Source organism: Tachyglossus aculeatus, chromosome 25 (assembly GCF_015852505.1).
Source record: "Tachyglossus aculeatus isolate mTacAcu1 chromosome 25, mTacAcu1.pri, whole genome shotgun sequence".
Taxonomy (NCBI): domain Eukaryota; kingdom Metazoa; phylum Chordata; class Mammalia; order Monotremata; family Tachyglossidae; genus Tachyglossus; species Tachyglossus aculeatus.
Genome location: NC_052090.1, coordinates 207206 through 278496, shown reverse-complemented (window position 1 = coordinate 278496; position 71291 = coordinate 207206). Strand labels below are relative to the sequence as shown.

General features: G+C 47.3%; 2 protein-coding genes across 4 annotated transcripts; both read right to left on the bottom strand.

The window, feature by feature from the left end:
• Positions 1-13545: 13545 nt before the first annotated feature.
• IDH1 (isocitrate dehydrogenase (NADP(+)) 1) lies at positions 13546-48007 on the bottom strand. 2 transcript variants are annotated; one of them, XM_038766447.1, is made up of 9 exons: positions 47899-48007; positions 43179-43316; positions 39493-39784; positions 37347-37452; positions 27335-27512; positions 25346-25497; positions 16910-17050; positions 15948-16110; positions 13546-14263 (listed from the first exon to the last, which is right to left on the bottom strand). In XM_038766447.1, the coding sequence occupies exons 2-9, from the start codon at positions 43298-43300 to the stop codon at positions 14170-14172; spliced, it is 1248 nt and encodes a 415-aa protein (XP_038622375.1). In that variant the 5' UTR covers positions 43301-43316; positions 47899-48007; the 3' UTR covers positions 13546-14169. The 2 variants fall into 2 exon arrangements, with proteins under 2 accessions (XP_038622375.1, XP_038622377.1); XM_038766449.1 differs by lacking the exon at positions 47899-48007 and adding an exon at positions 41477-41575 and having other exon boundaries at positions 43179-43251.
• A 15377-nt stretch (positions 48008-63384) lies between these two features.
• LOC119945399 (gamma-crystallin D-like) lies at positions 63385-64837 on the bottom strand. Of its 2 annotated transcripts, XM_038766451.1 has the most exons (4): positions 64829-64837; positions 64440-64682; positions 64218-64220; positions 63385-63657 (listed from the first exon to the last, which is right to left on the bottom strand). In XM_038766451.1, exons 1-4 carry the CDS (start codon positions 64835-64837, stop codon positions 63385-63387), a joined length of 528 nt encoding a protein of 175 aa, XP_038622379.1. The 2 variants fall into 2 exon arrangements, with proteins under 2 accessions (XP_038622379.1, XP_038622378.1); XM_038766450.1 differs by lacking the exon at positions 64218-64220.
• Positions 64838-71291: the final 6454 nt, after the last annotated feature.

Below are 71291 nucleotides of genomic sequence, written 5' to 3'. Positions count from 1 at the left end.
GAAGGGGCGGATCTTGGCAATGTTGTGGAGCTGAGACCGGCAGGCTTTGGTCACGGCTTGGATGTGAGGGGTGAATGAGAGAGCGGAGTCGAGGATGACACCAAGGTTGCGGGCTTGTGAGATGGGAAGGATGGTAGTGCTGTCAACAGAGATGGGAAAGTCAGGGAGAGGGCAAGGTTTGGGAGGGAAGACAAGGAGTTCAGTCTTCGACATATTGAGCTTTAGGTGGCAGGCAGACATCCAGATGGAGATGTCCTGAAGGCAGGAGGAGATGCTAGCCTGGAGAGAGGGGGAGAGAGCAGGGGCAGAGATGTAGATCTGGGTGTCATCAGCATAGAGATGATAGTTGAAGCCGTGGGAGCGAATGAGGTCACCAAGGGAGTGTGTGTAGATCGAGAACAGAAGGGGACCAAGCACTGAACCTTGGGGAACCCCCACAGTAAGAGGATGGGAGGGGGAGGAGGAGCCTGCAAAAGAGACTGAGAAAGAACGACCAGAGAGGTAAGTGGAGAACCAGGAGAGGATGGAGTCTGTGAAGCCGAGGTCAGATAGCGTGTTGAGAAGAAGGGGGTGGTCCACAGTGTCGAAGGCAGCTGAGAGGTCGAGGAGGATTAGGACAGAGTATGAGCCGTTGGATTTGGCAAGCAGGAGGTCATTGGTGACCTTTGAGAGGGCAGTTTCCGTGGAATGTAGGGGACGGAAGCCAGACTGGAGGGGGTCGAGGAGAGAGTTGTTGTTGAGGAATTCTAGGCAGCGCGTGTAGACAACTCGTTCAAGGAGTTTGGAAAGGAATGGTAGGAGGGATATGGGGCGATAACTAGAAGGTGAGGTGGGGTCAAGAGGGGGTTTTTTTAGGATGGGAGAGACATGGGCATGTTTGAAGGCAGAGGGGAAGGAACCAGTGGAGAGTGAGCAGTTGAAGATGGAAGTTAAGGAGGGGAGAAGGGATGGAGCGAGAGATTTCTTCAAATCTGACATACTACCACTCTCTCCTTATTAAAATCATCTCCTCCAAGAGGTCTTCAATTCATTAATTCAGTCGTATTTACTATGTGCAGAGCACTGTATTAAGTGCTCGGGAATGTACAGTACAACAATAAAGACATTCTCTGCTCACAGTGAGCTTATGGTGTATAGAGGGGGAGGCAGACATCAATACAAATATATAAATTACAGCTATGGACACAAGTGCTGTGGGGCTGGGAGTGGGGAGGAACAAAGAGAGCAGGTCAGGGAGATCCAGAAGGGAAAGAAGAGGAAAGGGGGGGGCCTAGTCTGTGAAGGCCTTTTGGAGGAGATAAGCCTTCAATATGGATTTGAAGTGGGAGAGAGTAATTGTCTGTCAGACTTGAGGAGGGAGGGCAGTTCCAGGTCAGGGGCAGGGCATGGGCTAGGGGTCAGTGGTGAGACAGGTAAGAGTGAGGCACAGTGAGAAGGTTAACACTGGAGGAGTGAAGTGTGTAGGCTGGGTTGTAGAAGGAAAGAAGCAAGGTGAGATAGGAGGGAGCAAGATGGCGGAGTACTTAAAAGCCAATAGTGAGGAGTTTTTGGTTGTTGCAGAGATAGATAGACAACCACTGGAGTATTTTGAGGAGTGGAGTGACATGTCCTGGTTGCTTTTGCAGAAAAATGATCCAGGCAGTAGAGTCAAGTAGGGACTGGAGTAGGGAGAGCCAGGAGGCTGGGAGGTCAGCAAGGAGGCTGACACAGTAATCCAGGCAGTAATCCAGGGGTTATTATTACTACTAATAATAACTATTACTATTATTATAATGGTATTTATTAAGCGCTTACTATGTCCCAGGCATTGTGCTACGGGCTGGAGTGGATACAAGCCATGTGGATCCATGCGGGGCTCACAGTCTTAATCTCCATTTTACAGATGAGGTAACTGAGGCACAGAGAAGTGGAGTAACTTGCCCAAGGTCACACAACATACAAGTGGCAGAGCCAGAATTAGAATCCAAGATCCTTCTGACTCCCAGGCCCAAGCTCTACCCACTACACCATGCTGCTTCTCTGATTACTGACCAAGCCCTCGTTTCCCCTGCTGCCACTCACTTTGGCCTCACCTATGCACTTGGATCTGTACCCTTTAAGCACTTGATATTCATAATTCTATTTGTTCTGATGGTTTTGACACCTGTCTACATGTTTTGTTTTGTTGTCTGTCTCCCCCTTCTATACTGTGAGCCCGTTGTTGGGTAGGGACCATCTCTATATGTTTCCAACTTGTACTTCCCAAGCACTTAGAACACTGCTCTGCACACAGTAAGTGCTCAATAAATACAATTAAATTAATGAATTCCACGCCCTCCCCACAAGCACTTTTGTTCCTATCCATAATTTATCTTAATGTCTGTCTCCCCCTCTAAACTGTAAACTCCTTGAGGACAGAAATCTTGTTCACTAACTCTGTTGTATTGTACTTCCCAAAGCACTTAGTATAGTGCTCTGCACACAGCAGTGCTTATTCAACACCACTGATCAATTGATGGCGTATACAAAGAGCACAATTCATATTATTATTAGGAAGAACAATGCAGCTGCTTCACCTGAGCTGTTCCTGTCACCTGGATGGAAGATTGTGGTCCAGAAGTAGTTGAATAACCTTTGTTTTGAGTCATGAATTGGTTGCTTAAAGCTCTTTTCCTCCAGGAAGCCTTCTCTGGTTAAGCCCCACCACTATAGGCTGTGTAATCCCAACTCCCTTTGCATGTTATGTACAGTCAGCCAGGTTTAGAACATGTCTCTATACTGGCTCATGTATTATACTTATTTCATTATTCCTCTTTCCACTCTCCATATCAACTGTATCTTTGTATCTTTCTGCTTACCCTCACCATTTTTGTAAATCACTTTGTCAGCCCAACTCCCACACTAGATCGTAAAGTCCTCACAGATAGGGATAGTGTCTTTTGCTTCTATGGTTCTCTCCCAAGCTCTTAGTCCAGTGCTCTGCACACAGTGGGTGCTCATCAAATACTGTTGATGATGGTCATGGTGGCCAGAGGTTCGGATGGGCCAGAGACCATGGGTTCCTGCAGCCAACAGGGCTTCACACTGAGTTTCCTTTGTATCTCTGCACTGGAGCTCTGGCGGGGAATGGGTTATGAGTGTTTTGTGGTAAGGTGCCCTGGTGAGGAGCACTGGTCACTCTGCCTGCTGGTCCCCATGGTTGTGAGTGTTTTGTGGTAAGGTGCCCTGGTGAGGAGCACTGGTCACTCTGTCTGCTGACCATCCCCAAAGCAGAGACCATCCCACGTTATGGCTAGTGTAGAGTGGAGACCCCCACAAAGACACCCCGTCTGGCTGTCTGGGTGAAGGCTAGGAGGGGTGTGGGGCCTAGGGAGGTGGCAGGGGTGAGGAGGGAGCTTCTTCTTGGCATCACACACCAGTAAAGAGGATTGGGAAGGAGGATGGAGGACAGAGTGCAGAGAATTGTTAATTGTTAACCTCCCACCGTACTGTCACTCGCCCTGCTGACCTCACCATGAACTTTCAATTCCCTTGCTCCCAACTGCCATTCCCATTCCTCACCTTCCCCTTCCCCTCTCCCACCCAGCATTTTCCCTCCCTCTCCCCCACCAAGACCACTCCCCCTCACCCCCTACCAAGGATTCCTCTGTACCAGCACAGGTCCTCCGCTCCTCCCTCCAGGCCCCCACCCCATCCCAGTTCTCCTTTCCCATCGCCACCCCCCTTCCCACTCTCCCCGCCCAGGCCCCCACAAACTCATCCCAATCCAAAACCTCCCCACCCCTCGCACCCTTCCCCCTCCCTCCCCTCCCTTGACAGCTGCTGCCAAGTGTGGCCTCTGGAACCCCTGCTCCGTTTTAAGTAAGATCCCTTTCATCCTTCGACCCCCGGCCCACATCATCCCCCGGGCCTGGAATGCCCTCCCTCTGCCCATCCGCCAAGCTAGCTCTCTTCCTCCCTTCAAGGCCCTACTGAGAGCTCGCCTCCTCCAGGAGGCCTTCCCAGACTGAGCCCCTTCCTCTCCCCCTCATCCCCCTCTCCATCCCCCCCAATCTTACCTCCTTCCCTTCCCCACAGCACCTGTATATATGTATATATGTTTGTACATATTTATTACTCTATTTATTTATTTATTTTATTTGTACATATCTATTCTATTTATTTTATTTTGTTAGTATGTTTGGTTTTGTTCTCTGTCTCCCCCTTTTAGACTGTGAGCCCACTGTTGGGTAGGGACTGTATATGTTGCCAATTTGTACTTCCCAAGCGCTTAGTACAGTGCTCTGCACATAGTAAGCGCTCAATAAATACGATTGATGATGATGATGATGAGAAGGCATCTAGAAGGGAGATTCGCAAGTCGCAGTTTACTTTTGCTGTTCCGCAACCTAATAGATACTGACTGATGCCTTCTTTCCAGCAGGACACACTGTTTTTTCTTTATTCATCTTCTTCCCTCACCCTCTGGTGGTCCTAGGCAAAGGCCCTGTACTCACTGAAGAGGTTTTAGATCTTTCTAGTTTTCGTTGTGGGGGAGATTTATGCTTTTAAATTACTGAAGACATTGTTTGTGGCCTGAGCTGATCCCCAGTCGCTGCTTGCTAAGCTGGAATGCAGCCACAGAGGCCAGGTGTCCTGAGCTGAGATCATGGGGGACTTCAGCCCTGATGTTGCAAATCTGATTCAGCTGAGCTGGACATGATGACTGAGGCCAGCCAGTAGTGACCTGCAGAGTCAGCAATTCCTGGCAGAGCACACTTCCTCTCGGCTAACTTGGTTCAGTTAGAACCCCCCTCCAAGGTAGACCATGACCACTGCTACCCCAGCGCATGTCCCTGCCCTTGCCCCAGCCTCACCTCTGCCCAGCCTGGAACTGGTGAAAGGGTGGAGAAGGGAGAAAGAGTTTGTTGAACAGCTGACTAAATTGAATGCTCCAGTTTCCAGGAGAGCAACAAGTGGCACTGCTCCATCTCAGTGCATTTTGCTTGTTGACCTGTGCTCCCTGAGGGAAATGTGCTGAAAGAAAGTATTTAGCAACCTCAACTGTATTGTTTAGGACTTACTCCATGCCAAGCACCGTACTACGCACTAGGGTGGATAAAGGATAATTGAATAGGAAACTGTTCTTTTCTCATTTCAGGCCATCAGTATAAGGGGGAAAGAAAATAGTATTCCACCTCCAATTTACAGATGATGAAACTGAGGCACTGAAGAAGTTAAGCAATTTGACCAAGGTCAAAAAGGAGGCAAGTGATGGAACCAAAATGAGAACCCAGGCCTCCTGGCTACCAGCCCTGTTGTCTTTTCATTAGGCTAAGCTGCTTTTTCGGAGTTGATTTCTCTGCTCTTCCCTTCCTCCAGTGAGCCAGCTTACAAGAAATCTGTTTCCCCTCTGCCGTTTCCCTCTCCATTTGACACAGAGGGAATTACTTGCTGATGAAATCTAAATCTCCTCAAGGAGGGTGATTATCAGGCCTTTTGACTATTGGAAAACTACCTCTCTGACATGAAGGCTGAACCAGTCAAGCCCAAGAGTCTTCACAGAGCTGGTCTCCTCCCTCCTCCTTCACCGTTCTTCACATCCTTACTTTTAATAAAGTACTTTTTAGATTATGTGGCCCCAGAGGGACAGGGACCATGTGTAATCCCCATCTGTGTATTCTTTCCCAGTGCTTAGTAGAGTTCTCTACACACAGTGCATGCTTAAGATATCATTACTACTATTACTTTAAAATACTATTAAGATCACATCTTCTTCAGGAAGCCTTATTTTCCCTCCAACTTGCATTACCTATGCACTTGAGTTTTTACGCTCTCAGTACCTGGGTCCTCACCTCACCAACACCATCAATGAGACTTGATTTCTTCCCCTTCCTGTAATTTATTTTAATGTCTGTCTCCCCTGCTAGACTGTAGACTCCATGAGAGCAGGAAATGTGTGTAGTTATTCTATTGTACTCTCCCAAGCACTTATAATAGTATTCTGCAAAAGGTAAATGCTCAATAAATTCCACTATCACACTCTGGATCTCTCTACTGGTGTTCCCCTGGGGCCTGCTGCCTCTACATTTCACTTCTTTGTGCTTTGCTCCCAGGAACACAATGTAGTCTGCCCTCACAGACTTAAGTGATTGCTCGCTACACCCCAGACCTCTCCACAAGATGGCTGTTCGACTTCTCTACATAGCTGTATCCTCCTACCATGACTTCCAGGACCTTAAGTGTCCTTCTGCAGATAGCTTCACCACCTCCTTGGGTCACGACACCGGATCTCCTCTGCATCACCGAGGAAACCTCATCCCAAACCACCTTCCACCACCCTGGTGGAACGGGAAAGAGCAGCTGCAGCCTGGCACCACCTCCACAAAACCTCAGAAGACTGTGGCAGCCGCTGCTGTTGTAGTCACTGCAGCCACGATTACAACTATGGACTCTGAGCCATGAGGAGCCTGAAATTGTGCTCCTTCTGCCACAACATTCAACTGATTTTTGTTTTTGTCTTCATATTTTCTTAGTGTTTGTTTCATCTTTCTTTATGTATCTGTAACCAGTCTCCTTTCCCATTTTTTATTTTTAGGTCACTAGCCCCGTGAGGGACAGGAACCTTGTCTAATCCCCACCTAGGTATTTTTTCCCAATACTTAGTAGAGTTCTCTGCACACAGTAAGAGTTTAGTAAATACTATAACTATTACCACTACCATGGATTGATTTGACCAAGCATACGCCCCAGAAGCTGGGTGTCCACCAGGCCAACCATCCACACGAGCTAGAAAGATCATTCTGACTTAGCCAGGCCACTGTGGTGCACTCTAACTCTCCAGATAACATCACAGGGCAGTTCAGACCCCCATTTGCAAACTCAAAAAGTGAGTAAAATTCCCCAGTTCCCCTCTCAACTCTGTCCAAAGAGCAGGGCCACAAGGTGGCTATAGAACAGCCTTAATACAGTCCAGAGACCATCATCACAGTGCAGAGGACACAGCTGTTCCCCAGGGACCATTGATCCTGACTCCTTCAGACAGATCCTCCTAGTACCCGGAGTCCCACCCCACTACACTGAGCATCTTTCTGGACCTCTGCATTCTGGCCTTACCAGAAACTAGCAAGAATCAGCAGCCCAGGCTCGATCATAATCATCATCATCATCAATCGTATTTATTGAGTGCTTACTGTGTGCAGAGCACTGTACTAAGCGCTTGGGAAGTACAAGTTGGCAACATATAGAGACAGTCCCTACCCAACAGTGGGCTCCCAGTCTAAAAGGGGGAGACAGAGAACAAAACCAAACATACTAACAAAATAAAATAAATAGAATAGATATGTACAAGTAAAATGGAGTAACAAATATGTACAAACATATACACATATATACAGGTGCTGTGGGGAAGGGAAGGAGGTAAGATGGGGGGATGGAGAGGGAGATGGAGGGAGGGATGGAGGGAGGGAAGGAGGGAGATGGGAGAAGGAGGAGAGGGATGGAGAGGGGATGATCAGGTCAGCCGAGCCAGTGTTCCTGCTCCCCAGCAGCATCCTTCCAAAACCTGCTGCCCCTCCATGTGGCTCTCCAGACTCTGCCCCCAGGGTGCCCTGTGGACTGCTCATGTAAACTTGTTTTTAATGTGTGTATTTGTAAGCAGCAGCATGGCCTAGAAGAAGCAGTAGGGCTTAGTGGAAAGAGCAAGGCCTGGGAGTTCAAGGACCTGGGAGTCATAGGACCTTGGTTCTAAACCCAGCTCCACTACATACTTGTTGTTGGACCTTGGGCAAGTCATTTAACCCCTCTGTGCTTCAGTTCCCTCATCTACAAAATGGGGATTCAGTATCTGCTTTCCCTATTTAGACTGTGAGCCCCATTTGGGACCTTATATAATAATAATAATGGCATTTATTAAGCACTTACTATGTGCAAAACACTGTTCTAAGCACTGGGGAGATTACAAAGTGATCAGGTTGTCCCACAGGGGTCTCACAGTCTTAATCCCCATTTTACAGATGAGGTAACTGAGGCCCAGAGAAGTGACTTGCCCAAAGTCATGTATGAGGTATATATATATATTTTTTATATCTACCTCAGTGCTTACTACAATGCTTATTATTATTCTCAGGGTTGTGTTTCTATGTTTCATCACTCCTGAAGTATGTCTACAGTCCTTTCACCCCATTTATACTCAGACTGTGAGCCCCTGAGGTGCAGGGACTGTGTCTTATTCCCACTTGTGTATTCTCTCCCAGTGGTTAGGACAGTGCTTTGTGTCTAGGAAGTACTGACTAACTACAATTACTACTACTATTATTACTTGAGCCCCCACTGGTCACACCACTCCTCTCCACCAGGTAGCACCCCAGGAAGACTGGCAGCTGCTGCTGCAGCAATCACTGTGTCTGTGATTGCAACTGTGGACTGAGTCATGAGGAGATGGAAATTCTTTTCTTCTGCCCTGGACGCTACTCAGCTTTGTTTTAGCCTTTACATTGTCTTATTGTTCAGTTTCATCTCTCCGTGACTGCTGAAAGTCCTCTTTCCTCATCAGATGTCATTTGTGGGCCATTTAAGGGGTACTTTGCCCCACATCTCCTTTCAGTGCCTCCTGCAGGAGCTTCTGAGCCCTTGCTTTCCTGCCTTGACACCTTCAAAGTTGCCAGTACCAAATAAACCATGGGCAGGAGCTGTCTTCCCAACTCACTGCTGTCTTCCTTGCCCCAGCCCCAACTGCTAGGGTCCAAGTCTGGGACTTCTCGGCCAGAGGATCAGTTGAGGCCTCATGGGGCCCTATAAGAGAAAAGGACAGAAAAGAAGCAAAACATCTCTCTAGAGCCATTTATGCCCCCTGTAGACTGTAGACTCCTTGTGGGCAGGGATTGCATCTACCAAATTAGAACAGTGCTTGGCACATAGTAAGTGCTTAACAAATACCAACATTATTATATGGTTTCTTTTCCTTGGGGGGGCTGACAATGTGAGAGTATAAATGGGGAAAAGAATTCATGGGCCGAAGCCCCAGAACTTTGAATTTGTGGACTGGGTTGAGCTAACAGGAGGTGGGTGGTCCATTTATAACCATGTGGATGGATGTTCAAGAAGGAATCTGGGAAAGATTTGTTGCCCCATCCTGAGATCCTGACCTTCGGTAGCTTCTATCACTTGAGGAGTGTGTCTCTTATTTAGCTACCCAGCAAGTGCTGGGCCAAAAGACAGGACCTCTTCAAACAAGGGAGTTCCCAGGAGCATAAGAAAGGCAGATTGTTCAGTTTCTTTTTGCTGCCCCTCCTGGGGATGGCTTCAGAGTGCTGGCCTGGAGCACGGGGCATTGCTGGAATGCTAGGGATTGCAGAGATCAGGGAGGGATTCCCTGCCCCTCGGACTTTCCCTCCTCCTGTTAGTCCTCTCCCCCCATTCACCCATCCATCCGTGGTATTTATTGGGCACTTACCATGTACCCAGCACTGTACGAAGCACTAGGCATGAACCTTTCCCAGAAGGAGCTTACAATGTCCCGATACCTGGAGTCTCCCTGGCCCTGAGGTTGACTGGCTGGACACTGGTGGCTTGGGGGCCCAGGGCCTTCCTGCCATCTACTCTGGGAGGAAAGATTCCCAGGGTGAGCTGACAGCAAGAACACATACTGCCCAGTGAGGTTTTCAGAGGGAAGGAGAATGTTTTGTTGTCTGTCTCCCCCTCTAGACTGTGAGCCCGTTGTTGGGTAGGGACTATATACGTTGCCGACTTTTCATTCATTAATTCATTCAATCATATTTATTGAGCGCTTACTGTGTGCAGAGCACTGTACTAAGCGCTTGGGAAGTACAAGTTGGCAACATATAGAGACGGTCTTACCATGTACCCAGCACTGTATGAAGCACTAGGCATGAACCTTTCCCAGAAGGAGCTTACAATGTCCCAATACCTGGAGTCTCCCTGGCCCTGAGGTTGACTGGCTGGACACTGGTGGCTTGGGGGCCCAGGGCCTTCCTGCCAACTACTCTGGGAGAAGAGATTCCCAGGGTGAGCTGACAGCAAGAATACATAGTGCCCAGTGAGGTTTTCAGAGGGAAGGAGAATGAACATATAGAGAATGACCATCTCTATATGTTGCTGACTTTTCATTCATTCAATCATATTTATTGAGCGCTTACTGTGTGCAGAGCACTGTACTAAGCGCTTGGGAAGTACAAGTTGGCAACATTGAGACGGTCCCTACCCAACAGTGGGCTCACAGTCTAGAAGGGGGAGACAGGGAACAAAACAAAACATATTAACAAAATAAAATAAGACTTGTACTTCCCAAGAGCTTAGTACAGTGCTCTGTACACAGTAAGTGCTCAATAAATATGATTGAATGAATGAATGGGAACACCAGTGCCTGCCCCACCCAGACACAGGGAGTGGTGAGAAGAGGAGCTGGAAGAAGCTGGGCAGTCACCTTGTTGGGCAGTCACCTTGTCCAGTTCTGAAGAATCCAGTTCCAACAGCCTGAAGCCATTTAAAGAACTATGACAACTCCCTCCTAAGGCTGATTATAGATGGCCCTTATGTACACCAAGCCTATTCTTCAGCCTTATATTATCAACTAGAGCCATCTTCAGGATCTCCACTGCTACTGCAGCTCTCTTTTAACACGAGGAGCTAGATACGGTTGGGTTGTTTTGTTTTGGTTTAGTTTTTTACTGCTATTGCACATTTCTGTGCCCAGCCCAGGGCCCTGTGCCCCAGAGGCACAGTGTCATTAATGGCAAACAGTGCCATTAATGATGACGATCAGTCTTTGAGAGCTGGGAGATGTAGCTCTCTACTTGACTTAAAACCAAAGCTGACACAAAGTTGAAAGTCCACAGAGAATTGAAAGAGAATTTATAAAGGGATGTGCACTTCAAACTCATCATATGTGGTTTCCAGAACACAGAGCCTTGGTTTAAGGAGTTATTCACCAGAATGGTTTGATGGAAAAACCTAATCCTATTGACTCCCTTGCACAATTATCAAAAATTGACTCTAATGACATTGCAGGTATGGCTCCGCAGCCAAGGGAAACCAACAGGAGAGTAGCTAAGGTTATTATGTTGTACAAGGCAGCACCTTGTACAAACATTACAATTATAGTATTTATTAAGCGCTTCCTATGTGCCAGGCACTGTTCTAAACACTGGGGTAGATACAAAGTAATCGGGTTGGACAAAGTCCCTGTCCCACATGGGGCTCAGTCTTAATCCCCATTTTACAGATGAGGGAACTGAGACATAGAAAGGTTTAGTGACTTGCCTAAGTTCATACAGCAGACAAGTGGCAGAGCTAGGATTAGAACCCATGACCTTCTGACTCCCAGGCCCATGCTTTATCCACTATGCTAGGCTGCTTCTCAACATTCAGGAGAAATAACTATTTGAGGTAGAGATTTGTATCAGGAGACTGCCACATCATTACGAGGTAAGAGAAGGCCACAGCTTGGTATAAAGACCAGTTCTTCTTGTAGCCCCAGCACGGAGTCTTCTCACATTATTTCAGTAGGAGAAACTCAAGTAATAACTCCTCACGTTTGCCTCCAAAGCTCTCCATTACCTTGTCTTACCTCACCTCCCTTCTCTCCTTCTACTTCCCAGCCCATACACTCTGCTTCTCTGGTACTAGCCTTCTCATTATGCTGTTCTCGCTTGTCCGGCCATAGACCCCTGGCCCACATCCTACCTCTGGCCTGGAATGTCGTCCCTCCTTAAATCCACCATACTAGCACACTTCCTCCCTTTAAAGCCCTACTGAAAGCTCACCTCCCCTAGGAGGCCTTCCCAGACTAAGCCCCAATTTTCCTCTGCTCCCCCACCCATTGCCCTGACTCTCTCCCTGTGCTCTACCCCGCTCCCCACCCCACAGCACTTGTGTATATTTGTACATATTTATAATTCTATTTTTATTAATGATGTGCATATATCTATAATTTTAATTTATTTATAATGATGTTACTGATGCCTGGTTACTTATTTTGCTGTCTGTCTCCCCCCTTCTAGACTGTGAGCCTGTTGTGGGCAGGGACTGTCTATATTTGTTGCTGAATTGTACTTCCCAAGCGCTTAGAACAGTGGTCTCCACACAGTAAGCACTCAATAAATACGATTGAATGAATGAATGAATAGCAGATGCTGAGGGGCTGGGGTCTTTGCTTCTGAGGGAGGGGTCAGCATGGTACCTGAACACTATCAATAGAGGTCCAACCAAGCCCTAAATGTTGCGGCCAGTGTTGCCTCCCCTCTTTGCAAAGACTGGTCTGGTTACAGCCCTACCCACCAGTGGGCCCACAGTGCTTTGGCTTTAGAATGGTCAGTGGGAATCTCCTTACGTACTTTATCTGCCCCATTCCCAGTCCCACAGCACCTACATACATATCCTTATAGTCTGCTTCTTACCTACCTGCAATTTATTTTAATGTTTATCTCCTCATCGAGACTGTAAGCTCTTTGATTGTGTTTACCAACTCTATTGCATGGTACTCTCCCAAGTGCTTCATACAGTACTCTGCAGCATGAGAAGCAGTGCAGTCTAGTGGATAGAACATGGGCCTGGGAGTCGGAAAGACCTGTGCTCTACTCCCAGCTATTCCACTTGTCTGATCTGTGACCTTGGGCAAGTCACTTAACTTTTCTGGGCTTCAGTCACCTCATCTGTAAAATCTGTAAGACTGCGAGCCCCATGTGGGACATGGATTGTGTCCAACCTGATTAACTTGTATCTACACCAGGGCTTGGTACAGTGGCTGGCACATAGTAAGTGCTTAAAAAGTAGCATAGAAAAAACCCTCAATAAATACTGCTAATTGGGTCCAGGTTTGGCTGGGTTGGGAGTGGCCCTAAGACTGGTAGGGTCTTGCAAAGAAGAGCAACAACCCAGCTCTACCCACTCTAAGCTGAATCCGTCCCCAAGTAGTGCATCCCTCAGCAGCCATAATAATAATAAAATAATAATAGTAATAATAATAGCATTCATTAAGTGCTTACTATGTGCAAAGCACTGTTCTAGGTGCTGGGGAGGTTGCAAGGTGATCAGGTTGTCCCACGTGGGGCTCACAGTCTTAATCCCCATTTTACAGATGAGGGAACTGAGGCCCAGAGAAGTTAAGTGACTTGCCCAAAGTCACACAGCTGACAAGTGGTGGAGCCAGGATTTGAACCCATGACCTCTGACTCCAAAGCCCGTGCTCTTTCCACTGAGCCACGCTGCTTCTTGTATAGTGACTAGACAAGGAGGTGCTTCGGCTCTCACCCATGTTGTGCTGGGCAGAGTAGAACACTATGATGTCAACGGCATCACTCTGCAGGGTTATGCCAATTACACATAATCCCCTGAACCTCCCTCTTGTTACCCTCCGAGGCCACATCTGGCACCACGTCTGTGCCATGAAACTTGGCAGTGGGAACAGCGGCGCAGGGAGACTAGGCCCCCAAAATGATCTGATATCGGACCACAGAGCTGGGGTTTAAAACCAGGCACTGACCTCTGGAGTTCTCCAGCAGAAGCCAATCCACAGCCGAGTAGCCCAAGGGTCATTTTAAATTCGGACAAACACCATATGGAGAGACGTCACGGCTGGGGCAATCTTTAATCATAATTCTGAAACACGGACAAATAACTTCCTCTAGGAGCACTTTTGTTGAAATGCAAGATTTCTGGTCACAAACACATCCTGTCCCTGCCCAGTTATGCACAGAATCAAAACCAGACAGATCCTGCCTTTTAACTTAACAGGACTCCCAATGGCAGGGCTCGCACCGCTCCTCCTGCCTGCCACAGAGTGCCTTCCCTCTCTTCGTAGCCCTGACCCTCTATCAATTCACCCCACCCAGCACCTTGGTCCCGGCCTGGTGTTGGGAAAGAAGAGTTAGGGCCAGCCTGTACACTGACCATTGCAGGAGAGATCCCTGCTACTGTGGTGTGTCCTTTCATATTGAACCCCCTCTCCATTTTGGTCTACTTCAGAATAAGAAAAGAAAAGTAATAGTAAGAATAACCTGGGAAGAAAAGAACCCACTAATGGCTATAAAATGTCTTTTCCCCCCTGACATTGACATAGATGGACTCAAGTGTAAGAAAAGTTTTAAAACTCATAGAAAAAACTTAATTTCTGAGGCATAGAAAAATCACAAAGCTGGTTTTGCTCAACCTTTGAGTGTCACCCAGAAAAGGTTACCCAGCCCAAGCAAGAGCTTAAAGTTTTGCCTGAGAGGCCAGTTTTGCCTTCAGATTTTCACCAAGCTTGTCCATGAATTCAAAGGTATTTAGGTAGTCAGAGCGTTGCACACTGGAGAAGGAGAGAGAACATCAGTCAGTCATTTATTCCAAATCTCCTGGGAAAAGGGGAGCAGGTGCACAGTGAGGGAAGGGGCCCTAGACCCTGGCACACTGAACAGTAACTTTCAGTCTGCTTTCTTCCCAGAGTAGGAAAAAGACACAGCTAAGGTACCGCAACGTTGCGGCTTCAAGGTCTCTGGAACAAGTGGTACAGCATCCCCTCAAGCTAGCAGGGGATACCGTACTGCCCTGCCCGGATTACCGTACTGGAAAAACACAAATGGCCAACAGGGCTCAGCCCATCATGTGGTGGAGGCTACCTGCATTAGCTCCATCCAGTTGCTCCTGGGGCCACAGCCTGGTAAACTAAACATGCTGTTCCTTACTGTGGGACACCAAGTGCCCAGCTACCCAGCTCCTTGAAACAGTTTCTGTCAGACTCTGTCCCTGAGGGGCAACCAGAGCCACCTGGGTTAAATGGGTGTTTGTGTTTCACAACTGTTTTCTTAGGGCAGGCGGGTTCAACTTCCACCAGGCTGGCCACCACGAGGTCCTGGGTAAATCCAGAACAGTTGGTTACAGCAGAAAGTGAGTGAAGGAAGGCATTGTGGGGGCCCATCTTGCCCCTGCTCCAGCCTGAAAGGGTGATGTTGCAACCGCAGCAGACCCTAAACTCTTTGTGAACAGGAATCGTATCTACAAACTCTATAGTATTGTACAATCCCAAGCACTTAGTATGCTGCTCTGCACACAGTAAGCACTCAATAAATAGCAATGATTCATCATTGCTGCTCTCTGGGGTTTACAGGCCTCAGGAGTGGCTTTGCCTGCAGCTGCTAAGCCAGAATCTGGAAGAGCTGTGGAAATGACTTTGGCCTCATCAGCCAGGAGGCTCTATGGAGCCTGGACTATTAGTGGGCACGAGGGGGTGGCAGGAAGGAACTCATTCTGCACTTTCCTCCCCCGCTACTGCCAGTCTGAAGGGAAAATCATCTAGGGGTGGTGGGGGGAGGATGCGCGTACGCTTGTGCATGTGCTTCTGTCTACCTCTTTTCCTTCCTTTTGTGATTTATGCTCGTGTGTGTGTGTGTGTGTGTGTGTGTGTGCGCACCTCTATATGTTGCCGACATACTTCCTAAGTGCTTAGTACAGTGCTCTGCACGCAGTAAGCGCTCAATAAATATGATTGAATGAATGAATGTGTATGTGTTTATCTCATTTGTTTGTCTCTACCTCTTTCCTTCTCTTTTGTGATTTCTGCTCCCTAGTGTGTGTGTGCTGTGTATGTGTGTGTGTCTGCATATCGCGTTAGTTTCTGTCTCTACCTCCTTCCCAAATGGTCTCCTAAACGCAGACACTGAGTTAATGTTACATTGGGGAAAGCAGAATTGGTTTGGAAGGGAGTTAACCTCCCAACTTGGGGTGCCCAGGGAGCCAATAATGGGGGCAGGGAGGTGGCATACTTACCCATAGCTGCTTTACAGAGTGCAAAATATAGATTGAACATTTATCAGTGTTTGTAGAAGGGTCAGTTTTCAAAGGGACACACCCTGTTTCTAGGCTTTGGAATCTGAGTCTTCCTAAACTAAGTGCAATTCCCAGAATACCAACTGGCTTAGCCCCCCCACACAGTACAACAATGCTGGGACCCGGTGGGAATGGGAGGAAGCCACTATCAGGTAGGGTGTCCTTACTTGGGCAAGCCTTTAATGCAAGCAGCTAGGTCCTTGGTCATGAAGCCTGCTTCAATGGTTTCAACGCAAACTTCTTCCAAGGTGGTTGCAAAGGTGCTCAGTTCTGCATTGTTATCCAACTTAGCTCGGTGAGCTAGTCCTCTACTCCAGGCAAAGATGGAGGCTGAAAGGGGAGAAGAGGAGAAATCCATTTTTGTGAATGATGAAAAAATCTTGCCGAATGATGAATGATGGTATTTATTCAGCATTTCCTACCTGGACCAAAGCATTGTGTTTAAACACTTCAGCAGCTACAGATCATTAGATTGGAAATAGTTCCCGTCCCACATGGGGGTCAAAAAGCTCAGAGGTGGGGAGAGCAAGTATTTCCTTTAAACTTCACAGATGAGGAATCGGAAGCTCAGAGACACTTAAGAGATTTGCTCAAGGTCACCAGAAGAGCCAAAATTGGAACTTAAGTCTCCTGATCCCACTCCTGTGCTCTTTCTGCCACCCCACAATGCTCTATTTGAGGGTCCTGAATACCTGCTGTGGTTTCAGGATGGATGGAAACAAGGTCCAGCCTCTAAAACAAAGTATTTTTTCATGGCAATTATACGCAAAGTTTTTAATGGTCATTCCATTTCCTCTACCACTATCACCCCAAATGCTGCTCAAAACCTTGTGGCATGGATACAGCCACATAACTCAGAGAGAGCATTCATCTCAAATCTCATTTTAACACACGGAAGGTAAAATGAGACACAAACAGTATCTGTAGAGCACCGCCACCCAGCCGGACCCAAGGGGGCTCCAAAGTCCCATTTGGATGCATGCCACAAGGACTTCGATGATATAAAGCAGAGCTCAAAGGGCATGAAAGCTGTTTGGATAATTACCTACTCATTGAGATAATCCCCAAGGAATGTTCCAGATTTCCAGAGCCTAATTCAGGAGGGAGGCAAAGGTCAGGGGGATCTTACCAATGGGGTTGGTGGATGTTTCTTGGCCTTTCTGGTGCATGCGGAAGTGGCGGGTCACAGTGCCATGTGCAGCTTCGGCCTCTACTGTCTTGCCATCTGGGCAAATCAGCACGCTGGTCATCATTCCCAGTGAGCCATACCCTGTGGGAACAAGCATCTAGCTCTGACTTAGCCACACAGAGAAGCAGTGGGCCCTGAGGGGACCAGCATTGGGCATGCAATTAATCAGTCAATGGTATTTGAGTGCTTATTGTCTGCAGAGCACTGTACTAAGGGCTTGGGAGAGTATAATATACAGAGTTGGTACACGTTTCCTGCCTACAAGGAGCTTACAGTTTAGAGGAGGAGCTTACAGCATCAAGGAGGGGTCCAAGGCAACAGAGCAGCCCTGAGACCTGAGTTTGCCCCATGAGTGTTTCTGGGAAATCAGGCAATGAGGAAGGTCTCAATCAAAAATTGTTCTGACCATCTCCAACAAAGCAAGAACCCCAATAAACACTTTCCCAGACAGTCTTCGCTATTTTCATTGCATTTTAAATACAATCTTTTAACTTTAATCGTTTTTGGTCTGAAGTCAAATAGCATATGGATTTCGAGTTCTGTCAATTGTCATGGCTAGCCCTGTGGTGTGGCTGTCACTGCCTTCTCCAGACCTCCAAAAAGGTCCTGGCCAAAAGGGCTCAAACGTCTGAGTCTGCCCAATCAACTCTCTCTTTTAATGGTATTTGTTCAGCACTTATTATGTCATGCATTGTTCCAAGTGCTGGCGTACTTGTGCTGGACAGAGTTTTCCCACAGCTCACAGGTTGCATTCTATGAACATCCGAGGAGGCGGGACTCCACTGTTCCCACTGGAATCCTTCAGCTGAGCCCCCAAATTGATACTTTTTTAGCATTGAACTCTGCCAGTGATCTCAACAGGACATGCCGTCTTTTTGGCAATGTTTGTCCTTTTGGCAAAGAACTAGCTAGTTATTTGTGGCTCAGTGTCCATTTCAGAGTTTTCCTGTTTTAACCTGGTAAACATTTCCCTGTTAAATATTTCACCAATCTCTATCTTGCTACCATTCCCATTACTAGCCACTCACAGATATCTGATGGGAATTGTATTACAGCTTTTCAATCGCTGCAGCTGGGTTTAGAGGAGTTTTCTTTTTCTATACAGAAGTCCCCAGAAGGAGTGTCACATGACTCAATACCTAGAGAAGTCCAAACCCTGAGCTCCCCGTCACTGTCTCTCCACCTATCTCTATGATGGATCCTTCTCGGTTTCTTTCATAGGCTCCTCCTCTGCTTCTCACCCTCTAACCATGGGAGTGCCTCAAGTTTCATTTCTAAGTCCCTTGTATTCTCCACCTGCACCCACTCCCTTGGAGAATTAATTCACTCCCATAGGTTCAACTACCATCTATATGTGATGAACTACCATCTCTTTGTGGATGATTCCCAAATCTCCCTTTCCAGCCCTGACCTCTCTCCTTTATAGTCCTGCATTTCCACCTACGTTCAGGACATCTCTACTTGGATACTCCACTGTTACGTCAAAGCTTAACATGTCCAAAACATAACATCTTCCTACACAAACCCTGTCCTCCTCCTGACTTTTCTATTACTGTAGACAATACCACCACCCTCCCTGTCTCCCAAGACCAAATCCTTGGAGGTAGATTGGTCACATACTTATTCAACCCATACATTCAATCAGTCACAAAATTCTGTCAGTACTACCTTCAAAACATAATCACAATTATGGTACTTGTGAAACCCTTTCCTTGGGCCAAAGCACTGTATCCTGGGGTAGATACAAGATAATCAGGTTGGACACAACCCCTGTCCCAGATGGGGCTCACAATCAGTAGGAGGGAACTCATCTCTAGAATCCATTTTTCCCCTCCAAACTACTACCATGCAGATTCAAGGACTCACCATTTTCCGATATGACTAATGCATCAGCTGTTGACTTCCCTGACTCCTGTCTATTCTCTTTCCTGCCCATACTTTGCTCTGCTGCCAGGATCATGTTTATGAAAAGCCACTCATTCCATATCTACTCACTCCCAAAAGTCTCCAGTGGTTGCCCACCCACCTCAGCATTAAACAGAAACTCCTTGCCATCAACTTAGACACACTCAATCAGCTCTCTCCCTCCTACCTAACCCTGTTATTTCCAACTACAATCCAACCTACACGCTCTGCTCCTCTAAACCAAACTACCTCTCTGTACCTCAGTCTCAACTAGACCACTTCCAACCTCTTGCCTATGTTCTCCCTGGGCCTTGAATTCCTTCCTCATTCATATCTGTTGGCCCACCACCCTCCCCACCTTGAAGATCCTCCTAAAAATCACACCTCCTCCAAGAAGCCTTCTCAGACTTTGCCTTTTATTTCCCCATCAACTCTTCCCTCTTTTTCGACTATTTACTTTGCTGTATATATTTTAAGCACCTTGATTCACACCCTAGCCCCATGAAACTTCTGTAAATACTCTTATACTCTATTATTTCCCCTATCTGTAACTGTTTTAATGACTGTCTCCCCCTGTAGAGAGGCCTTCCCAGACTGAGCCCCTTCCTTCCTCTCCCCCTCGTCCCCCTCTCCATCCCCCCCATTTTACCTCCTTCCCTTCCCCACAGCACCTGTATATATGTATATATGTTTGTACATATTTATTACTCTATTTATTTATTTATTTTATTTGTACATATCTATTCTATTTATTTTATTTTGTTAGTATGTTTGGTTTTGTTCTCTGTCTCCCCCTTTTAGACTGTGAGCCCACTGCTGGGTAGGGACTGTCTCTATATGTTGCCAATTTGTACTTCCCAAGCGCTTAGTACAGTGCTCTGCACATAGTAAGCGCTCAATAAATACGATTGATGATGATGATGATGTAGACTGTGAGCTTGCAGTGGGCAGGGATCGCATCTACAAACTCTATTGAATTATTCTTCTCCAAATGCTTAGAGCTGTGCTCTGTACACAGTAAACACTCAAATAAATACCATTGATTGACTCATTAATTAGAACATTTCTGCTCCTAATTCTCCTTTGGGGAGACCTCTCTGTACCCACCCCAGAAAACTTCAGTCTTTACCCTCACCATTCCCAGCTATCCCAGTTCTTCCTCTGAAGGATCAGGCAGCTGGGGTCAGGGAGCAGATTTTCCTTATAGTCTTTGACTCTAGTTAGAGCAACCCCACCTGCACATCCCAACTGCTGACAAACAGATCTTGAGAAGGGGTGAGCCTGCCCTGTCCTTCCTCCTATGCAGGGAGGGGGCCCATGCTCCCTCCAAGAGTGGTTCTGCCTTGGTCTGCACTGCAGGACTGGCTAGAAAGCTGAATGGCCAAAGGGGCTGGAGAGGACTGCTGCCCACCATCCAGACAGCCCACGAGTATCCTAGGGTTGGGCCACACTGAGCTACACTATGATGTGTTCATAAACCTACTCTATCCTAATCCTCCTTGACCTCTCGGCCGCCTTCGACACTGTGGACCACCCCCTTCTCCGCAACACACTATCCAACCTTGGCTTTACAGACTCCGTCCTCTCCTCTTATCTCTCAGCCATTCATGCTCAGTCTCCTTCACAGGCTCCTCCTCTCCCTCCCATCCCCTTACTGTAGGGGTTCCTCAAGGGTCAGTTCCTGGTCCCCTTCTGTTCTCTATCTATACTCACTCCCTTGGTGAACTCATTCACTCCCACCACTTCAACTATCATCTCTACGCTGATGACACCCAAATCTACAACTCCACCCCTGCTCTCTACCTCCCTCCAGGCTTGTATCTCCTCCTGCATTCAGGACATCTCCATCTGGATGTCTGCCTGGTCTGCCTGCCATTTCTAGACTGTGAGCAAGCTGTTGGGTAGGGGCCATCTCTATATGTTGCCAACTTGTACTTCCCAAGCGCTTATTACAGTGCTCTGCACACTGTAAGCACTCAATAAATAAGACAATGAATGAATGAATCTAAAACTCAACATGTCCAAGACTGAGCTCTTTATCTTCCCGCCCAAACCGTCCTCTCCCTGACTTTTCCGTCACTGTAGATGGCACTAATCAATCAATCAATCATATTTATTGAGCGCTTACTGTGTGCAGAGCACTGTACTAAGCGCTTGGGAAGTACAAGTCGGCAACACATAGAGACAGTCCCTACCCAACAGCGGGCTCACAGTCTAGAAGGGGGAGACAGAGAACAAAACCGAACACAATAACAAAATAAAATAAATAGAATAGACGTACAAGATAAATAAATAAATAGAGTAATAAATATGTACAAACATATATACATATATACAGGTGCTGTGGGGAAGGGAAGGAGGTAAGATGGGGGGATGGAGAGGGGGGCGAGGGGGAGAGGAAGGAAGGGGCTCAGTCTGGGAAGGCTTCCTGGAGGAGGTGAGCTCTCAGTAGGGCCTTGAAGGGAGGGAGAGAGCTAGCTTGGCAGTTGGGCAGAGGGAGGGCATTCCAGGCCCGGGGGATGACGTGGGCTGGGGGTCGATGGCGGGACAGGCGAGAACGAGGCACGGTGAGGAGATTAGCGGCAGAGGAGTGGAGGGTGAGGGGTGGGCTGTAGGAGGAGAGAAGGGAGGTGAGGTAGGTGGGGGCGAGGTGATGGAGAGCCTTGAAGCCCAGGGTGAGGAGTTTCTGCCTGATGCGCAGATTGATTGGTAGCCACTGGAGATTTTTGAGGAGGGGAGTAACATGCCCAGAGCATTTCTGGACAAAGACAATGCGGGCAGCAGCATGAAGTACGGATTGAAGTGGGGAGAGACACGAGGATGGGAGATCAGAGAGAAGACTGATGCAGTAGTCCAGACGGGATAGGATGAGAGCTTGAACGAGCAGGGTAGCGGTTTGGATGGAGAGGAAAGGGCGGATCTAGGCAATGTTGCGGAGCTGAGACCGGCAGGTTTTGTTGACGGCTTGGATGTGAGTGGTGAATGAGAGAGCAGAGTCGAGGATGACACCAAGGTTGCAGGCTTGTGAGACGGGAAGGATGGTAGTGTCGTCAACAGAGATGGGAAAGTCAGGGAGAGGGCAGGGTTTGGGAGGGAAGACAAGGAGTTCAGTCTTGGACATGTTGAGTTTTAGGTGGCGGGCAGACATCCAGATGGAGATGTCCTGAAGGCAGGAGGAGATGCGAGCCTGGAGATGGGGGGATAGAGCAGGGGCAGAGATGTAGATTTGGGTGTCATCAGCGTAGAGATGATAGTTGAGCATAGAGATGATAGTTGATAGATGATAGCTGAGCGTAGAGATAGCACTACCATCCTTCCCGTCTCACAAGCCCGCAAACTTGGTGTCATCCTCGACTCCACTCTCTTATTCACCCCACACATCCAATCCCTCATCAAAACCTGCAAGTCTCACCTCCACAACATCACCAAGATCTGCCCGTTCCTCTCCATCCACACCGCTACCCTGCTGGTTCAATCTCTCATCCTATCCTGACTGGATTACTGCATCAGCCTCCTCTCTGATTTCCCATCCTCCTGTCTCTCCCCACTTCAATCTATACTTCACTCTGCTGCCCGGATTATCTTTGTACAGAAACACTCTGGGCATGTCACTCCGCTCCTCAAAAATCTCCAGTGGTTGCCTGTCAACCTGCGAATCAAGCAAAAACTCCTCACTCTCAGCTTCAAGGCTCTCCATCACTTTGCCCCCTCTTACCTCACGTCCCTCCTCTCCTTCTACAGCCCAGCCCGCACCCTCCACTCCTCTGCTGCTAACCTCCTCACTATGCCTCATTCTCACCTGTCCCGCCATCGACCCCTAGCCCACGTCCTTCCCCTGGCCTGGAATGCCCTCCCTCCACACATCCGCCAAACCAGCTTCTCTTCCTCCCCTCAAAGCCCCACTGAGAGCTCACCTCCTCCAGGAGGCCTTCCCAGACTGAGCCCTCTTTTTCTTCTCCTCCTCCCCTCCTCTTTGCCGCCCCCCCCCGCCCTACCTCCTTCCCCTCCCCACAGCACTTGTATATATTTGTACATATTTATTACTGTTTATTTTGCTTGCACATATTTACTACTCTATTTTATTAATGATGTGCATATAGCGATAATTCTATTTATTCTGATGGTTTTGACACCTTGACACCTACATATTTTGTTGTCTGTCTCCCCCTTCTACACTGTGAGCCCATTGTTGGGTAGGGACCAGCTCTATGTGTTGCTGACTTGTACTACCTAAGCGCTTATTACAGTACTCTGCATGCAGTAAGCACTCAATAAATATGATTGAATGAAGGAATAAACCTCCATGCTGACCCCCTCCACCTCCCCACCCCCACAGCCAACTTAACCACCACCAAACATGTGGACTGAGTCTGAGAAATATGTGAAGGGAGCAGAAAGCAGCATAGTTTCTCCTTTTTCAGTGTTTCTCAAAAGCCACACTATGTGGACTTTGCCTCCTTCCTGACAGAAGATTCTCCCAGCAGAAAGCACTAAACCTTTGCCCGGGGAGAGGTTCCTTGACAGAGCTATATGTACAGCCCCCAAACTGAAGGGTGAGACTTGATCTCATGGGAGGTCCTGGACATGGACATACACAGCTGGCTCTCCGGATAGTGTCTGGACAGTGTCTGGAGATGGAGGCTGAGCGGAAAAGCCACTCCCTCCCCCCGTTCACCTGCAAATTCTGCAAGCCCAGTCCCCACCCCTGAGCCAAAAGCTATCCAGGGGACACTGTTTTGTTACTGGCACCAATGGGAATTGGATGAAGTTGCGTTTTCCTTGATTCTTTCCAATTATTCCTTCTAAGATCTTGGCACTTGTCCCTGAAATTCCTGTGGCAGACATTCCATCCTTTATTTGCCCTTCAGGCTTACAAGCAAAGTGTTTGCTTTTCAAAATGGCATAGCACTTTCCCCTGGATATGAATTCTGAGCTACCCAGCCCAATCAATAGAAGGCTGCTGACATTGATAGCCCCCCAACCCTTAACTTCATCTTTTCTCACACCTGCCTTCCAACTCTGTTTCCCATCTACTGCTTGCCCATCTCCCATCTACCAATGGGAGAAACCAACAGCTAACCCAGTCCAGGACTGTTTCAGGCTGGAAGCCCTCCTGGATACCCATCCCCGAGTTAGCCATGGACCACCCAACCACTTCAAATTCTCTTGCTAATAACCGACTATCAGTACCTAAATTATTGCTATTCTAAAATAACTTACCTAATTTTTTCCATTACATCTCTTTTTCCCTCTATTCTTTCATATGTCTCCAAATTGATTATCTTGTATCTAGCCTAGTGCTCAGTACAGTGCCTGACACATAGTAAGTGTTTAATAAATACCATTAACAACAAGAAGTCTCAGTAGGAATGTGAGATATGAGGAACAATTCAGTCTGCCCAGTTTACACCCTCCTTGACTGCATAATATTAAACCACCTCATCTTTCCAGACTGCAGGGCGTGAACCCTTTCCACCTACCTCAACTTCTCCACCTCAGTTGTCCTTCCCCGTCCCCTTCTACAGTTGCATGATGTCCATCCTCAAATGTCTGTCTCATTTATATTAATGTCTGTCTCCCACACTAGACAGTAAGCTTATTGTGGGCAGGAAACATGTCTACTAACTTGGTGGTATTGCACTCTCCCAAGCACTTAGTACGGTGCCCAGCACAAAGTGCTCAATAAATACCATTGATGATGATGCTGTCACAACCAAAAGTGCACCTGGCACTCCAGCTGCAGAGAGTAGCAAAATCAGGGCCTTTTGTTTCATTTTCTCTGCCTTTTATGATGATGCCTGGAAGTTTACTGGTTTTTCGGGCCACAACTACTACTGCACATTGGACCAAAAATTTGCGAGAGCAATTAACAATGACAGAGTCAGGAGTGAAAGCCCTGATGCCTTCATCATAGAGTTGTAATCCAAATTGTTTTCCCATAGGTGGGGCAAAGATAAAATAAAATTCAAATCAATTTTGCTTCTTGTTACAAGTGCTTGGAAAAAAATAGAGGGGTGGAAATTAATAATTGTGGTATTTGTTAAGCACTTACTATGTGCCAAGCACTGTACTAAGCCCTGGGGTAGATATATAGTATTCAGGTCAAAGAGTCCCTGACCCAACCAAGGTTCACATTCTAAGTAGGAGAGAGAATAAATATTGAGTCCCACTTCACAAATGAAGAAACTGGGGCAGAGAGGAGTTAAGTTATTTGACCAAGGTCACAGAGCAGGCAAGTGGCAGAGCCGGGAATAAAACCCAGATCCCTCTGATTCCGAGGCCTGTGCTCTTTCCACTCGGCAATGCTGCTTCTCTAATTGAAATTAAAACCTGAAATGAAGATCAACTGAGGACTTCACTTAGCCATTCTTCTGTTTATCGGTTATTATAGGTGGTTTTAGATTTTAGAACTATGCCCTTCTTTCAGGAGCACCTTGTGCCCCGTCTTCACTCAGCCCGTAACATCCTTACCTTGGGCCACAGAGTCAGACTGAACATCACCATCATAATTCTTACAGGCCCAAATGAAGCCTCCTTCTGATTTCATGGCTTGGGCCACCATGTCATCAATGAGCCTGTGCTCATACCAGATCTTCTTGGCCTCAAACTTGCTTCTGTATTGCCTAAGAAACAATCAACACAGAGATGTTTAGTTGATTCTGTGAAGGAAACCAGGGAAACAGAGAGTAAGTGCCTAAAATTATCTCCTACCCTGTACTTGGCCATCCAAGGGATATCATCTGTATTGCTTCATATGCTCTTGCTAAGATTCTAGACTATAGGCTCGTTCTCTAGCTTGTGTGAACAGGGAATGTGTCTATCAACTCTGTTGTATTGTACTCTCTCAAATGCTTAGTACAGTGCTCTGCACACAGTAAGCACTCAATAAATACCATTCACTGATTCTCTTTTAAGCATCTGTTGTTCTCCAGGAGGCTGCTTTACCTGAGGGAATGAATGACCTCTAGATTCTGTAAACTCAAGGCAGCATGCAAACCTTGAGACACACAAAGAGGGGGACAGCTAACATCTGGGTTCCAGTCACCACTACTCAGGTAAAGTGAATCACAGTATTCAAAATGTAGCTCATCTCAAACAAATCTTATGAGGTAGCCAAACCTCTTTGCTATCACCAAATAAAATGCTTCCAAAAGAACAGGTGAATCCAAAAGGTGATTAAGTGTTCTGGCTCTGACAGTGGCAACCAAGATGCATGAAAGAATTGCTGAGAGTTACAACAACATTAATAGTGGTATTCGTCAAGCACTTACTACGTGCCAAGCACTGTACTAAGTGGTGGGGTAGACACGATAATCTGGTCCCACAGAGCTCACAGCCTAAGTAGAAGGAAGAACAAGTTTTGAATTCCCATTTTGCAGATGAGGGAACTGAGGCACAGAGAAGTTAAATGATTTGCCCAAGGTCACACAGCAGACACGTGGTGGAGCTGGGATGGGAATCCAAGCCTTTTGAATCCCAGGCATGTGCTCTTTTCCACTAGGCCACAATGCTTTCCTAATTTACCTAAGTTGTAAGATTAGGATGGTCCATCCAATACGTTTACCTACTCTAGTGACTCATTATGGATGAGTTCAGGAACCTAACACACTCTCCTTAAACCCAATGCCATTCTTAAAAGGTAAAAGTAGATTCCACTCAAATTTCAAAGTGGTGCCTGCATCCTTATATCACAATAAAAGTCTGTACCTGGGTCAATGCAAGGTTAAGAGGGGGAAGAGTAAATTGGCATTTCTGGATCAGCAAGGTTCAACCATGGGCCCCTGAGCATCTTTGCTGGGCAGACTGGCTTTCTGGGCACTTATCACTCTGCATGGGGCTGGGGAGGGAAGGAGGGAAGGCCAGGCCAGGGCCCTCCTGATTCCTGTCCCCTGGTTTCAAAATAGCACTGGTCAGGGGTGCCTGGCCCTTGCCCCTTGTCTGAGCTAAGAGAAATGGGCTGGAAGGGCAGGCTGCTGCCTCAGACCTCTCCATCTCCATAAAGGGAGAGATGGTCACCTACACATTTCACGGGCTCTAAAAGTGTTGCAGTCTCCAAAGTCCAGCCCTTGATCCTCCTCCCACTGTCTCCTTCAGCTGGGAGGGGGATAAAAGAGGAAGAGGAGGGACTCTATGGGGCTGAGATGTTGAGAAAGAAACTTCTCTTTTTCCCTTCCTCTCATCCCCTCTTCTCCTGGCCCCCCTGCTCCTCACTTACTTTGTACAGAGCACTGTTCTAAGTGTTTGAGCATCTCCTGGCAGCTGCTCCCATCACATCCCCTCATCTTCTCACCCTTCTCAGTGGGGACAAGAAGTGGCCGAGGAAGCGTTTAAAGGCATAGGGCTAGCCTGTGCTTTTTCTCTGCTCGGGGGGACCCCCAACCCAAATCAGCTGGTCAGCCTGTTCGCTCTTGACCCTGAGGCCAGGCAGGTTCCAAAACAACCAGAGGACTAATTAATTACTTTTCATAAATCTCTTGGAAGATGTCTTTAAAACGTCCATCGTATCTCTTCAGAATAGTGTTTTTGGTGCTCATGTAGAGGGGCCAGCTTTTAGAAAGTGCCATCTGGAAGGAACTGTGTGCAAAGTCTCTGATTGACTGATCAAGGTTGTACATTCCCATAGCGACGCCACCACCAGCTGTGTGAACAAGAAAGGGAGAAAGGGGTAAGTCTGGCTACTTGGAAATGGTGATCAAAGCTCCCCTCCCCTACACTTAACGGTAGGGCACCATGAAGACAAAGTCGACCAGGCTGCCATGCTCCTCGGCTACTCTTCCACTGGGAAGACTTCGTCCACAAAAGCAGGAAGTGCAAACAGAAAGAAAGTCCATGTGAAGCCAATGTGACTTACTTTGGGGCCACCATCCTAACTTTGGCCCCAACAATTCACCCAACAGGTAGCCCTGGAGAGAGAAAAGTATTCACCCCGTACTGAGTTACGTACATACTCATCCAATTCCGCCTGCGACGGAATTGCCCCATCCAATCTCCCACCAACCTGCTACTTGGGACTTTGCTTCACAAATGTGAAGATCAAGAACATTTTCTGAATGATTACAAAATGATTCTCCAACTCTGACAATTGTTGAAATCCTAGTGACCTACTGACAATGTAATGACAATGCACTTCGCTGAAAGATTTCAAGGTTTGTACATATATCCTCAGCTCTTAAATGATCTTTCTAACACATAATTCAGCTGCTATCTGTGCCCTTCTTAGAGAAGCCCAAAAGCTTCCATGTCCCTCCACCTCCAGCAAAATTTCCCAACTACTGGCTTGAAGGGCATCCATCTTTCTTTAGTTGTCTGTCTTCCTCACTGGCTCCTCCCCAGCCTAATGTTTACAGTGTGAAAACAAGGCTAGAAAGATTTGCACTCTTAGAAAACAAAAGGGACTAGAACCCTACATGAAGAATTGAAAAGGGAGCCTTGTCTTCAGAGTTTCCTAAACAAAGGGTAGGTGGCTTGGAATGAAGCTGGACAACAGGCTGTCTGGAGCTGTGTCGTACTCAGAGGGTACACATGCCTGGAGCAAAGTACTTCCCAGGATGACTTGCTGGAAGGAGAGATGTTGCAGATGGATATAAGTGGAGGAGGCCCTGCGGCGTATGACATTACACACTTTGAGGAAGCAAGAAGCTGACAGTTTGATCCAAGGGTGTCGCTATGGCACTTGGATCTGGACTCTTTAGGCAGTTGATAGTCACTCCTCTCTCAGCCCCACTGCACTTCTGTACGTAGCCATAATTAATTTATTCTCCTCTATGCTGTAAGCTCCTTATGGGCAGGGAACTTGTCTACCAACTCTGTTATATGGTATTCTCCCAAGTGCTTAGTGCAGTGCTGTGCAAACAAAAAGCACTCAATAATTATCATTGACTGACCAGCATGAGAATCTGTTCTGCACAATGGAACAAGATGCAAAAATATCTCCAGTTTGAGTTGAAGGTATCCAATGCCGTTTGCTTCCTCTTTAAACACACACACACACACACACACACACGTATGTTTCATTGCCAACAGACACATGAGGTAAAGAAAGGTAGAAACGGAAGCAACTTAATTTACCCTGCTCCCAACCCTCCACTCCCAGCAACCTATTAGAAACAGGAAAGGGCCCTCCTCAATCAATCATTGGCACTTACTGAGCACTTACTTGTGTGCAGAGCACTGTACTAGCACTTGGGCGAGTACAATACAACAGAGTTGATAGACACACTTCTTGCCTAAGCAGCTTACAGACTAGAAGGAAATAGTTTCCGCCATCCACGCAGTACATAACAGATGACTTTATCACTCTCTCCATAATGTCTAGGACCAGGGCAACCTTCTGCTCTTCCCTACTGAGTACTTCCTTGCTGGAGCAGACTTCACTCCTGAACCATCTGGTGGGGCACCACTACAGACGCTGCAAGATTGGGTGAAATACCCACCTTGGATAACAAGCTGGAACAATCAACATCCTGGTAGGTTTCATTCAACAACAGAGTGAATGCTTTTGCTGAGTTTGTCTAAAGAATGTGAAAAGGGGCCAAGAGAGGAATGTCTGGGTATGTCTCTGAGCCAGCTCGAGTAACTGACTGATTGAGTGGGATTCCGGGTGTGCCCAGGTCCACACCACCACCTCCCCAGGCTATTTCTGCTTGGGCCGGGACTACCACTTCAGTCAATCACATTTATTGAGCGCTTACTGTTTGCAGAGTACTGGACTAAGTGCTTGGGAGACTACAATTTTTCTACAAAAAACTCCTCACATTGGCTTTAAAGCACTCCACCACCAAGCCCCCTCCTAACTCATCTCACTTCTCTACTTCTATAACCAAGCTAGCACACTTCGCTCATCTAGTGCTAAACTTCTCACAGTGCCTCAATTTCAACTATCTCACTGCCAACCCCTAGCCCATGTCCTATCTCTGGTCTGGAATGCCCTCCCTTCTCAAATGCAACAGACAATTACTCTGCCCCTCTTCAAAGCCTTATTGAAGCACATCTATTCCAAGAGGCCTCTCCAGACTAAGCCCCACTCCTCCCCACCTACCACTCCCTTCTGCGTTGCTCTGACCTGCTCCCTTCGCTCTTCCCCCATCCTAGCCCCACAACACTTATGTACATACTTGTAATTTCTTTATTTAATATTACTTTTTCAATAAATGATTGAGTGAATACACTATAACAATATAACAGACATATTCCCTGCCCACTTGGAAGCAGCCTGTTCCCTGGACACGAAAGCTGGGCTGCTGAGGAGACTCCCCAGTCCAGGCTATCTGTGGGGGTGAGGGGGATACGTTCTGCTCAGCAAGAAGTGAGCTGGGCTGAAGAACCTTCTAGGACTAACACCAGAGCAGGCTTGATACCTCCACGGTCACCTCAACCAGCAGAGGGGGCAGACACCTCATCTGAATTCCCGCAAACACACTTAGAGAGAGAGAGAGAGAGAGAGAGAGAGAGAGAGAGAGAGAGAGAGAGAGAAGAAAGGAGGGGGCCACAGGCCCACGACTGCCACTGGACAAAGCCCTAAACCTTGTCCAGTGTGCTTCCAAGGGAATGAAAGATTATTCTGAGGAGGGTCAAGTGGTCAGGGCAGTTAAGTGCCCCCCAGCCCCAAGTTCAGCCAAGATAAGTCCAGGATGAAGCCAGCTCATCTCTGAAGCATGTTAGGAATGGTGTGATGGGGTGAGGGCAACCTGAAAGGCTTCAGGGGATCCTCAGTTACCTCATCTGCAAAATGGGGATTGAGACTGTGGGACAGGGACTGTGTCCAATCCTATTTTCTTGCATCCACCCCAATGCTTAGTACAGTGCCTGGTACACAGTAAGCACTTAACAAATACCATAGTTATAAGAAGCAGCATGGCTTAGTGGAAAGAGCACAGGCTTGGGAGTCAGAGGTTGTGTTTTCTAATCCTGGCTCCTCCACTTATCAGCTCTGTGACTTTGGGCAAGTCACTTAACTTCTCTTTGCCTCAGTTACCTCATCTGTAAAATGGGGAATAATACTGTGAGCCCCCCATGGGACAAGCTGATTACCTTGTATCTCCCCCAGTGCTTAGAACAGGGCTTGGCACATAGTAAGCACTTAACAAATAGCATTATTATTATTACGTGGCCATTTTTCTGAAGGACTCAGAGGGTACAAGCACCAGACTAGATTCTGCCCAGAGGTCTCCTCAGGCACTTCCTATCTTGGTTTCTCCAAGCCTGGGTCCTCTAATCAATCAATCATATTTATTGAGCGTTTACTGTGTGCAGAGCACTGTACTAAGCGCTTGGGAAGTACAAGTTGGCAACATATAGAGACAATCCCTACCCAACAGTGGGCTCACAGTCTAGAAGGGGGAGACAGAGAACAAAACCAAACATATTAACAAAATAAAGTAAATAGAATAGATATGTACAAGTAAAATAAATAGAGTAATAAATATGTACAAACGTATATACAGGTGCTGTGGGGAGGGGAAGGAGGTAAGACGTGGGAATGGAGAAGGGGGCGAGGGGGAGAGGAAGGAGGGAGCTCAGTCTGGGAAGGCCTCCTGGAGGAGGTGAGCTCTCAGTAGGGCCTTGAAGGGAGGAAGAGAGCTAGCTTGGCAGATGGGCAGAGGGAGGGCATTCCAGGCCCGGGGGCCAACGGCGGGACAGGCGAGAACGAGGCACGGTGAAGAGATTAGCGGTAGAGGAGCAGAGGGTGAGGGCTGGGCTGTAGAAGGAGAGAACGAAGGTGAGGTAGGAGGGGGCGAGGTGATGGAGAGCTTTGAAGCCGAGGGTGAGGAGTTTCTGCCTGATGCGCAGATTGAAGGGTAGCCACTGGAGATTTTTGAGGAGGGGAGTAACATGCCAAGAGCGTTTCTGGACAAAGACAATCCGGGCAGCAGCATGAAGTATGGATTGAAGTGGGGAGAGACACGAGGAAGGGAGATCAGAGAGAAGGCTGATGCAGTAATCCAGACGGGACAGCTGAAACCCAAAGCAGCGTCATCCACCTGAGCTGTGCCATTGAAAAGCTTCCCTGTCTGGGGATTCAGGAGGAAGCAATCAAATACCTGCTTTGGTCACCAAATCTTTTTTGCCTTTCTTGGGGCCCAGAGATGTATCCCTGGGGTTCAATGTACCTGCCCTGACCACAGTGGGGGCTTCCCTGGAAAGCAGAGTTGTACAAGAAGGAAGTTGGAATCGACCACAGAGAAGAAAAGTGAAAGAAATTCATTTGAGAGAGGAGGACTGGAAAGTAGTCATACCCCTCTGATTTTCTGGATCTCAGCTAGCACCTTGTGGATTTACCTCACTCCTGGAGGATGAGGGAAGGGAGTTTGCCCTCCGGGAGTGTGGGGGCTGATGAAAGAACAAGCTTTGTGGGACAAGAACAGACAAGCCTCCCATAAGGTCTTTCAGACTGAAAGGAGTTACTTAACTCTTCTATAATTGAGGGCCCTGACAATGAAAATAGATCTGTAACAAATCTTGAGAAACCTCAGATAAATTATCAGGTACAAAGGTGAAGTCTAACCTAAATCTGTGCAAAAGATCTTTCTTCTCGCTGGTTTGGGTTTTTTTTTTTTTGAACACTACAGAAGTGTACTCTTGACTGTAAGCTTGTTGTGGGCAGGGAATGTGTCTGTTCATTGTTATACTGTACTCTCCCAAGTGCTTAGTACGGTGCTCTGCACATAGTAAGTGCTCAATATATACAATTGAATGAATGAAGAACTGAAGAAGAACTGAAGAAGGCTGTATATGATGTCTGGGTGCACACAGTCCAAATTAGCAAACACTTAAGGCATCAACAGACAGCTAAGTCAAAGGCTACAATGCAAAATGTGAGCCAAGGAATCAAGTGCCCATTTTGTTTGGGGGAAAAAAATTTAAAAAGCCAAATAGTTTTGTGGCAAGATAATACTCTTTCGGAGCGCCTCACACCCCACCTCGCCGCCCTCTCCTCTCTACCCAGTCTTGATGATCAGATTACTGCTCTCAACTCTACCCTTTCCACTCAGCTACACTCACTCGCTCCCCTTTCGCTTCGCCACTCTCGTACCACTAACCCACAGCCCTGGATCACTGCCACTGTCTGCCTCCTTCGCTCTTATGCTCAAGCTGCCGAATGCTGCTGGCGAAAGTCTAGACACCATGCCAACCTCGTTCAAGTTTATCCTTTCCTGCCTTAACTCAGCCCTCTCTTCTGCCAGACAAAACTATTTCTCCTCCCTTACTGACACCCATGCCCATCACCCCCGCCAGCTCTTCCATACATTCAACTCCCTTCTCAGGCCCCCCGTTCCTCCCCCTCCTCCTTCCCTCACCCCCAACGATCTGGCCTCCTACTTCATTAACAAAATTAAATCCATCAGGTCCGACCTCCCCAAAGTCACTTCCCCCCCTTCTCCAGCCCCCCAGCTCTCAACACTCTCTGCTACTCTCCCATCCTTCCCAGCAGTATCCTCAGAGGAGCTCTCCTCCCTCCTCTCAAGTGCTACTCCGGCCACCTGTGCTTCTGACCCCATTCCCTCTCATCTCATGAACTCTCTCGCTCCATCCCTTCTCCCCTCCTTAACTTCCATCTTCAACCGCTCACTCTCCACTGGTTCCTTCCCCTCTGCCTTCAAACATGCCCATGTCTCTCTCATCCTGAAAAAACCCTCTCTTGACCCCACCGCACCTTCTAGTTATCGCCCCATAGCCCTTCTACCATTCCTTTCCAAACTCCTTGAACGAGTTGTCTACATGCGCTGCCTAGAATTCCTCAACAACAACTCTCTCCTTGACCCCCTCCAGTCTGGCTTCCGTCCCCTACATTCCACGGAAACTGCCCTCTCAAAGGTCACCAATGACCTGCTTGCCAAATCCAACGGCTCATACTCTGTCCTAATCCTCCTCGACCTCTCAGCTGCCTTCGACACTGTGGACCACCCCCTTCTCCTCAACACGCTATCTGACCTTGGCTTCACAGACTCCGTCCTCTCCTGGTTCTCCTCTTACCTCTCTGGTCGTTCTTTCTCAGTCTCTTTTGCAGGCTCCTCCTCCCCCCTCCCATCCTCTTACTGTGGGGGTTCCCCAAGGTTCAGTGCTTGGTCCCCTTCTGTTCTCGATCTATATGCACTCCCTTGGTGACCTCATTCACTCCCACGGCTTCAACTATCATCTCTACGCTGATGACACCCAGATCTACATCTCTGCCCCTGCTCTCTCCCCCTCTCTCCAGGCTCGCATCTCCTCCTGCCTTCAGGACATCTCCATCTGGATGTCTGCCCGCCACCTAAAGCTCAACATGTCCAAGACTGAACTCCTTGTCTTCCCTCCCAAACCCTGCCCTCTCCCTGACTTTCCCATCTCTGTTGACGGCACTACCATCCTTCCCGTCTCACAGGCCCGCAACCTTGGTGTCATCCTCGACTCCGCTCTCTCATTCACCCCTCACATCCAAGCCGTTACCAAAACCTGCCAGTCTCAGCTCCGCAACATTGCCAAGATCCGCCCTTTCCTCTCCATCCAAACCGCTACCCGGCTCGTTCAAGCTCTCATCCTATCCCGTCTGGACTACTGCATCAGCCTTCTCTCTGATCTCCCATCCTCGTGTCTCTCCCCACTTCAATCCGTATTTCATGCTGCTGCCCGCATTGTCTTTGTCCAGAAATGCTCTGGGCATGTTACTCCCCTCCTCAAAAATCTCCAGTGGCTACCAATCAATCTGTGCATCAGGCAGAAACTCCTCACCCTGGGCTTCAAGGCTGTCCATCACCTCGCCCCCTCCTACCTCACCTCCCTTCTCTCCTTCTACAGCCCACCCCGCACCCTCCGCTCCTCTGCTGCTAATCTCCTCACCGTACCTCGTTCTCGCCTGTCCCGTCATTGACCCCCGGCCCACGTCATCCCCCGGGCCTGGAATGCCCTCCCTCTGCCCATCCCCCAAGCTAGCTCTCTTCCTCCCTTCAAGGCCCTACTGAGAGCTCACCTCCTCCAGGAGGCCTTCCCAGACTGAGCCCCTTCCTTCCTCTCCCCCTCGTCCCCCTCATCTTACCTCCTTTCCTTCCCCACAGCACCTGTATATATGTATATATGTTTGTACATATTTATTACTCTATTTATTTTACTCATACATATCTTTTCTATTTATTTTATTTTGTTAGTATGTTTTGTTTTGTTCTCTGTCTCCCCCTTTTAGACTGTGAGCCCACTGCTGGGTAGGGACTGTCTCTATATGTTGCCAACTTGTACTTCCCAACCACTTAGTACAGTGCTCTGCACACAGTAAGTGCTCAATAAATACGATTGATGATGATGATGATGATGATAAGTGACAAAAACTGAAAAGGGCTTGCCTGATTTTGCTATTTAAGTTTCTGTTTTACTATTAATGACAAGAGCACTTATATAACAATCTCTGGAAAGGCTAGACTGTGACCTTGGGTGGGCAGAGATTGTCTCTATTGCTGTATTGTACTTTGCCAAGTGCTTAGTATAGTGCTCTGCACACAGTAAGCTCTCAATAAATATGACTGAATGAGTGAATGGAAAGGCCCCAATTTTGCAGAAGGTAAAAGCAACGGACAAAATTGTACCTACAAGTTTAAAAATAACAATGAAACTGAGAATCCCAAAACCTAAATCCAGGCTAGGAAGATTTTCTTTAGAAGCATCCCTTTTTTGCCTAAACTGGCTCAGACCCCAAACATGGTAGGCCAATCTTGGCCTTCTTGCACAAAGTTTGTACAAAAAGCAGCATGGCCTAATGGATAGAGCGTGGACCTCGGAGCAAGAAGAACCTGGGTTCTAATCCCAGCTCTGCTGCTTGTTTGTTGTGGGACCTTGGGCAAGTCACTTAACTTCTCTGTGTCTCAGTTACCTCATTGGTAAAAGGAGAATTAAGACAAGTCTGTGAGCCCCACGTTGGACAGGGACTGTGTACAACCCCAGCACTTATGGTACCTGGCATACAGCAAGCATTTAACAAATACCATAAAAAAATGCTTGCCATCTAGAAGCACAGGGAGACTGGAGAAAAAAAAATCTTCAATTTCTCAGCCAATAAATAATCTGATAGGCAGGAGACCTGTGTGAATAAAACACTGCCCACACAATGGGCAATTCTAAACAGAGCAAACCCACTATGCATAGGGCAAACCCAACACTGATTAATGAGGATTGGGCCATAGAAATGGAGGGGAAACTCCTAGCGTACCTACAATTCTCCCATCCCCCAGAATGCTGAAGAGTTTTTTTGGCTTTGCCTCCTCTTGCCCACATCTCCTACCCTGCACCTGTTTGGCAGGGCTTAGGGTAAAGTCTAGGCAAACTGGCAGTGAAATGTGGGTGAGGGGATAAGCGGGGAAGAGGAACACTGAAGAATTCATATCCATGGGCAATAACTGTCAATCACAGAAATGCCCTTTCGACATGACCTCAGGCTAAGCTTTCTCATTCCCTACATGATGACTTGTGATAGAAAACACTGGTGTTAAGCCCCCAGTGAAAGCTGGCCAACCAGCCCCTACCACTGAGGTGGATCAAGCTCCCTCCTCTCCCTGCCATCCAGTGCCTCTGCTCCCAGCATGCTCTGTGCACCAGCCATGTTGCCCTGGCACAGTTTGTGCACCAGCCAGGTTGTCATCCTAAGAAGCAGCACTGATACCCCACTGCACCAGAGACTCTGCTTTCCACCTCCCTAGCAGGAAAGAGAAGAGCACCTGCAGCAAGCTTCTTATGATCCAGGGAAAGCTAATGGCTGCAGTGTGCCAGGAACTCTGTGAATCACCAGGATCCAGAAATTCCACTCCTCTAACCAATGATTCCCTACTGACTTTTGTTTTAATTTTTTGTACTGTGTATTTGCCCTTTCCCCCTGTACTGTTTTAATGCTTTTTTCATTGCTCCCACTGTGCCTATCTCCAATCCCTCCCCCAACTATATTTACAGATTGTGAGTGCCTCAAGAGATAAGGTCTGTGTCTAATTCTCAACTGTGTCTCCTTTTCCAGTGCTTAGTACAGTGCTCTGCAGAAAGTAAGCACTTAATAAATACTATTACTGCTACTAGTCCGACTAATGGTCTTTCTTAAGTGTTTATTATATGCCAGGCACTGTACTAAGTGTTAGGGTAGACACAAGCTAATCAAGTTGGACACGGTCCCTTTCCCATGTGGGGCTCACAGTCCTAATCCCCATTTTACCAGATAAGGTAACTGAGGCACAGAGACATTATGTGAGTTGCCCAAGGTTACAAAGCAGACAAGTGGCAGAGCCGGGAGTAGAACACAGGTCCTTCTGACTTCCAGGCTTGTGCTCTATTCACTGGGTCATGCTACTACTCCTATTACTACTATAACACCAAGATCTGAACGGATTTAGTGAAGTGTTTCAAACTTGTCTTCTGCAGATTTGACAGGAGCTGGTAGATCTGTCCTACAAAGACCCAATTACAAAGGATGACACAATGAAGTTAACACTCCCTGGATGAATTTTCCCATTTTTCCCCCACTTACCTTCAAAATTATGGACCAAATATGTCACTGCTTTGCTGCCATCCTGGGGTGTGTAAACCATCTCCACCTTACCAGGTCCAGGAACTACAAAATCTGTTGCCCTGTACTGTGCAAGAAAGGAATAAAGTTCTAAGAAGATTAATGCAAAAATCCACAGTAAATAGCAGGCGTATTTCACCGATTCAAGCAGGGTCTTCGGAAACTAGTACTTGTTTGAGTTTACACCTGCCCAAAGTCAGCTGGGGCCAATCCACATGGCAAACTGTGGCCACTTTTGTGACCCCTTGGAAATGGGCAGTTTGTGAGGGCCAGGATTCACCAAAAATTAGCATCTTAGGACTCTAAATACTAAGTACTTGATAATAACCATAATAATATTATTTTGATACCATAATTTGATTATGGTACTTATTTAATCCCTACTACATGCTAAATTCTAGGATGGATAGAAGGCTATCAGATCGGACACCATTCATCTCCCAAATGGGGCTTCCAGCCCAAAAGAGAGGGAAAGCAGGTAACTTCTCCCCATTTATAAATGACAAAGTGGAGACCTAGTGGTCATGGGGCCAGGAAACTGCCCAAAGTCACTGGCAGAGTTGGGACTCAATCCTGGGTCCAGGACTCTGTGCGCTTTCCACTAGCTATACTCCCTCCCATAAGTCAAATGAACAAAATTCCTGAAATAATTTAGCTCCTGGAACATAAAGATCCAGGAAGCAGCATGGCCAAGTGTAAAGGGCATAGGCCTAGAAGTCGGAGGACTTGGGTTCTAATCCCGGCTCTGCCACTTGTCTGCTAAGTGACCTTGGGTAAGTCACTTAACTTCTGTGTCCCAGTCACCTCATCTGTAAAATGGGGATTAATTCTTACTCCCTACTTAACAGTTTGAGCCCCATGTGGGACAAGGACTGTGTCCAACTAACCTGATTATATCTACCCCAGGACTTGGAACAGTGTTTGACACATAGTAAATGCTTAACAAACACCATTTAAAAAAAATCCCACAGTTTACAATATTTAGCTGTTGCTCCCAAGGCTCCAAAGGGAATCTCAGACTAAAAGGAGTTCAGTGCTTGCAGAAGTGAGGGCGGTCAGTCAGTTGTCCCTGTTATTATGGCATTTGTCAAGGGCTTTACTATTTAGCCTCCATTTTACGGATGACAAAACTGAGGCACAGAGAAGTTAAGTCATCTAATAACAATAATTGTGGTATTTGTTAAGCACTTACTATATGCCAAGCACTGGGTCAGATACAAGATATTCAGATTCCACGTGGGGCTCACAGTCTAAGTAGGAGTGAAACCAGGTACTGAATCCCCTTTCTGCATTTAAGGTATCTGAGGTACAGAGAAATTAAGTGACTTGCCCAAGGTCATATAGCAAGGAATTAGCAGTCAGGATTTTCCCAAACCAGACTATTTTTAAAGACAATAGCCAATAAGAAAAAGGGGTGGTGAAATTAGAAATACAGCCCATATGGAAATGCTACATCTCTTCCACTATTCCACATCTTACACTTCTTGATCCTCCCCAAGTGTCCCCTTAACTGTACCCTGATCTCAACTTACCTGCCTCCAAGCTTTTGCTCACACTGTCTCCCTGGCCTAGAGCCCCCTTACCCTCAACAGACCTAAGACCTACCTCTCTTCAGGCCCCCTCTAATTCCACCTACTCTAATGAAAACATCTTAACAAATCTTACCAACCCAAAAAGCCCAGATCGACCTAACAGCCTAGCACACATGTCCAACACCTGAGTTTATGTGTCTAATGGTAATATGTTATTTAAGTGTTTATTACGTGCCATAATAATAACACTATTATTACTATTATTATTATGTGGAATAAATACAAGATAAGCAGATGATATCTATCTGATGGAACATTCAGTTCATTCAGCTAAAATGTTTAGAAATACTTTTCCATTTGTTTCCCCTATTAAAGCATAAGGTGCCTGTGGGCAAGTAACGTGACTTGTGTTCTTGCTGGCCTCTCCTGAGGGCTTAGTAAGAGTGCTCAGAAGACAGCAGGTGCTCAATAAATGCATTTATGGTAAATTCTATATTGTAAATGTGGACTAGAGGACTATGTAGAAGCAAGGATAGGGCTGATGAGAGAGAATAGGTGATTTCAAAATGACTTACTTGGTCTCCATAGGCATGACGGCCTATGATGATTGGCTTTACCCAGCCAGACACAAGTCGGGGAATGTTTTTACAGATAATGGCTTCCCTGAAGACAGTGCCCCCGAGGATGTTTCGGATAGTTCCATTGGGCGACTTCCACATCTGCTTCAGCTTGAATTCCTCAACCCTCTTCTCATCTGGGGTGATTGTCGCACACTTGATGCCTACATTATATTTCTTTATGGCTTCGGCAGCCTCTGAGGTGACCTTGTCATTAGTAGCATCCCGATTCTCTATTCCCAAATCATAGCTTTGGGGAATCAAAATCCCAAAATGAATTAGCATGGCCAAACGACTTAGACCAACTTTACATGATGAGAGTATTATAGTACTTTATGCTTCAGGCAACAGACAAACTTAAGATACCAAAAGTTGTGAGTTACAAGAGCCAGGGACAAGAAAAGTGAATGAACTAGGACAGACTGGCACTGGGAATGGCTAAACAGTAAAGCAAAGTGCTGTTCCACGGTGTTTTCACATACCTGCTTTTGTAGCAGGTATCACAATCCCAAGCACCGTCCCCAAACACTGGTCTTTTCTGCCTTACACATGGGCATTTTCTCTTTTCTTACCCTCACAAAGATATCCTGTAAAAGCTTTGCTATTGGGGAACTTGGGGACCACCTGCTGGCTTGAATATTGGTTAGCCAGCAGGAGGCTTTATATAATTTCACAAAAGACTCAAGAAAAGTTTTCTTTAGTCCAAAGAGGGTCTGTGAAGGGGCAGACATCACAGAAAATCAGGGAATTCATGTATTAGAAAAAGACCAGTCAGTCAATCATATTTATTGAGCATTTACTGTGTGCAGAGCACCACACTAAGTGCTTGGGAGACTAGAATATAACAATCCCTGCCCCACCACTCCCTGCCCACAATAAGCTTACAGTCTAGAAGGGGATACAGATATAAATATAAATAAAATTACAGATATGTACATAAGTCCTGTGGAGCTGGGGTGGGAGGACGAATAAAGGGAGCAAGTCAAGGCAATGCAGAAGGGAGTGGGAGAAGAGGAAAATGGGGGCTTAGTCAGGGAAGCAGGAAAACTGTCTATGAATCTCCCAAGCCTTTAATAAGTGCTCTCAAAAAATACCACTGATTGATAGGTTTGGTTTGCTGATCCAAATAGAAGATTCCCCCAAAGCCTCCAGCTGGTTAAGTGCTGTTTGCTAAACAGACTAAAAGAGTTTATGCAATCCCCACAGAAGTGCTGCCTAGTCACAGGGGAGAAGTCACACGTTGTATACTCCTCTCTACAAAGGACCAATTTAGCAGGTCTATCCAGGAACCTGGGTTCTCCGAAGCACCAAAGAGTAAGGAGCTGGCTAAAAAAAGCTTACTCTACATCATTGTGTGCACATGTCTATTTATATGTGTGAATATATATTTCTATAAACATATGCACACATACAAATACTGTTGTATTTTGAAGGAACACTGATGACGCTCTTGTCAAGGAGACAGTATCTATAAAGTTATTAGCAGCTGTGAAAGAAAAAACAGATCCAAATCAATCATTGAGTGCTTATTGTACACAGAGCACTGTATTAAGTGTTTGGAAGAGTAAAGTACTAGGGAGTTGGAAGACGCATTCTCTGCCCACAAGAAACTTACAGGCTAGAGGGAAGAGAAAGACTTTAAAATAAATTATGGCTATGTACATAAGTAATCTGGGACTGAGGTGAATACCAAGTGCTCACGGAGGACAAATCCAAAATCTTCAGTGAAAGACATTAAATAGCCTTTTAGGGTGCTAAGCAAAAAGGGATTTTAAACATGAAGTGGAAAACAAGTAAAGCTTTATTCATATGCCAGACTGAAGGAGTAGGGGATCTTCTTGCTGACTATGCTAAGTCTATAACCAGTTTTGTATTAAAAGCCTCCTTGGAGCTGTCATTCAGTAGAATCCATGACCCTTTCTCTAATTGTTGAGGGATTTACCTTTTGTTCTCAGATTCAGCTCTCTGGTTTTACTGCCAACATCTGTGCATATTCTGAGGCAGAAAAATCCTCTATATACACACACCTAGAAGCTACAGACTTGTTAAAAAGAAAACAAAGTTCTCATTGAAAGCACAGAATGATGCAAAAGAAAACTTGAAGCAATACAAGACTTCAGCTACTCAATTGCTCTTTCAAAAGTTGTAATAATAAAGGCAGAGAGCACGCTTTTTTTCTTTCAAGACTGAAGAAAGGCTTTCATAAGTCTTTCACCTATCTTTCTACCTGCTGCAACTTCTCCTTAAAGTGTGTGCACCTGCAAGCTCATGTGCACATGCACGCTTGTGTGCACGTTCTCTCTCTCCCCTTGCCTCCGCCTCCCTCCAGAGCCCCTATTTGACCAAGCAAAACAGTGCTTACCAAATACTATTATCAATACTCCTGACATGCCTTTAACATGCCAGGGTACAGGAGATATGAGTTGCTACAGTACGCCCCTCCAGCCTCAGTGAATCCACTGGGGTCCTGCTCCCTTCTTGTTGCAATTCCTGTGACTGCCCCTTTGTCACCGCAGCTCTGAGAGCACCCTGTGTTCCCCTCTACCAGATCACCCTACTGCCTCACCAGGGACCCATACTGGCTCTCCTCCATATCACTGAGGAACCGTTATCCCAACCTGTCTTGCACCACCCTGGCAAGGAATGAGAAAAATCAGCCCCAGCCAGGTGCCACCTCCACAAAGCCTTGGGAAGGCTGTAGTGTCTGTTGCAGTAGCAGTCATTATGGCTGCTATAGTGACTGTGGACTCTAAGCCACGAAGAGCCAGAATTTCTGCTTTTCCAATCACAGTGCCCTACAGCTTTTTGTTCATCTTTATGCTGCCTTGGTGTTTTGTTTCATCAGTCTTATGGATATGTTACCAGTCCCCTCTCCCACCTCCCATTTTTAGATTATAAGCACCCAAAGGACAAGGACCATATTTAATTCCCACCAGTGCATTCTTCTGTTCTAAGCACTCAGGTAGATACAAGGCAATCAGGTTGTCCCACGTGGGGCTCACAGTCTTAATCACCATTTTACAGATGAGGTAACTGAGGCACAGAGAAGTGACTTGTCTGAAGTCACACAGCTGACAAGTGGCAGAGCCGGGATTAGAACCACACTGAGAAGGAGCATGGCTTAGTGGAAAGAGCACAGGCTTGGGAGTCAGAGGTCATGGGTTCTAATCCCAGCTCCGCCACTTGTCAGCTGTGTGAGCCCCATATGGGACAGGGACTGTGTCCAACCTGATTAACTTGTATCTTCCCCAGCATTTAGAACAGCGCTTGGCATATAGTAAGCACTTATATACAATTACTATTATATTGTATTTCTCATCTCCATTTTTCTATGCTAAATAGGTACTCTAATGAGGAAGTCAGCTTCTGGTGTGTCTGGAACCACAAACTCATAAGCTCACAGGTTCAGTTTGGTCTCCAAAAACTTTCCCAGCCCTAGGGGTGCTTGGTATCTCTTCATTCAGCTTCATGTGAACCACCAACATAGGGCCAGCCCAGGGGTTCTGCAGGCTCTCACCTGAAACGTGGGCTGAAGGGAACATCCTGCTAGTCACATGTTAAAAATGCAATCCCTGTGCTGGTGGCACACACAGTCTAATGGACCCAGGTCAGCTTCAGTGATAGCCCCAGAATGAGAAAATTACCTGTGCAGATCCAGATCCACATAAGGGAAAATGAGCTTTTCTTTAATCAATTCCCAAATTACTCGAGTCATCTCATCCCCTTGCATCTCCACCACAGACCCGCCACAGATTTTGCTGGACATGTTGACCTGAGAAGAGCTTTGAGGGAAAAAAAAAAAAACAAACCCAGAAATTGCTAGTAATTGATCAAGCAATAAGACACTGCACTCAATGCACAGAAAATACAACAGAATAAGAAGACATGATCTCTGCCCTTGACGAGCTTACAATCTAGTTGGAGAGGCAGGCATATAAGTAAATTACAGAAAAGAGGAAGTAATAAAGAATTGAAGATTTGTACATATGTGCTAAGGGGGTTGTGAATACATAGATTGCAACTAGAAGGAAGCAATAAAGTAGTACATATGTGCTATTGGGGTTGCGAAGACTTAAATGTTTAGAAGGTGCTGGTGGAGTGGGAGATTATTTTTAATAGAAATTGGAAAGTTTGCACAACTGCTTTCTTTTAACCGAAGATCAAATCAAATGTACATAATTATTCCAAAGGGTTACATGCTAATCCACCACCAATGAAGTATGTCTTGTTATCTCAGTTGTATGACTCTAATGGCACTGATTTTATAAGATTGTGTGTCTGAAATATACACTAAGCACTGGGATAGATACGAGCTAATCAAATTGGACCCCATTTTACAGATGAAGTAACAGGCACAAAAAAGTGAAGTGACTTGCCCAAGGTCACACAACAGAGAAATGGCCAGAGCTGGCATTAGAACCCAGGTCCTTCTGACTCCTGGGGTGGGAGAGGAGGATGGGGGGAGGGGACAGAAGGAGGGGAGGGTGTCTCTCTCAAATCAGGAGTCAGGGAGCAATGACAGACTTGGATATTTCCTCACCCCATCTCCCAACCTCGTTGGGAAAAAGTGTCATAGTTCGCCCTCACCGGCCTACTGAGCCAGTCTCTGCAGGGAAGCAGGATGAATTTTAAGTCCACCTCTGCTCAGAATCCCACATGAAAGGGGAGCAAAGACTACTGTCCCTAATGGGCCTTCTGAAGAACAAATCTCTCTAAGCCTACCTCAGATGCAACCCAGGATCCTGTGCTCCTTCTTCCCTCTCTCCTTTCCCTAAGGCTTGCCTCCCAAAGATAGGGCCAATACGGACAGGGTGATTTTAAAGATAAAAGATTGGAACTTTAAGCAGGGACTTAGTGGCTAAGAAGAGCTAGTCCCCTGTCCCTTTACCACCCCCGGGGACATACTCTCTCTCTTAGCTCCCACCATGGTAGAAATCACTGCACCAAATGTACCTGAGCAATTTTCCCCCAGGTCTCATGGTGAGAGAGTTCAGTTATATATATTCAAACCACAGATCCGAAAGGGACACCAATAGCATGCTCTGAAGAAGTGAAATGTAACCCCTTTTGAGAAAGCCTGATCATTCTTGGATTAAAAATCCTCACTCACGCAAATTGATTATGTGCTCCTCCTCACTACAGACTGGACACCACTTTCTTTCAAATTTTGGAGATTTAGGAGGATATACAACCTAGCCAAGATAGGTAAAATTTCCCAGACACGAACGCCTGCCCAAACGCATTCCCAGAGAACTGAAAAACCTCTCAGCTCTTTGAGAAGTTGGTACTGGCAACCTGCAATTAAGGTCACCCTTGAAACACCAGTGTCTGGAAGTGATTTTCTTCAACCTGCCTGGGAACAAGCTATACTGAAACAGTTAATCACTGAAGGTCTCCCTTTGGCAAAGAGATACTTGATCTCACTTTCACATTTGTCCTTGCAAGCATTTAGCAAACCTCCAATGAGCTACCTCACATTCAAATTGCTTAATACTTCTTCTTTCACAAGAGCCATGACTTGGCAATTCTTCCTAAAGAGCAAGCAGTTCTAATATACATACAAAGCCATGGAATGAAAACAGGCTATTTTCTAGCTGTTTTGCAATTATAAAAGGAATGGCTAAAAATATTTTTAGATTTCACACGGTCCTCCTTACTTAAAGCACGGGAATTTTTTACATTACCCCTGGCTAATCCAAAGAATGCATGAAAAACACTTCAAATTTCCTTTCATTACTTTTGTCTATTTTTACTAATTCATTCTTGGATTAAAAATCCTCACTCTCCCCAAATTGATTATGTGCTCCTCCTCACTACAGCCTAGACACTACTTTCTTTCCAATTTTGGGAAGTTGAGAGGATATATAACCTAGCCAAGCTAAGTAAAATGTCTCAGACATGAATCAAAACCTAGCAGAGTTCTCTGAATTAGAAGCTGTTTGCCCACTTCTTTCAATCCAGTGACTTAAGAAAGGGCCTAACATCCTTATCTTTATCAAACACGGTCTTGCCAGTCTGAAGCCTGATGCTCTAATAATTATGGCATTTGTTAAGCGCTTACTCTGTGCCCTGCACTCTTCTAAGCGAGGAGCTCTGCTTTTAATGCACTGATCTTCCTACCTGTGTTCCAGCACGTGGAACCAGGTCAGGCCCTGCAGAATCTCCAACTCATCTTTCCATACCCAAGAAACTCTACTCATGGACTCAGCATGGCTCAGTGGAAAGAGGTCATGGGTTTGGGTCAGAGGTCATGGGTTCAAATCCCAGCTCCACCAACTGTCAGCTGTGTGACTTTGGGCAAGTCACTTAACTTCTCTGGGCCTCAGTTACCTCATCTGTAAAATGGGGATTAAAACTGTGAGCTCCCTGTGGGACAACCTGATCACCTTGTAACCTCCCCAGTGCTTAGAACAGTGCTTTGCACATAGTAAGCGCTTAACAAGTACCATCATTATTATAGGAGAAGCAGCGTGGCTCAGTGGAAAGAGCATGGGTTTTGGAGTCAGAGGTAATGGGTTCAAATCCCGGCTCTGCCAATTGTCAGCTGTGTGACTTTGGGCAAGTCACTTAACTTCTCTGTGCCTCAGTTACCTCATCTGTAAAATGGGGATTAAGACTGTGAGCCCCCCGTGGGACAACCTGATCACCTTGTAACCTCCCCAGCGCTTAGAACAGTGCTCTGCACATAGTAAGCGCTTAATAAATGCCATTATTATTATTATTATTATGGACTTAATTTGTTCCCTCAGCAGACAGTGGTCAATAATCTCTTGACAGATGAATGCCCATCAAGCCCACTAAAAATGAAATCTGTAAGAATGATCACAGGACCTGAAGAGAAAGACAGAGACTGTAAACTCGTCCTCTAGACTGTAAGTTCCCTGTGAGCAAGGAATGTGCCTGTTTACTGTTATATTCTCCCAAGTGCTTACTACAGTGTTATGCACACAAATGAATGAATTAATGGAAGCAGCATGGAATTAATGGAAACAGAGGAAGCAGCCTGGCCTAGTGGCAAGAGCACAGGCTTGGGCGTCAGAGGTCATGGGTTCTAACCCCAGCTCTGCCACTTGTCTGCCTGACCTTGGGCAAGTCAGGTAACTTCTCTGTGCCTCAGTTACCTCATCTGTAAAATGGGAATTAAGAGTGTGAGCCTCATGTGAGATAGGGACTGTGTCCCACCTGATTACCTTGAATTTACTCCAGCGCTTAGAACAGTGCTTGGTATATAGTAAGCACTTAACTAATATCATAATTATTATGATTTGAAAGGGTTGACCCATTCTGGAGTTGTTACTGCTGCTGAGGGCTTTCAGCTGTGAACTTTCACCCAGAGCAACAGTGAACTTCCAACCAGCACTTTCTGCAATCCATATCCTTACTGGTGTTGCCAAGTAAATTGGGCAGTTTACAGCTGCATTTCATTCAGATACCAGGGCAGGTTGTACATCTTCCTCCTCTCCCTGACTGCAGCGGTCACCCATCTTGAAGGGGATATGAATTGAGTACATGGAGACTGTAAACTCATCATGGACAAGGCAAATGTCTGCTAATTCTCTTGCATTGTACTCTCCCAAGGTAGGAACATAGTAAGCACTCAATAAATCATCAATCGTATTTATTGAGCGCTTACTATGTGAAGAGCACTGTACTAAGCGCTAGCACTGTACTAAGCGCCAATAAATGCCACTGATCGGTTGATTACCATATTACAAAAGAGCGGAGCAGCCAACCAAGTCTCTGTAATACAACCGCATTTCATCTTAATGACTTCAGCCTATCCGTGGCCTCAAACATTTCTCCTTACTGCCCGCAGCCCTCCGATACATTCAAATGCTCTATGATCCCTGCGCAAGCCAAACCACTTGCCTCCTCCCCAGGTTCCAAAGCAAAGCAACACCGGAGAGGGGTCAAGCTGCTTGTTTCGGGACGATAGTAGAGATACACGGGGGTGGAGAAAAAAAATCCACCGAGCACCTAGGGATTAAAGGTCGGGTTGAGTGAGTGTGCGTGTGCCTTTTATCTGTATGTGTGACTAAATACGTGTCCGTGTGTGAATGTGCCTTTATGCAGCTATGTGCCTAGGGGGTGTGGTGTTGCCTGCGCTGGCAACTACCCTACTGGATCCCCCCTCCTGCACAGGGATTCTTACATCACGGTCAAGCTGCAACCCGCCTCTTCCCAGCCCCACCTCTGCAGGCCAATCATTGATGGCTCCGTTTCCCTGGCTCGGTGAGCCGGGGTGCCCTGCGCCCGCGCCCCCTCCACCCCCTCTCCAGGCCCCGGGCCGGTGCACCTACAGCCCGAGGATGCCGCCGCCTCCCCGGAGTGCACTGGCCACTGCACGCGCCCGGGGGCACATACCCGTCGTGTACACTCCCCGTCGTGGGCAACGCGGATCGCACACGGACACAAAGCCACCGACCACTTCTCGAGGCGCGCGCGCACACAACCGCTTCAGACGCGAGCGAACGAGCGCACCCCGGCCGGCCCAGACGGGAGGCGCTCCAGTATCTAGCGTGCGCGCGCGACCGACCGACCGACCGTACTGCCCTAGCTGAGCCGACTGCCGCCGGACGAGTCCGGACCGTCAGGGTGGGCTGAGCTCAACCAGCACGCCCATCCGCGCCCACGGCCAATCCGCAGGCTCCTCCAGCCCCCAAGCGGCCAATAGAGGCGGCCTGCAGCGGGCCGGGGAGGAGTGGGGAGAGAGGGAGGAGGAGGAAGGGAAGGCGGGGAGGCGCCCCGGAGAGGGCGGAGGAAGAAGGAAAGGGGCGCGGGGCAGGAGGAGGAGGAGAAGGAGGGGGATAACGCCCGCTCGTCCGAGGTTGGAGCAGGGGGGAAGGGGTGGGCGGATCCCAGCTCCGCTCTGAGGAGACGGAGTTTCATCTCTCGCCTTTCCGGCTAGTGACAGGTCGCGGAGAAGAGGAGCCGCGTTAAACGGCAGGCCCGGCTGCCCGGGGGAAGAAAGGAGCCGGACCAGGTGGAGTCCCGGCGCTCAGACAAGTCCGGCCCGGTTTTGCCATTATTATAGTTGTAGCCAGGCCGAATCAGTCACGGGACACCACCGGCCGGATTCAGTCAGGGCTGGGGACGACCCAAGTGGAGCGGGTTGCACATGCGCAGCAGAGCCGCGTTCCCCAGCCAGGGGCGCATGCGGACTGAATCAGCCGGCCGATTTAGGAAGCTGTCGCACACAGGCTCTGCCCTTCGCCAGCTCGGGCGGTACGGAGGCGGTCCAGTTACTGCGCTAAACCTCGTTCAGGGTATATGTGGGAACAGTCAGTCAGTAGTATTGATTTAGTGCAGAACACTGAACTAAGCGCTTGGGAGAGTAAACTATAAAAACAAGCGTAGGGACCGTCTCTACTTCCCAAGCGCTTAGAACAGTGCTTTGCACACAGTAAGCGCTCAATTCATTCAATCATTCATTCCTTCAATCATATTTATTGAGCGCTCACTGTGCAGAGCACTGGACTGAGCGCTTGGGAAGTACAAATCGGCAACATATAGAGATGGTCCCTACCCAACAATGGGCTCACAGTCTAGAAAGGGGAGACAGACAACAAAGCAAAACATGTAGGCAGGTGTCAAAACCGTCAGAATAAATAGAATTATAGCTATATGCACATCATTAATAAAATAGAGTAGTAAATATGTGCAAGTAAAATAGAGTAATAAATATGTGCAAATATATACAGGTGCTGTGTGGAGGGGAAGGAGGGGAGGAGGAGACAAAAAGGGGGCTCAGTCTGGGAAGGCCTCCTGGAGGAGGTGAACTCTCAGTAGGGCTTTGAAGGGAGGAAGAGAGCTAGTTTGGCAGGTGTGTGGAGGGAAGGCATTCCAGGCCAGAGGAAGGACGTGGACCAGAGGTCAACGGTGGGACAGGAGAGAACGAGGCCCAGTGAGGAGGTTAGTGGCAGAGGAGAGGAGGGTGCAGGCTGGGCTGTAGAAAGAGAGAAGGGAGGTGAGGTAGGAGGGGACAAAGTGATGGACAGCCTTGAAGCCAAGAGTGAGGAGTTTTTGCTTGGTTCGTAAATTGACAGGCAACCACTGGAGGTTTTTGAGGAGGGGAGTGACATGCCCAGAGTGTTTCTGTACAAAGATAATCCGGGCAGGAGAGTGAAGTATAGATTGAAGCGGGGAGAGACAGGAGGATGGCAGATCAGAGAGGAGGCTGATGCAGTAATCCAGTCGGGATAGGATAAGAGATTGAACCAGCAAGGTAACGGTTTGGATGGAGAGGAAAGGGTGGATCTTTGTGTTGTGGAGGGGGGACCGACAGGTTTTGGTGATTGATTGGATGTGTGGGGTGAATGAGAGAGTGGAGTCAAGGATGACAACAAGGTTGCGGGCTTGTGAGATGGGAAGGATGGTAGTGTCGTCAACAGTGATGGGAAAGTTAGGGAGAGGACAGGGTTTGGGAGGGAAGATAAGGAGCTCAGTCTTGGACATGTTGAGTTTTAGATGGCGGGCAGACATCTAGATGGAGATTCCTGAAGGCAGGAGGTGACCCGAGCCTGAGGGGAGGGAGAGAGAGCAGGGGCAGAGATGTAAATTTGGGTGTCCTCAGCATAGAAATGAAAGTTGAAGCCGTGGGAGCAAATGAGTTCACCAAGGGAATGAGTATAGGTGGAGAACAGAAGGGGACCAAGAACTGACCCTTGAGGAACCCCTACAGTAAGGGGATAGGAGGGGGAGGAGGAGCCCACAACGGAAACAGAATGAATGGCCAGAGAGATGAGGAGAACCAGGAGAGGACGGAGTCTGTGACGCCAAGGTTGGTTATCATGTTGATGATGATGATGTTGGCATTTGTTAAGTGCTTACTATGTGCAAGGCAATGTTCTAAGCACTGGAGAGCATATAAGGTGATCAGATTGTCCCACGTAGGGCTTACAGTCTTCATCCCCATTTTATGGATGAGGTACCAGGCACAGAGAAGTTAAGTGACTTGCCCAAAGTCACACAGCTGACAATTGGCAGAGCCAGGATTTGAACCCATGACCTCTGACTCTCAAGCCCATGCTTTTTCCATTGAGCCATGCTGCTTGAGGAGAAGGGGGTGGTCACAGTGTCAAAGGCAGCTGAGAGGTTGAGGAGGATTAGGATAGGATAGGAGCCACTGGATTTGGGAAGAAGGAGGTCATTGGTGACCTTTGAGAGGGCAGTTTCAGTGGAGTGTAGGAGATGGAAGCCAGATTGGAGGAGGTCTAGGAAAGAGTTGGAGTTGAAGAATTTGAGGCAGTGAGTGTAGGCTATTCGCTCTAGGAGTTTGGAAAGGAAGAGTAGGCGGGAGATAGGGCAATAACTAGAAGGAGCAGTGGGGTCAAGAGGGTTTTTTTAGGATGGGGAGACATGGGCATGTTCAAAGGCAGAGGGGAAGGAACCGGTGGAGAGTGAGCGGTTGAAGATGGAAGTTAAGGAGGGGCGGAGGGAAGGGGCGAGAGTTTTCAAAAGATGAGAGGAAATGGGGTCCGAAGTACAGGTGGATGGAGTAGCACTTGAGAGAAGGGAGATCTCATCTGAAGATACTGCTGGGAAGGATGGGAGAGTAGCGGAGAGGGTTGAGAGTGGGGGGGTTGGAGAAGGAGGTGGGGTGACTTTGGGGAGCTCAGACCTGATGGTGTTAATTTTACTAATGGAGGCCAGATCGTTGGGGGTGAGGGATGGAGGAGGGGGAGGAACAGGGGGCCTGAGGAGGGAGTTAAATGTCCGGAACAGCTGGTGGGGCTGATGGGCATGGGTGTCAATGAGAGAGGAAAAGTTGTTTTGCCTGGCAGAGGAGAAGACCGGAAAGGATAAATTCAAAGTGAACAAGGTTGGCTTGGTGTTCAGACTTTGATAAATACAATTGAATGAATAAATTCTCTGCCCAGAGTAGGCTTACAGTCTAGAGGGAGAGACAGATGTTAACGTAAATAAATGAAACTACAGCTATGCATATTAGTGTTGTGGGGCTGGGAGGGGGGATAAATAAAGGGAGCAAGTCATGTAACACAGACAGAAATGGGACAAGAGGAAAGGAGGGCTTAGTCAGGGAAGGCTTCTTGGAGGAGATGTGCATTCAATAAAGTTTTGAAAGGGGGGAGGGTAATTATCGGATATGAGAAGGGAGGGCATTCCAGGCCAGAGGTTGGATGTGGGCCAGAGGTCAGGGTCAAGGTAGATGGGATTGAGGTACAGTTAGAAGGTTAGCATTAGAGGAGTGAACTGTGTGGGCAGGGTCGTGGTAGGAGAGTAATCAGTGGAGGTAGTAGGGAGCAAGGTGATTAAGTGCTTTAAAGCCAATGGTGAAGAGTTTCTGTTCAATGCCGAGTTGGATGGGCAACAACTGAAAGCTCTTGTAAAAAGGGGAAACGTGGCTTGAACGTTTTTGAAGGAAAATGATCTGGGCAGCAGAGAGAAGTAGGGGCTGGAGTGGGGAGAGACAGGATGTAGAGCTTGATGCAGTAATGCAGATGGGATAGGATAAGTAATTGGATTAACATGGTAGTAGTTTGGATGGAGAAGAGGGCCTTGGGCCTGGGGGGGATTCTCCCCCATTTTCCCTACTGAGAGCTCACCTCCTCCAGGAGGCCTTCCCACACTCAGCCCCCTCCTTCCTCTCCCCCTCCTCCCCCTCCCCCCTTACCTCCTTCCCCTCCCAACAGCACCTGTATATATATATATATATATATGTATGTATGTTTGGACGGATTTATTACTCTATTTTATTTGTACCTATTTATTCTATTTATTTTATTTTGTTAATATGTTTTGTTTTGTTCTCTGTCTCCCCCTTCTAGACTGTGAGCCCACTGTTGGGTAGGGACCGTCCCTATATGTTGCCAACTTGGACTTCCCAAGCGCTTTGTACAGTGCTCTGCACACAGTAAGTGCTCAATAAATACGATTGAATGAATGAATGAATGAATGATTTTAGTGATATTGTGAAGGTCGAACAAACAGGATTTAGTGATGGATTGAATATGTGGGTTGAATGAGAGAGAGGAGTCAACAGTAATGCCGAAGGTTTGGGCTTGTGAGACAGGAGGGATGGTGGTGCCATCTCCAGTGTTGGAGCAGTCAGAGGGAGGACAAAATTCTGTTTTAGACATGTTAAGTTTGAATGACAGGAGGACATCCAAGTAGAGATGTCTTGAAAGCAAGAGAAAATGTGAGACTGCACAGAGGGAAGAGGGATCAGGATTGGAAATGTAGATTTGGGTAGCAGCTGCATAGAGGTGATAGTTGAAGCCATGGAAGCAAATGAGTTCTCCAAGGGAGTGGTTGTAGATGGAGAATACAAGGGGACCCAGGTCTGCGCTTCTGAGGGACACCCAGAGTTAGGGGGTGGGAGGCAGAGGACAAGCCCGTGAAAGAGGCTGAGAATGAGCGGGCAGAGAGATAGGAGGAGAGTTAGGAGAGGACAGTGTCAGTGAAGTCGAGGTTGGATAATGTTTCCAAGAGAAAGGTGTGGTCTACAGGGTTGAAGGCAGAGGTCTAGGAGGATTAGGATGGAGTTGAGGCCATTGGATTTGTAAAGAAGGAGATCTTTTGTGATCTTTGAGAGGGCCGTTTCTGTGGAATGAAGGGAATGGAAGCCAGATTGGAGGGGGTCAAGGAGAGAATGGAAAGAGAGGAACTTGAGACAGCCCGTGTAGACAACTCGCTCAAGGAGTTTGGAAGGGAAAGGTAGGAGGGAGATGACGTGATAACTGGAGAGAGCCATGAGGTCAAGGGAGGTTTTTTTTTAGGATAGAGGAGACATGGGTATGTTTGAAAGCAGGGGGGAAGAAGCCATTAGGGAATGGATAGTTGAAGATGGCAGTTAGAGGGAAGAATGGAGGAGGCGGTTGGTGGTGAGGTAGAAGAGATTGAGGTATAGTGAGTAGGTTAGTATTGGAGGAAGGAAGTGTGTGGATTGGGTCATAGTAAGGAGGTACCTTAGAAGGGGGTAAGGTGATTGGGTGCTTTAAAGTCTTTGGTAAGCTGTTTCTGTTTGATTTGATGGTGGATGGGCAATTACCAAAGGTTCTTGAATGGGGAAGCATAATAATAGTAATAATTATGGTACTTGTTAAGTGCTTACTACATGCCAAGCACTGTTCTAAGTGCAGGGGTACATACAAGTTAATCAGGTTGGACACAGTCCCTGTCCCACATGGGATTCACACTCTTAATCCCCATTTTACAGATTAGTTAATTGAGGCACAGAAAAGTGAAGTGATTTGCCCAAGGTCACACAACAGACATATGGCAGAGCCAGGATTAGGACTGGACTGGACTGAATGGTTTTGTAGAAAAATGATCTGGGCAAATAAGACTGGAGTGGAGGAGAGATAGGAGTCAGGGAGGTCAGCAAAGAGGCTGATGATCAAGGCGGGATAGGATAAGTGCTCAGCATAATGTGGTGGCAGATGTTGTGAAGGTTGAGCTGACAGAATTTGATGACAATGAATATATGAGTTGAGTGAGAGAGATGAGTCGAGGATAATGCCTAGGTTATAGGCATGTGAGACGGAGAATGCTGATGACTGTGAGCCCACTGCTGGGTAGGGACTGTCTCTATATGTTGCCAACTTGTACTTCCCAAGCGCTTAGTACAGTGCTCTGCACACAGTAAGCGCTCAATAAATACAATTGATGATGATGATGCTGTCTACAGTGGTGATGGGAAAGTCATGGGTGAGACAACTTTGTGTGGGAATCTAAGGAGTTCTGTTTTATGTTAAGTTTGAGATGGGACATCCAAAGTAGAGATGTACTGAAGGCAGGAGGAAATGAGAAACTGCAGAAGATGAGTGAGACTGGGGCTGGAGATGTAGATTTGGGCAGAGTCTTGTGGGACTCCCACTGTTAGGGGGTGGGAAGCAGAGGAGGAGCCTGCAAAAGAAACTGAGATGGAGCAGCCAGAAAGATAATAGGAGAACCAGGAGAGGACAGCCTCAGTGAAGCCAAAGTTAGATAATGTTTTCAGGAGAAGGGTGTGGTCAACAGTGCTGAAGACAGCTGAGAGGTTGCGGATAATTAAGATGGAGTAGAGGCTGCTGGATTTGGCAAGAAGGAGATCATTTGTGAGCTTTGAGAGGGCAGTTTCTTTGAAGTAAAGGGGCAGAAACCAAATTGGAGGGAGTCAAAAAGAGAATTAGAGGAGTGGAAGTACTACTACTACTACTAAATCACTGAATCCTCTTGGTTCGACCTTCAAAATATCACTAAAATTTGCCCTTTCCTCTGCATTCAAACAGCTACCACAGTAATCCAAGCATTTATCCTATCCCAACTTGATTACTGTAGCAGTCTCCTTGCTGACCTCCCTGCTTCCTGTCTCCTCCCACTCCAGGCCATACTTCACTCTGATTTTTGTAAAAAAAAAAAAAAAAATGATCCAGGCAGCATTCAGGCCATGTTTCCCCACTCCTCGAGAACCTCCAGTGATTGCCCACCCAGGCCCACATTAACAGGAGCTCCTTATCATCAGTTTTAAAGCACTCAATCACCTTGCCTCCTCCTACCTCACCTCACTACTCTCCTACTGCAACCCAGCCCACACACTGCACTCCTCTAATGCTAACCTTCTCACTGTACCTTGATCTCGTGTCTCTCTCTGCCAACCTCCTGCCCATGTCCTGCCTCTGCCCTGGAGTGCTCTCCCTCTTCGATTCGGACAATTACTCTGTCCACCTTCAAAGCCACATCTTCAAGACACCTTTCCTGACTAAACCCTCCTTTACTCTTCTCCCACCCCTTTCTGTTTTGCCTTAATTTGCCCCCTTAAGTCTTCCCCCCTTCCCAGCCCCACAGCACTTATGGTCATATCTGTAATTTCATTTATTTATATTAATGTCTGCCTCCCTGTCTAAACAATAAGCCTGTTGTGGGCAGGGAATGTGTCTGTTATATTGTACTCTCCCAAGTGCTCTGCACAGAGTAAGTGCTCCATAAATACTATTGACAGAGTAGTGGTATTATTTATTGAATGCCCACTTGGCATAGAGTACTGAATATTAGATGCTCTGAGCCTAGTATGCAGAAAGAGCAAAGGCCTGGGTGTCACCGGACCTTGCTTCTAATCCCGGCTCCACCACTTGTCTGCTGTGTGACCTTGGGAAAATCACTTCATTTCTCTATGCCTCAGTTACCTCATTTGTAAAATAGTGATTAAATCCTACTCCCTCCTACTTAGATTAACTTGTATCTACTCAGTGCTTAGAACAGTGCTTGCCATCTAGTAGGTCCCCAATAATGATTATTATTATCATTATTCTTAATACTATCACCACCACTATTCCCTACCTTTCCTCTTTGTTATATTGTACTCTCCCAAGGGCTTAGTACAATGCTCTGCACACAGTAAGCATTAAATAATTAAGATTGATTGATTCTTTTGCTAGGATGATGGTTAAGGCATGTGAACTGTAAATTGTTGACTGTGACCTGTAGGTGAGTGCTTGGGTGAAATAAAAGGGGCATCCCAATCAATCAGTCAATGCTATTTATTGAATGCTTACTGTGCTATAAGTGTTTGGGAAAGTATAATGCAATAGAGTCGGTAGTTGCAATTCTACTCCATACGGATGTACTGAAGGCAGGAGGAAATGAGAGACTGCAGAGGATACCTGCTGCAGAGAAGCAGCGTGGCGCAGTGGAAAGAGCCCGGGCTTAGGATTCAGAGGTCATGGGTTTAAATCCCAGCTTCACCACTTGTCAGCTGTGTGACCTTGGGCAAGTCACTTAACTTATTTGTGCCTCAGTTACCTCATCTGTAAAATGGGAATTAAGACTGAAAGCCCCATGTGGGACAACCTGATCACCTTATATCCTCCCCAGCACTTAGAACAGTGCTTAGCACTTAGAACAGTGCTTTGCACATAGTAAGCGCTTAACAAATGCCATTATTATTATTATTGGTATTATTATTATTATTATTATTACCCTGTGTGATGATGCCATATATGCCATTTTGCAGAAATATACTAACTTCAGAGCATTTGTACTGGGGTGAGCCACTGACCTATTCACTGTTCCCTACCCAGGTCTGTGCAAATTAGAATGCTTGAATACCTAAACTGCTGAACCTGGTGGGAAGAGTCACAACAGGGGGAGGCTGAGAGCTGAATATGAATAACAGGCGTAGAGGCTTGTGACACAGTATGGTAAAGGACAGGGGCCAGATCATCTGGACACTGGTCTGTCCATTATGAAACCCTACCCCAGATGGGGCTCAGAGTCCAAGTAGGAGGGAGAGCAGGTATTGAAACTAGGGCACAGAGAAGTTAAGTGACTTTCCCAAGGTCACACAGCAGGTAAGTGGCATAGCCGGGATTAACCCAGGCCAATGCTCTTTCCTCTAAGCCATGCGGCTTCTCTACCAGCACTGCTGCTGACTTCACACCGCAGTAACAAGTCTTCCCTCTGCTGGTGGTTTTCAAGGACAGGGGCCTAGGGTGACTGCAGGAGTGCCAGAGTAGTGTTGGTGTCTGCAACCATCCTCTGCCCACTTCCAGAGTCTTAGTAACCTGGCTGCGACCCCTTTCCTGCAGGCCTCCACTCTATCTACTGCTCCCTGGATCCCCCAGGCCCAGAGTGGTGGTACTACTTTTCGTTGGAGCAGCCTCATGGAGCTGGCGGTAGATCTACCTGGGTGCCAGGAAAGCCACAGCTGGCATAGGGCCTACAACAGCCCACCTGCTCACCCTTCTCTGCCTTCCCCCTCCCTCCCTTCCCTTTCCTCTTTTCCTCTCCTCTTCCTTTCCATTCCCTTCCCTTTCCTCTTTTCCTCTCCCCTTCCTTTCCCTTCCCTTCCCTTCATCTGTTCTCCTCCTCCTCCCCTTCTTATCCCTTCCCTTTCCCTCCTCTAACCTTCCTTCTCTCTGACTCCTTTCCCTTCTCTCTTTTCTCCTCTCCTCCCTTTCCCCTTCCCTTTCCCTCTCATCACCTTCTCTTTCCCTACTCTCCCATCTTCTCCCCTCATCATCTCCATGCCCTTCTCCCTTCTGTTCTCCTCCCCTTCCTTTTCCCCTTTACTCTCCTCTTCTCTTTCTCCCCCATCTCCTGGCCCTGAGCAAGGCAGGCAACTCAGACAGATTCTGAGTTGGAAGTGAACTGAGATACCAGACAATTGGAAGCCAGGTTACTATAACCAGGAAGAGAAGGGAAATACAATGTACCCTCAGTTGCCGAGGAAGTAGAGCAGATCAGAGACCATTCTTTCATTGTCGCATTTATTGAGCGGATCACAGCTAAAGTCAGCTATTTTCCTCCGACTTCTACATTCAGAGAAGCCAGGAAAACAAAGTAAAACCAGCAATCCAGCCCAAGCACATATTTGATTCCCTGAATTGGATTTTAGAGAGGGTACAGGAAGCAAAGGTTCATGGAGGCAGTCGCTTGGACTGGAAACCATGACTTCTGTGGTATAGTGGAAAGTCCACAAGACTGGGAGTCAGGGGACCTCTTGTCTGAGAGCTCACTGTGGGCAGGAGATGTGTCTGTTTATTGTTATATTGTAGTCTGCCAAGCACTTAGTATAGTGCTTTGCACACAGTAAGTGATCAGTAAATACGACTGAATGAATGAATAATCCCGACTCTGCCTCTTGCCCACCATAGACCTTGGGCAAGTGACTTAACTTCTTGGTAACCTGTTTTCTCATCTGTAAAATGGGGATTCAATACCTCTCCTCCCTAAGATTGTGAGCCGTTTGTGGAACCAGGGACTGGTTTTAATGTGGTTACCTAATAACTACCCTAGTGCTTAGCAAATACCACAATCATTACTATTATCTTGCTGCTGACTGGAGAATTGGGCACGAATGGAAAGATAAGGCCAGAGCAGGGACCCAATGAGGCAGTCCGGCAGTCCGGCTGGGCCCAGCTCGGGTGTCGAGATAGCAGCAGCCCCAGGGAAGGGAGCCTCAAGATTGCTCTACCGGAGCAGAAACTGTGGCCTGGTGCCCAGTTCTCCAGTGCAAATTGGTTCTGCTGCTATGTCTACTATACCATTCATTCATTCATTCAGTTCAATCACATATATTGAGTGCTTACTCTGTGCAGTGCATTGTACTAAGTTCATGGGAGAGTGCAATGTACAGAATTGGTAGACACATTCCCTGCCTACAGTGAGTTCACAATCTAGAGGAATACAGTCTACTGTAGTGGAATATTGCTTAGCTCCTTTGAAGAAAATATTCCTAAGCAACTGCCGACGCTTCTTTGAATGCTATCCAGGCCTAGGTCCACCCACTCCACCAATCACCCACCCGCATACACCAGTGACCTAGGGGGTCTGGGCTGCACCGCTAACAGATTCAGCCACCTGGTGTGCAGCAAGTGATCTTGGGGCCATTAGTCATAAATAAATGTGTTCTCCCCTCCCCCCAACCCCCGCCCAGTCCTAGGCTCACAGTCAGTGAGGAGTCAGCCTTCTTCCCCCAACCCCTGTTGGGCCCCACACATGCTTGCCAGAATGGGCCAGGATGAAGGGCAGATCCAGACCTCATGTGGCCATGCACTGCTGGCCACAGTGCTAGGCGGAAGCCCAAACTAACTGCATCAGCCTCCTTTGCTGGCCTCCCTGCCTCCAGCTTCTTCCCTCTAGGTCACAATAATAATAATGATGTTGATGGTATTTGTTAAGCGCTTACTATGCACCAAGCACTGTTCTAAGCACTGGGGTAGATACAAGGTCATCAGTTTGTCCCACATAGGGCTCACAGTCTTAATCCCCATTTTGCAGATGAGGGAACAGAGAAGTTAAGTGACTTGCCCAAAGTCACACAGCTGACAAGTGGTAGAGCTGGGATTAGAACCCATGATCTCTGACTCCCACGTTCAGGCCATGTTTCCCCACTCTTTCCCCACTCCTCAGGAACCTCCGGTGGTTGCCCATCCACCTCTGCATCAAACAGAATCTCTTTACCATCAGCTTTAAAACACTCAATCACCTTGCCTCCTCCTACCTCATCTCACTACTCTCCTACTACAACCCAGGCCTCACACTTCGCTCCTCTAATGCTAACCTTCTCACTGTACCTAGATCTCATCTATCTCTCTCTCTCTCTGAATCTCTATTCTGCGCCACCCTGACTTGCTCCCTTCTTTTATCCCCCCTCCCAACCCCACAGAACTTATGTATCTATCTGTAATTTATTTACTTATTTTAGAGAAGCAGCATGGCATAGTGGAAAGAGCAAGGGCTTGGGAGTCAGAGACTTTGGGGTCTAATCCCGGCTCCACCACTCGTCAGCTGTGTGACTTTGGGCAAGTCATTTAATTTCTCTGTGCCTCATTTACCTCATCCATAAAATGGGATTAAGACTGTGAGCCCCGCGTGGGGCAACCTAATTACCTTGTATCTACCCCAGCACTTAGAACAGTGCTTGGCACATAGTAAGTACTTACCAAGTACCATCGTTATTATTATTATTATCATCATATTAATGTCTGTCTCCCCACCTCTAAACTGTGAGCTCGTTGTGAGCAGGGAATGTCACCATTTATTGTTGTACTGTACACTCACAAGTGCTTAGTACAGTGCTCTGCACACAGTAATTGCTCAATAAATACAAATGAATGAGTTCACTGGTGAGCACCAACTGGGTGCAAAGTTCTGTACTAAGGGCAGGGGGAGAATACAGTAAAGGATAATTGAGACAGAGTCCTTGATTCCAAGGGGGCTCGTGGTCTAGGAATGGGGTCTGAGAAAGGGGTTGGCAATGGGCACTTGAGGAAAGATTGGAGCACATAAGGACATGGGAACAATGATGAGCACAATAAAAAGCCGAAGAGCACTGTGGTTGAAGAAGCCATTGTAGATTGTGAGTCCCCCACCCTTGTTGTGGACAGGGAACGTGCTTGCCAACTCTGTTGTATGTATTTTCCCAAGCTCTTAGTACAATACTCTGCACAACACACTCAGTAAATACCACTGATTTATTGATTGATAGTGACCGTGTCTAATTCAACCCTGTATATTTTCTCTCAGAATTTAGTACAGTGTTCTGCACACAGCACTTAATATTACAACCCCCTCCTTCTCCTCTTCATCCTATTTCTTAGCATACTGACAAGGGTAAACTCCTTGAGGGCAGAAATCATGTCTACCAACTCTGGTGTACTCGTCGAAGTGCTTACTAAAGTGGTTTGTACAGTTAAATGTTCTATAAATCAATCAATCATGTTTAATAACTGCTCACTGTGTGCAGAGCATTGTACTAAGCGGTTAGGAGAATACAACAGAGTTAGTAGACATGTTCCCTGCCCTCAAAGACCTTAGAGGCTGCAGTCTTTAATTAATTGATCCAACAGTTACAAGAGCTACATTTCCAACACTCTAAAATGTATGGGAGGTGATGCTATTTCTGTTGGTGTCCAGCGCTTAGAACAGTGCTTTGCACATAGTAAGCGCTTAATAAATGTCATCAGGTTCCCTGCCTTGCCCATCCCCTGGATTATGGGGGAAGGGGAGATCCCTGGTCCAATGCTTAAATCTTGTGGAGTGGAAAGGCTGAGACCATGTTGCCCCCTGCTGGACTATATGTGTACTTACATATATTCAATTGCACTATCAATGATTCGTTTTAATTACTCTGCACGTAGACTTCATATCTGTCTCCTCTCCCGAATATAAGTAAGCTCCTTGAAGGCAGGGAAAGTGTCTCATGTTTCTGGATTGCTTAGAACAGTGTGTTTCTCCCAGTGGTGCTCAATAAATACCATCATTACTACTACTACTAATAATAATGATAGCATTTATTAAGCGCTTACTATGTGCAAAGCACTGTTCTAAGCTCTGGGGAGGTTAACAAGGTGATCAGGTTGTCCCACGGGGGGCTCACAGTCTTCATCCCCATTTTACAGATGAGATAACTGAGGCCCAGAGAAGTTAAGTGACTTGCCCAAAGTCACACAGCTGATAAGTGGTGGAGCCGGGATTTGAACCCATAACCTCTGAATCCAAAGCCCGGGCTCTTTCCACTGAGCCACGCTACTACTATTGTTACTACTATCAATTACATATATTAAGCACTTACTGTGTGCAGAATACATGATTAGGAGAGTACAATATACCAAATGAGCTTGCAGTCTAAAGAGGGAGACAGACATTAATGTAAATGAATACTTTGCAGATGTAAACATGAGTGCCAAGGGGCTGAGAGTGCGATGAATAAAGGGTACAGATCCAAGGGCAGTGGTGGCACAGAAGGCAGAGGGAGTAGGGGAAATGAGGCCGAAGTTGGGGACGGCCTCTTGGAGATGTGCTTTTAATAAAGCTTGAGAGGTGGGGCGAGTGATTGTCTGTCAGATGTGAAGGGGGAGGGAGTTCCAGGCCAGAGTCAGGACATGGGAGAGAGGTCAGTGGCAAGATAAATGAGATCGGTACAGTGAGTAGGTTGACATTAAAGGAGTGATGTATGTAGGCTGGGTTATAGTAGGGAATCAGCAAAGTAAGATAGGAGGGGGGCAAGGTGATTGAGTAAAATTCTACTACTACTACTACTTTTTTAAAATGGCATTTGTTAAGTGACACATAGTAAGCACTGGGGTAGATACAAGATAACAATAATAATAATTACTATGTGCCAGGCAATTAAATAATTAGATTAGACATAGTTCCCTGTCCCACTCAGGGCTCACAGTCTTAATTCCCATTTTACACATGAGGGAACTGAGGCACAGAGAATTGAAGTGACTTGCCCAAGTTCTCACAGCAGATAAGTGGCAGAGGCGGGATTAGAGCCCATGACCTTCTGAGTTGGCCTGTGCTCTATCCACTAGGCCATGCTAGGTTGGACACAGTCCATGTCCTACATGGGGCTCACAGCCCTAATTCTCATTTTATAAATGTAGTAACTGAGGCAAAGAGGAGTCAAGTGACTTGCCCAAAGTCACACAGCAGACAGGTGGCGGAGGGGGATTAGAATCTAGGTCCTCTGACTTCCTGGCTCATGTTCTTTCCACAAGATGACACAGCTTCTCTTACTACTACTTACACTATTACTACTATTACTAATACTATGCTTCTCAGCCTCTGCCTCAGTTTTACTGCCCTGTAGCATAAAGTATTTTGTTCTAGGCCTGTAACAACCTCCTGAGACCCCACATATCCCAGTACAAAACCCCTCTTGCCCCAATGACCATACCAACTACTTTGTTGACAAAATTGAAACCATCAGCAGAGAATTCTCTGAAATCTCCCTCTCCTTTGCCCTATTTCTTCTCACTCCCACATCCACTATCTCATCCTTCTCAATTGTCTCTCAAGTGGGGGAATCTCCTTTCTACTTTCAAAGTCTACACCACTGCCCCAACCTGTGGCTCTGATCCCATCGCTTCTCACTTACAAAAACTCTTGTGCCAGCTCTGCTTCATTTCCTTCCTATCACCTTCACCTGCAGTCTCTGAGAATTTCTTGACTTCTCCCTTTGAACTCATCCATGTCTCTCCTACCCTAAAAAGTGATAATAATTGTGGTATTTGATATATGCTTAGTATGTGCCAGTGCTGTAGTAAGTGCTGGGGAAGATGCAATATAATCAAGTTGAACACAGTCCCCATCCCATGTGGGGTTCACAGGCTAAGTAGGAAGGAGAAAGAGGTATTTAACCCCAATTTTACAGATGAGGAAACTGAGGCATGGAGAAGATAAGTGATTTGCCCAAGGTCTTATAGTAGGCAAGAAGCAGAGCAGAGATTAGAACACAGGCCCTCTGACTCTCAGGCCCTTGCTCTTTTCACAAGGCCATGCTGATCTTCTCAGGACCCCACTGTGCCAAAGGCAAAAATAGGAGGAGTCCATCAGTACTGCAACACACAGGAAATACTTTATTCACTGACAGATGGAGAAATGCTGGCAAAGCAGGTCTCAGTACAGGTCGAGGACACGTCGCAGAGACCCAGCCCTGGCATCGGCAGCCCCCCAGTCCGGGAAGCGGCCATACTGTCCAGGCCGCAGCAGAAACTGCCTGCCCCGGAAATTGGCCATCTCGTATAGGATCCAGCAGCCCTCCAGCACGCTAATGGAGGGGACCTCAGTCAGCTGGAAGCGATCATAAAGAGAAGGGCAGTCATCGCTCAGCTCCACCATCTGGCCCTTCTGGTCCTCCCTCTCATACAGCCGGATCCTGTGGGTGCTGGACTGTCGGCCCGCGGGAAGGGGTGAGAGATGCTGTGAGCTGCCTAATTGTGACCATCTTGGCTGCACCCCCCGGTCCCTCCCCGCTCCCTCCAGTTGGGACTGCGAGCCACCCAACAGCCACAGAAGCAGTCACAAGGTCATCCTGCTGTCCAGTGGCTTTGTGGCTGCTGTTAATTTTCCAAAAAACTCCAGGTGAACAAAAACTTCCCATTAGGCCACATCATGTCTGTTAGGGATCAATGAGGGATAGGGCTGGGAATTAGCTGGTTGGAGAACAGCAGCGACATGTCCACCAATATTGTAGTATTGCACCCTCCCAAATACTTAGTACAGGGTTCTGCATACAGTAAGTGCTCAATAAATACCAAGGATGATGACATAACATGTCGGGGGTGGATCGGGGGGCCAGACTCTTGTCCCTAAGTGGCTCTACATAGTGTTTCCATACTGGAAACACTCCATCAGCTCATTAGCATTTCAGAGGGAATGCTGATGGTGCCTCAGTCCCAGTGGTCCCAGTGTCCCATTTTCAGGAAGTATATGGTAACGATGAGCTTTACATGCTGACCCCTATAGTTCCTACTAGGCTGGTCTGGCAAACTAGAGCCACACCCTGCTTCTGAAACAATGTGATTCCACTGGCCACAGGGGCTATGGCCCCATTTTCCTGTTTCTCCCAGTGTGTTCCACCCAATAATGGACAGTCCTGCTGCAGCTGGAGGAACAAGCCCTGGGGATCCCTGTCTCCCTGAGCCTGGGAGTGCAGAGGCATGGATACTCACAGCAGGAATGAGGCGGCAGGACTGGATGGCATCACTGAGGCCCATCCAGTGCTGGTAGTCAGAGTAGTCTCCAGGGCGCAGGTAGTACTGGCCACCCAGGTAGTTTGGCCGCTCATAGACCATCCAGCTCCCGCTCTCCACACGGATGGAGTTACAGCGGCTGAAGTAGGCCTGCAGGTTGGAGTGGTTGCTGCTGCGCTCATGGCAGCGGCCCCGGAAGGCCCTGTCCTCATAGAAGATGATCTGTCGAGGAAGAAGGGCAGCTCTAGTGCAGAGGCTGCTCAGACCCCTTGGCCACCTCATCCCTCTTTGCCCCCCCTCAGCCACCTTGACCCTCTCGGCGCCCCCACAGCTCCCATTGGCTCCCTCACCCCCCGTGCCGGGCTCACCTTCCCCATGCTTGTCAGCCGGTGTTTGCAGCAATCAGTGTTGGGGTCCCAACGGGGCCCACCACGTTATATATCCTGGCCGCTGGGTGCTGCATCAGCAGGATCAGCACAAAAGAGGCCCCACTTTCATAGGCTGGGAACAGCATGTTGCCTTTCTCTCTTGGGCATTGTGCTCAGAGGTTCTTTGTATGTTTTTTCTCATTCTCTCTAGGAGATTCTTGCTGTCATTGGAAAATGTTGTCCCTGGTTAAATCTACTTTGCCAACCACATTTGCAATGCAACTACAATAGGATTCTGTTGTACTCTCCGAAGTGCTTAGTACAGTGCTCTGCACACAGTAAGTGCTCAATGAATGCCACTGAGTGGCACTGATCAATCAATGAATGTCTTGTGTCTTGTGGTGGGTCCAGATCACTGTGGGGGTGGAAATCCCAAGCTCCATCCATCTCATTCACCAGGTTTCTTCCACAAGAAACTGAGCTCCTGGGGAAGATGACAAAACTGAAGTGGAAAAGGGAGAAGGAAGACCAGAAACAGAGATGGCAGGGAAGACCACATCCATTGTGTCTGCAAGGGAAGTGGGTGTGAGGGCCACAAGGAGGAATCTGGGCATCTGCAGGGCTCTGGATTCCAGCTAGAGTTCATCTCTTTCCTCTCCAAATGGGTGTTCTCCTCTATGTGCTTTCTCCCTCAGAGGCAGGGGCTGCGTGGAGGCGGCAGGGGTCAAGGGGCTGGAAATAGGACTGCTTCCCACCATCATTTCAATGCCTCATCAGCGACTCTCTCCACCTGCCTCAGCCCCTCCAACTCCGCCCTTACAGTCTGCAGCACACAACTGACTCTCAGAGTGCCAAGTGCCTCCCCACCTTGCCATCAGGCAGTTCACCACCCGAGCCATCCACCCAAAAGCAGCTTCACCTAGGGGCAATGTCCACCCAGGAGCCCCCATCACAACAAGCCAGACATCCCCACAGGGCAGCTAGGTAATAGCTCCCACCCTCTACTTTTCTCTAGTCCGCTCAGGTCAAAGGTACTAGGATTTGCACCCTTTATTCATCCCTCCCTAAGCTCTACAGCACTTATGTGCATAACCATAATTTATTTGTTTGCATTTATGTCCATATCCCCCACTAGACTGTAAGCTCTTTTTTGTCTTATTTGTTTCTTTATATGGTATTTGTTAAGTGCTTACTATGTGCTTGGCACTCTACTAAGCACTGGGGTAGATACAAGGTAATCAGGCTGGACACAGTCCATGTCTCACAGTCTTAATCCCCATTTTATAGATTAGGTAACCAAGGCACAGAGAAGTAAAGTGACTTGCCCAAGGTCATACATAGCAGACAAGTGGTGGCTCTGGGATTAGAACCCAGGTCCTTCTGACTTCCATGCCTATGCTCTACCCACTAGGCCATGCGACTTCGTTTTGGCAAGGAATGTGTCTTCCAACTCTGTTTATACTGTACTCTCTCAAGCACTTAGCATAGTGCACTCCACACAGTATGTGCTCAATAGATATGATTGATCGGTGACAACCTGAAATTGTATACTTTATGGCTACACTTCACATCCCAGTAAATTTGCAATCTACCTGGACTGCTGCTTACAGCCCCTTACACCACCACTGCCCCGCTAAAGCTGCACCAATGGAGCCAGACCCTCACTACAAGCCTCCACAGAGGTTCTTACTTGAGTGGAGGAGGAGGTCTCCCTGAGTTCCAGTGCTAGCTGAGTCCTGGGCCTGGCCTCAGGAGCAGGGAACAGAGAGCAGGGAAAGAGTGAGGCTCATATTCTTTCTCCAAGTCAGTCAGGGCTGGGCTGGGAGGTATCATCCATATCTCTTGCTCCAGGAGCAAGGAGGAGAGGAAGATGTACAGGAGGGATGCCAAAAAAGATGAGGATGAGGACCAGGAGGGAGAGGAGGAAGAGGGAGAGGAGAAAGCAGCCTGGTCAACAGAACTAACACAGAATTAGGAGTCAGAGAACTTGGGTTCTAATCCAGCCGTGTCACTTGCCTCCTGTGTAACCTTGGGCCAGTCACATCACTGCTCTGAGCCTCAATTTTCCCATTTATAAAATGGAAATTCCAAACTTGTTCTTCCTCCCACTTAGAATGTGAGCTCCAGGAAGGACAGGAACAGTGCCCAACCTGATTATAATTTATCTACATCAATTCTTAGTACATTGTTTGATATATAGTAAGCATTTAAATACCATCTAAAATAGGAGGAAGAGGAGGAGGAAGGGGGAGGAGGGTAAGGTGGAGGAAGAGGAGTGAGAAGAGGAGACCAGGGCATGGAGATACTGGAGAGTAGGATGAAGCAGCAGTGGCACAGCAGCAGTAGCAGTTAATGCTGCTGCAGCTCCAGAGGCAGTGAGATAGAGCCCAAAATTATTGCCCTCAGGAACCCAGGAACCCAGGAGTGCCAGCTTCCACAGTGGGAGAGAGAGCTCAGAGTCAGATGGAGGGGAGGAGGAAGGAGGAGCTAGGAGTAAGAGAAAGAATGAGAGAGGGCAGAGAAGAGGCATAAGGGGACAAGGGAAAGGTAGGGGAACGAGGGAAAAATTGTCTCTGGCCATTGTCTTACTTTACAGAAGTAGCCACAGTCCAGCAAGCAGAGGGGAAGAGGGTTATGTAAAGGAGGGAGGAGGGTAAAGAAGAGCCAATGAGAGGAGCCTCCTGGCCAAATCAGAGATCCAGGTGGGGCAGCAGATAAGGTCAGTTTAAACCCACAGAGCTCACAAAGCTGAAGCCCAGGGCTTGGGAAGGAGGGGGGCCTCGATCACCTCACAACATAACTTCTCACAGTTGTCCGAGATGCTACTGCTTCTGCAGCCCTCTCTCCAGCCTCCCTCAAGGCATGGCTGTATGAAGCCCACTTCCCCTAATAATTCCCCCTCCACCCTGGACTCTAGTCTGCTGCTCGGGACAGAGTGGAGTGCAGGAGACATGCAGGAACCATGACTGCAGCAATGCAGCAGCTGTAGCCCCTGCCCACCCAGATTAAACCCTGCCCCAACTACCACTTCAGTCCTTCTGCACCACCTAAGCATTTCAATGACTCTACCCAGTAACACTTCTGCACATAAACCTGAGGATTTATGTACATATCTTATAAACTTTATTACTATCCTTGTCTATAATTCACTTGATTATCTGTCTCCCCATCTAGACTGGACACTCTCTGAGGCCAGCTATTTAGTCTACCACCTCCACTACACCCTCCCAAGTGTCTATTACAGTGATCTGCACATAGAAAGTGCACAATAAATTCCACTGATAGATTGGGAAATCCTTGGCTCAGCATCAGAAATTCGTAGGTGGAGAGAGAAAGCCCTCAAGCCTGCAGGGAGAGGAGAAGAAATAGGGGGACTGACCCATCACTGATCCTCTCTTTTCCCTGCACTAAAAACCACTGGTAATGGGGGAGCTGACCTATGGGGAACCCCTCCAGCTGCAGCCCCAAGAAAGCATCTGACCCAGACCAAAATGCTGTTAGCCCCATGAGCTATCAGTTTCCTTGGGGCTGGGAGAGTGCCCTGGGGGCAGGGGTGAGGATGAGGAAGGGTCCTTAGCCAGGTGCTAATCAGTTGGGAAGCAGTGTAGCTCAGTGGAAAGAGCACAGGCTTGGGAGTCAGAAATCATGGGTTCTAATCCCGGCTTCACCAATTGTCAGCTGTGTGACTTTGGGCAAGTCACTTAACTTCTCTGTGCCTGGATTAGCTCATCTGTAAAATGGGGATTAAGACTGTGAGCCCCACGTGGGACAACCTAATCACCTTGTATCCTCCCCAGCACTTAGAACAGTGCTCTGCATGTAGTAAGTGCTTAACAAATGCACTTTATTATGCTGCGGGGAGACTCCAGTGTCATCATACACACTGTGATAGAATGATGCCTCATATCATGTGGGGAGATCTTGCAAAATCCATTAGCCCCAGGCCCCCAGTAGGGTTAACATGACCATAGAGACCAGATGCAGGGCACATCAGTTTTGGATGACTGAGTCTTAAGGTGAAAAATATCAATATTAAAATTGGGCACAAGGAACGGGGGTCTGGACAGGGTCTGTATGACACCCTTGTGCAGGCTGGAACTGACTTGGTGGCTTAGCCTGTTAGGAGATTGAATACCAGACAAAGAGGTACTTTGAGGTTGGGGTGGGTGAGGATGGGTATGAGGGCGGGGCACTGACACGCTGCTCACAAGACTGAGAGGCTTCTCTGGACCCTGCACTACTGTCACTCTGCTATCAACAGAGAGCGGGAAGTCAGGCCATCTCCCTGTCAACAGCGATCCTGGCCTGACCCAGGATCCTCACTCCATAGCAGCCCCAGAGTGCCACTTGCCAAATCAACCTCAGATGGGGCAAGAGGAATTCTATTCATGGCCAGACCCTCCAGGGGTCAGGCCTGGGTGGGTGGGGCTGCCCCAGAATTGTGACTGCATTAACCCAGCCCAAGGGTTACGGTCACCACGGGGCCCAGAGATGGATCCAGTGGGCAATGGTGGCACAACAAAATAGCAAATAAGAAATGCTTTGCTGCAGACTGTTGTGTTTTACATCTGCAGCTTGCACCCTGCACAAAATGAGACATGATTGTGCCAGGCATCATGGCGGGGGCGGCACTTTGAATACCTGCCAAAAATGCTGGAGCCTGTGATCCACTAAGAAATATATGCACGTTCAGCTCTGCAGCTCTCTCCATGCTTGAGAGGCCTTAATTGGAGATACAAATGGTGTTCGAGCCCTCATGTTCTAGATTCAGAGAATAAGAACACAAAAGCACTTAATGAAAAAGTGCAATAAAATATAAGTATGATACAGAAATGGCCTTTCATACCCAGGATAAAGATGCAATAAAATGATATTGAGGAAAGAGATAAAGGGACAGAAACAAGAGAGGAAGAGGGAGGGGCAGAAGTAGTGAAGAAGCACCGTGGCTCAGTGGAAAGAGCACGGGCTTGGGAGTCAGAGGTCATAGATTCTAATCCTGGCTCCACTGCTTGTCAGCTATGTGACCTTGGGCAAGTCACTTAACTTCTCTGTGCCTCAGTTACCTCATCTGTAAAATGGGGATTAAGACTGTGAGCCCCACGTGGGACAGCATGATCACATTGTATCCCCCCAGCATTTAGAACAGTGCTTTGCACATAGTAAGTTCTTAGTGAATATCGTCATTATTATTAGTGGGATAAGTGAGAAGGAGAGAATGGAGAAGGTGGAGGAGCAGTAGAGAGAGAAGAGGGCAGTTGGGGAAGAGCAGGAATCAGTTTTTCAACCAAACTATAATACTTAATGTGCATCTACTGTGCATAGTGGAATCTCTTAATGCTCAGTTCTGTGTTCCCTTATATTCTCCATCTATATTCACTCCCTTGGAGAAATTATTCACTCCCATGGCTTCAACTACCATGCAGACGATTCCCAAGTTTACCTGTGCAATTAATCATTCAGTCATATTTATTGAGCACTTACTGTGTGCAAAGCCTTGGACTAAATGCTTGAGAGAGTATAATGTAACAAAGTTGGTAGATAAGTTCCCTGCCCACAAAGAGCTTTCAGTGTAAGGGGGGGAGACATACATTAACATAAATAATTAAGTTACACATATGAAAATAAGTGCCATGGGACTGGGAGAAAGGATGAATTAAGGGAGCAAGTCAGGGTGATGCAGATGGGAGTGGGAGAAGAGGAAAGGAAAATTTAGTGAAGGAAGGCCTCTTGGAAGAGATGTGCCTTCAATAAGACTTTGAAGGTGGGGAGAGTAATTGGTGGACATGAAGAAGGAGGGCATTCCTTTCCTGAAGCAGGATGTGGGTAAAAAGTCAGCAGCGAGATAGATGAGATCGAAGTATAGTGAGAAAGTTAGCATTAGAGGAGTTAAGTGTGTGGGCTGGGTTGTAGTAGATCAGCACAGCAAGATAGGAGGGGCAAGGTGATTGTTTTAAAGCCGGTGGTAAGAAGTTTCTGTTTGATGTGGAGGCAGATGGGCAGTGGCTGGAGGTTCTTGAAGAACAGGGAAACATGGACTTAATATTTTTGTAGAAAAATGATCCAGGCAGCAGAGAAGGATTAGGGTGGAGTAGGGGCTGTTTTGAGTAGGGGCTCCTTGATTTGCCAAGGAGATCATTTGTGACCTTTGAGAGGGCAGTTTCTGTGGTGTGAAAGAGTCAGAAGCCAGATTGGAAAGGGTCAAGGAGAAAACTGGAGCAGAGGAAATGGAGACAACGGGTGTAGACAACTCACTCAAGGAATTTGAAGAGGAATGGTAGGCGCAAGATGGGGTGATAACTGGAGGGAACCATGAAGAAAGGAAGGTTTTTTTTTGGAATGGGGAGACATAAGCATGTTTGAAAGTGGTGGGGAAAATGCCATTGGAGAGTGAACATCTGAAGGTGGTGGTCAGGGAGCAAAGAAGGGAGGGGGCAAGTGCTTTGATAAGGTGTGAAGGTATGGG

What these genes read in the sequence shown, in the direction of transcription:
- IDH1 (XM_038766447.1), bottom strand. Translation starts at nt 43,300, where the DNA reads ATGTCCAGCAAAATCTGTGGCGGGTCTGTGGTGGAGATGCAAGGGGAT. An exon ending in GTCTGACTCTGTGGCCCAAG is followed by an intron (nt 17,051 to 25,345) that starts GTAAGGATGTTA and finishes TTGTTCCCACAG; the next exon opens with GGTATGGCTCACTGGGAATG. An exon ending in TGCATTAAAGGCTTGCCCAA is followed by an intron (nt 14,264 to 15,947) that starts GTAAGGACACCC and finishes CTCCTTCTCCAG; the next exon opens with TGTGCAACGCTCTGACTACC.